Source organism: Rhipicephalus microplus, chromosome 1 (assembly GCF_043290135.1).
Source record: "Rhipicephalus microplus isolate Deutch F79 chromosome 1, USDA_Rmic, whole genome shotgun sequence".
NCBI lineage: Eukaryota > Metazoa > Arthropoda > Arachnida > Ixodida > Ixodidae > Rhipicephalus > Rhipicephalus microplus.
The window spans coordinates 156,563,587-156,635,675 of record NC_134700.1 but is presented as its reverse complement, the minus strand read 5'-3'; the positions used below and the strand labels follow the sequence as shown (position 1 = coordinate 156,635,675).

The window sequence follows — 72,089 nt, the reverse complement described above, 5'->3', positions numbered from 1 at the left end:
CCGCAGGTCGCGTTATCAAATCCCGGCTCCATTTCCGATGGAGGCAGAAAGCTGTAGGCACGTGTGCTCAGATTTGGGTGTACGTTAAAGAACCCCAAGTGGTCGAAGTTTCCAGTGCCCTCCACTACGGCGTCTCTCACAATCATATAGTGGTTTTCGGACGTGAAACCCCACATATAAATCAAGAATAACAGAAATAAACTACCAACAGAAAAGTTGGGTGCATGTGCTATCTGTACACCTTACTACATACAGCATGCTCATTCCATTTTAAATACCGATACTGAAAATAACTGCTCTATTAGGAATGTAAAAGGTAAGGCAGAACTGAACGACTCTACAAAAAGTGACCCTATTATGACATCACGTTTTCTTATAACAAAATTGACTAAGACACAAATATCATTATGCAAGGGAAAAATCTTCAAAAGAACAATCAAGTTTGAAGTCATAATTATTTATATGGCTACTATGACTATAACCAAGAAATCGACCTCAACATGGCTAATGTTAGTTTTTAATGCCTATGTTCACTAGACAATGAACTATACCACAAAAAGCACAGCGTTCAGGCAAAGCACCACACAAAAAAAGAAAGCAGTCCTTTTTGTTATTACCTACAATGCCTTTAAATTGGTATTTTTAGCTCTACTTTCCACTTTTTATCTAAGTAACTGGCGTGAAACAAGTTAGCTGAAAATGCACTGTGCCTCCAAAACCTGTTGGTTGAATCTGAATTTTTAAAAAATGGTGAAGCTTGCACTAAATTAGGCTCCACAAGCCTTGGAACAGTGAGACTACATCACTCTTAGGACTACTTTAGTTACTTGTGTTTTGTTTCTGGGCCTAAGCATAAAGACAAGGGCTTAACTGAGTTGCTGCTAACACACAAATGCTTTCGAAATTGCCCGAGCATCAAAGGATGCTGAGCCATTTGTTGTGTTTTGCACTGGGCTATTCTACACCAAACATACGAACCATACTGCCTGGCGACCATCACAGATGTATAGTTTAAAAAATGATGGTAATTTACTCTTCTGAAAATAGTTATTTGCAGAAATGTTTTGAAGAGAAAAGAGTAGTGGTCACGTGGGCACCTTCAGAATTTCGCAGAATGTCGTGCGGGTGTTATTTGTGAGAAAAATTTCAAAGTACCGCTTTTTCTTGCCATATCAAATTTGATCTACATATTAAGTAAAGATGCTTCTTAAAGTATTTGAAGTCAAGTAACATTAGTGCAATTTTTCTGCTACATAGGCTTTGAAGAATTCAGCCAAACTGTTTATCGTTTGCATTTCTTGTATGGCAATACAGCATTTTGTATGAATATTTGAGCCACAAATACTCACTGCACAGAAGTTATATTTTACGAAAAAAAATAATGTTAGGTCCAGATTACAAATATCACTATATAATCGTTTTTTTCTACATTGAGATGCAATTTGAGCTGTGTGTTTGTCTAATTAAAAAGTACTTTTATATGTAAGTTGAAAGCAAATAAACAGTTCTTGTTACATGGCAAGTGTTATCAATAAAATTTTTGTTTAAATGAGGAAAATGACTTTTGAAGTCTCCTATTGAGGGCCATGGGGAACTTCGGAACGGAAGCTGTCGTACATCAAATGTAGAAAACAGCCATCATAAGAAACCTTCAAAAATTCATTTCTACTTCAAGACAAAGTGTAATCATATACCTTGCCATATAAAGAGAACTGCTTCCTTGCTTTTGATGTGGCAAAAAAATTGCACTAATATTACTGAGCTTCATGCATTACACACAATCACCTTTACTTAATACCAAGACCGAATTTGGTGTAGAAGAGGCAGTATTTTTGAAACACTTTACTTTTTACAAACAACACCCAGACGACATCCTGGGAAGTCCAGAAGGCACCAACGTGGCCTAATATTTTGTTCTCTGCGATATACTTTAGCATTTTGCTGTTTTCAGAAAAATACAGTAAATGAGCACAATATTTTTTTTTTCAAAACACATTTAGGACGGTTGGCAAAATGGCTGGGATGTTTGATGCCTAATTGCCTCACTGCCAGCATTTATTCTTCCGAAGCTCAAGCTATCACCTCTCTGTTACTGCCTCCCTCACATACAATGCCTGCATAGGAAAGAAAAAGAAAGGCAGGTCCGACAAAGTTCACAAGGCAAGATATTTTCATGTTGGATAAATTCATTACCATAAACAGCAGCAAAATAACATTCATTTTGAGTAGTCCAAGACACAAGCTATATACCAGCATACTAAGAGCCAAGACCAAACTTTTCAATTGAACGTGTGTGGTGATAGACAGGAAGCACTTATTGCAAGACTGATCAGTCTGTAATTAACTAAATGAAGTGCAATGCACTGTTCAATCCAACACCACATAGGCATCTTTGCTATAGCAAAGCCATGTGTCATTGATTCATGCACTAGATGGGACAATGCAAATGTAACAAAAAAGGTGAAAAAAGAAAACAAGAGAAAAAAAGAAGAAAAGGGGGGATGCAAAGTAGGAGCAGTGTAGCACTACTTTTACTTTGCATTCCCCTTTTCTTTCTTCTTTTTTCTTTTCTATCATTTAACTTTTTTTTGCTTCCCTTACCCCCAACCTCCGACAGGAGAACACTTTGTATCAGCACAACCTAACTTGAAAATAAGCAAGGGCTGCACTCTTCTTGTTATAGGTTTTTTTTTCAGACAAACATTTCCAACAGGCACACACGCCTATACCAAAAGATGATGTCATTACTGACACCATTTAAACTAACACGCCAAGGACGACAAGGTGACTTCTAAAAAATAGGTCCTCCTATCGCAACATCGGCCAGCCTGTCTGAAGCACTTCTACTGTTCACCCTGATTACCCCACTAGATGTTTCCATCTGTCGACTCACATCTTCATTTTGGATAACACTAAGACGAGCTCACATTGATGAATACGCACGAAAGTTTAGTGATGTATCATGTATGAGATTAAGCAACTCTGTTAAAAATTATTGATAGCTTGCTTCCAGGCTTTTTATACTGTAGCCTGAAACTTCGTAATGTCTTCTATGCACATGAACCAGATTGACAACGTAATGCACAACATGCTTAAGAATACTGCGAGGAACAAGATAACGACAAAACGACCAGCCACCCAAAATTTTCGCTGTACATGTTTATAAAACGTTCATGTACCCGAAACGAGGTGCTTATGATACAAGCCGAAAAAACCTACAAGTAGGGCCTTGGAGTCTTCTGGAAGTAGACGTGTTGCATTTTTTCTGTAGAGGGCTTTACACCCATAAGTGAGGAACAAAACTCCTGTATAATGAAGAATGTTGGCAGCTATCAGTTATAGAAAAACCTAATGCAGCTAATCTTCCCCGACACATCTGTACATTTAGAGAGATGACGTAGCTTCTGTCATTGTGGCAGTAACTCCAACAGGACCAGTGCGAAAATTGGCACTACTTGGCTAGACAAATGTCCAAACATGCCTGCCCGACTCCCTCTAGCCATCCTGGCTGAATCTGACATGATTTCTTAACTGCTGGCTGGACAAAAACAAAACCACTGAAGCACTCACAATACACAGCGTGAAGTTCCTCTGGAGTGGTCAACTTCGTCTTCTGCGATGAAAGAGCAGCACAGTGTACTGCTAAGGCACTCCTTGCAATGGTTTTCAATGCCACACAGTGACCTTGCTGTTCCTGTCGAAGAGAGCTTCGGGAGCTTGGAGGATGCTTGCTCTTTTCTGGGGGCTGCTGCCGCTCCTCGTTTTCTGCTCAAAGTCAACCTGCATAAAGTTGTAGACGAGGCTTTAAGAGTTGTATATAATGATATACAAATTTTCGCTGAACACACATTTCCTCGTGGCACACTGAGGAATTTCTTATAAAACTTAAGGCCTCTTATATGCAAACATTTACAATCGATCCGAAGATGCACTCGACTCTAAAGAAGCAAGTTTCTTATGTAGTGTATATAAAGAAAGGTCATTCAGCACAACCACAACTACAGTTGCACACGAAAACAACATTTTACACGATCCTGTTTATTTACATGGTCCTTTTTATTTACACGGTCCATTTTACACGGTCCTGTTTTACACGATCTGGTCTGCATGAACTCTTGAACCGGGCACCATATAGGTTGAAAGACACACACAGACTTTGAGACAAACCTAGTTTCCCGTGGAGCATCCTCTTGCACTATAACAACACATCTCAATCTAGTTAGTTGGTCAGAACGAGGTGAAAACAGCTCGCACTTGAAAAGCACGGGCAGAAGGAATGACGCCTGCACCCTGTGCTTTCTGTACGTTCTCGTTGAGGGTGCAGTTTTCACCTTATCCTTATGCAATTTCACATTTATAACATCGTTCGCTGCATAATCTTTGTGGCGTTAAAGTGTGTGATACCGTCATGTGTATCCCATGTAATTTATAAAAATAGAATACAAGATAGCTTGATTCAAAAATAACAAAGTGCATCCAGCGCCATGTCCTGTAGCCATTTTTTAGGCAAGTGGCAGAATGATTTATTCTTCAAAACATATCTTACTTGTAACCACTACAAGAGCTAACTCGTACACTGGCACATTCTGTTTGCCTCTTCAGATTATAAGGTACCTTTTTTACACCAGAAAATCTTCAAGAAGAATAGAAGTGTTGTAATTGTGAAGAAAGAAAAGTAGAAGGAAAAAAATATATTGATTGATTTGTGGGGTTTAACGTCCCAAACCCACCATATGATTATGAGAGACGCCGTAGTGGAGGGCTCCGGAAATTTTGACCACCTGGGGTTTTTTAACGTGCACCCAAATCTGAGTACACGGGCCTACAACATTTCCGCCTCCATCGGAAATGCAGCCGCCACAGCCGGGATTCGAACCCGCGATCTGCGGGTCAGCAGCCGAGTACCTTAGCCACTAGACCACCGTGGAGGGGCAGGAAAAAAAAAGATAACCTGCCCTGTACAGGGACCGAGCCTGCGAACTTCGAATAACATGTCCGATGCTCTATCAACTGAGCTACCATGGCGGCTATCCCTCTTCCATTTTGTACGGTATATATGTGCAATTATACATGGAAGAGTCAGTCAGCGCTGCCTGTTACCATTATGGCGAGTGTGGGATTACGATTGCAATTATGTAACGATTACTTCCAATATCCCTATACTTCTTTGGCAGCATTATGCATCTGTCCGTTCTCAGAAAATCTGCGAGTCACAGGAGGAGGCGATAGTTCGCCCTCCCACCTAAATGCATGTACTTGAACACATGCACAACTGATCACAAAAAAAAGTCACACACCGCTAAGATTACCGAGATTCACTGTTTCAGATTCATGAGTAAAGGAAAGAACTATAAATTTAAGGGTTTGTTGTCTTTGTTGAACACATTATAATGAGAACTAGCACAAAATGATGCCAAACAAACTATAGGGGATGTTATCAAAAGTAAATTTAACAAAATTGTGAAAAGAAAAGTGAACAAAAATGTAACTTGGCAACGTTTTTTGACAATTGAATTGACATTACTTTTTATAACATCCCTTTATTTTACTGGGTAATGTTGTCGGGTAATTCTCATTATTAGAGTGGTGAGTAGGCTGACAAAGAAAGTATATGGCATTGATACTTCTTTTGAACACCCAAAAATTTGGGGAACTTAAAAGAGCGGAAGCTACTTTGAGTAGACCAGAATATTTAGTTGGAGCGAAAAAAAAATGCACACACATTTTTACCAGGCTTTTTAACCTATTTTGAGACATAAAAGTGTATGCTGCCAGTAATGTTAAGTACCATCACCTTTGTCACACTATGCACTTTAGCAGGTGTAGTTAGAGTGGTGATAGTGAAGGATTAATCAAGCACGCCACCAACTGCGTTCACATCAATGGTCGCGTATTTTAAAAATAAACCTGCTGTATAGTAAAAAAAATTTTAGAGCATTTATGATTTTATCCAAATCAAGTTAAACCGACTGGGTAAGCCAACCATTTGCATAAAATCAAAAGGCATAAAGTCATTCATGTATTATAACTATGTGAACAATTTCAGCAACGCAGGGCAGTGACAACAGTTCTATTAAAAACTCCTCTCATTATAACATGCATGAAAAGCACCACACCAGAATATTTTATAGTGCATGTAATATCGAGACTACTAGACTGTCTATTGACCTTTTAGAAGAAGGGTATCTCCTTCACGTTCAAGAGGCAACCACTTAACCTTTTCCTGAGCTTTTCTGTGAATATTTCCTGAATTTCAGATATCATTAGGATTGATTTAGAGTGAACAGATTTTGCTTACGCATTGAAACCTAGTTCTGTATGTAACTGCAATTATGGGTGCCAAACCACCTATAAATAATTTTTAACATTTTAACTTTTTTTTAACTGCAGCAGCATAACTACCTATGGGTGCCCAAAAAGTAGCTAGAAACAATACCTTTACCTCTTTGAGCCTTTTGAAAGTGTTCAGCTTCTCAGTGCTCACCTTACAACATTTTTTTAAAAACGTGTTTGTGTGGCCACTGTTCTTGCTCCTTGCACAGTGAGGAGGAGCACATGGCAAGAAGAGACAAGAAAGAAGCATAGCGAAAAAAAGCGAAATAAGCGAGGACCTTTTTTGTATCGTCCAATGTGTGTAACATTACTATTGCGACAACATATAGAAAAATTATCACGGCTATGCATCCATTGCAGAGTCATACACAGCTGCAACACCACGACTGAATTTCCCTGTGTTGGTTTAGGATCCCTTTATAGTGGCAAGCTAATGATATCTGCATTTGTTTGGCACATATTAAGATGCAGTGAAATGCGATATGGTAATCTCATTTAGAATGCACGTCATGTGGCTTCATTGTATATGTGGCCACAATTAACTCTGGCTGCAAAGCAATATGGCAGAGCCTAAACAGACGTCACCGACCACTCCAATCTGAACTTGCCTTTGCTACTTGCCCATTATCATCCCAGCAAAAAATGAATGATTGAATCTGCTACAGATATGTGCTAGCTTATGCTAAACACCAAGTATGAAGAATGTTTTGTCATTATTGAGATCAGTTATTTGTTCAAGAACACTTGCTGTCAAGCACAAATACATTGCTGTCGAAGCATCAAGACTCAAATAGAAAGCAAAAAGAAGTGTCTCTTTAAAAATTACAGGCCACAAGGTGCAAGATAAATATTTGACACACTTGGGATGTAAGGCACGCACAAGAGGTGCTGCCATATTATACTTTTCCTTGTGTTGAAACCTGCTTGTTTTACTCACCCAACACATCTGTAAAGATGCCGTGAAAACACCAAGGAGCTGATTCAGCAAGGTTGAACACATGTCCAGGGATTCCACCATTCCTAAGCAGCCCTACAGCCTCCACAGTCCTGCAACCATTTGTAAGATAAATATAGTTCTACCCAAAGTTCTTGGTTTACAGACACACATGCAAGACGCATAACCACTCTATAGGAAGTTTGCATGATAATGCGCTGGGTAGCAAAACGGATGCCGTTATCAAGTATCCAGGCCTGCCGCTTCTTTCTTTCCGTTCTTAATTAATCAATCCATGGTTAATAAATGTTCCCCCAATGTGAAGTGTACTGGCAGTCCGGTGAAGAATTGCAATGTATTTCAAACACAGTCCAATTCATGGCAAGTAAGCATGCAATAGCGATTTGTCAGCTGTTCGAGAAAAGAGCATGAAGTTTAGCTAAAACCCATGTTTTTTATAAACACCATTCAATTTGATATAAAAGTTGTGAGCATTATGTGAAGGAACATGGATTCATGTTTAATCAATGATTTCTTATAATGTACTGATATGAATGCAACTAACTGAATATGAATTGATAATTTTTGCTTGAGAATTTAGAGTTATGAACACTATCGCACTTGCCAGCTGCATCTTGTCCAAAACAGTGGCAAGATAGGCTAGTTTCTGTAGGTGAGCAGTAATGAGCAGTGCAAAGTAACAACAAGAAACACCAGTAACAACAGTATGGGGCAAGCACAGACTCCCAACTGTACAATTTATTGCACAAAAGTTTGCCTGAATATCAGTCCGACAACTCGTGCAAATGAAGGTCCAGTTGGGAATGAACAAGTTACGAAATCAACAATGCCTGCTTTCACTAACAGGACCCTCATTCACATAAAGTATGCAGCCATAGGCCCCTACCAAGGTACGTCACAGCATGATGTCACTGGCACATGTAAAAGGTGTGGCTGGAAAAACACTCCCGCTGGTGGCTCAGCCCGGTACAGTCGTGTGGTGTTTGGGGCAAGTTTTAATTTTTCAAAGCTTACACTTCACGTTACAATGTCGACATTAGCTGTAGTATGTGTCAGCAAACGTCTAGCTGTGTGGTAAACTGTGTGGTAAAATATTTGCTACGCTGTTTGTTTATCTTGAAGAAGTGAATACACGTAATAACCTGTGCGAGGAACAGCGGCATAGTCTTCAAAAATGTGCACTGTTGATTGCGGCATGTAGTGTGCATTGAAAGGTATTGAGAATATCGGTTCAACTGAGAATATTGTGTGTGGTGTGTGCAGTGTCCATAACAATGTGTCTTGTTTGCCAAGACGTTAGCACTCAGGGCAGGGACCGGTCGATGAAAACTTGATTCGACATTTTAGTCAAGTTTGACGCGACCATCTGCGAGAGGGTACATCTCGGTGTTTGCGCTGTGTGCAGAAAAAAATTGCATGGTCACCGGGCTGGAAGATACCTTGTTTGTGCTGAAACAGCCAAACACCTGATGAGTTAGATGAGAAATATTAACGCATCAAAACTATAAGTGCTTGCATCAGACTACACAACAGCGTGATAACCGCACCCCTGCCACACAGCAGCGAAACATATTTTGAACATGCTGGCAGTGTATTATTTTATAAAAAGCAACTCTGGCAGATTACAAAATCTCACATTGTGCATGCAAGTTTTCTTCAAAGTCAGGTGTACAATGTAGGTGCTGGCCGGTACATTATTAGTTACAAGCAAAAGCGTCTTGCAGGTACATATGCAGATTGCACGAACACCTCTCTCTCTCTCTACACTAGGCACCACACATTATATCTTTCAAGAAGCACACGCCACTGTTTCGGGGCATAATAACGCTCTACCGTGAACATATGCTAATCAACCCACTTAGGCGGTTGGCTAGGTGAATCGAGCCAAGTTACAAATTGTATCGCCCGCGAACGTAAACAAAATGATGCTTTGCATCAAATGGCACTGCAGGCTTCGTTTAATCAACAACGTAGCAAGCGCCATGTGCGTCTTCCTCACTACATTGCACATATGAAAAAATCGATCACCATACACATGCATGTTGCCGCAGTTGTCTCGAATTAGCTCCAGTAAGGCCGCGCCGATGCGCCATGGCTCTGCTGGCGTTAGCGTTGTCAAAGCGAATCGGCAACCGCACTCGCAAAGGCGCGTAAGGTTGCCGTTTCACGACGCCTCGTTCGAGTGCAGCAACACACACTTGCACTGAGTGGCATACTTGGTCTACATAAAAAAGTGTCCTCCTTACCTTTAGTTTCTTTCACACTGTCCTGAGGGAAGCAACCACAGGCGTCAGCCGTCACCTCGGAGTCCTTCGAGCGCCCGCCCAACCCGCCGATTCCTTGGACGACTCGCACTTGATCCGCACTCGAACAACCGCGGGAATAGGGCGCAATCTTAGCACATCTTACGAACGAGGAACGGCCCTTCCTTGCGTAAATTTAACATTTCGTGCTCTCGTGTGTAGCAGCGCGAACACATGAGAGATGCAACGAAACGGTATGCCTACGTTAACAAAGAAGACAAACAACATGTGGCTTTAGCTGTGAATGGATTTGACTTGGACATCTGTGTGAGGAAAATAAAAAAAAAACATCTGTCGCTGCTATAAACTGAAAAAAAAGTACGTTATCTGGCAAAATAACCTTAAAAGTGATAAACGGTTATTCAAAAAAACAAGTTACAATTTATGAATATTTTCAAAGGTCTGTTTTGTTTTTGTTCTAGCAGACGACAGCCTCCTACTACTACGTTCGGTGCGTGTCGCCGCCGCAAAGCTCTACAGTAGTGATATCAGAGTTATCAACTCTCAATGAATCATAGGATGGCTACAAAGCAGTAACATTTTGACATAGTGCAGTACGCAATCTTTCAAGGTATGACATTTCTTTGCTCTGAAGCAAATCGAAGCAAGCCGGCCGGCGCAATCAGCTGACATCGCCGCTACGCGAGGCATGGTCGTGCGCAATAGCGTCGCGCCCCGCGCTCGATTTGTCATCAAGCGATAGAGCTACTAAGTGGAATACAGCTAGATGCAGGGATTAATGGCGTATCATTCTAATTCCCTGTAGTGGCCGACTCAATCGCAAGAGAGCCCCGGGAAACAACCTTCAACTGCTCAAGCTTGTGTGTGGGTGTAAAAATACTTCTTTTCATCCGCGGCGGGGCAGCAATCTATAGTTGAAAGACATGCGAAAAGCATGTGACGTATATACAATCCCAAAACATATGCACACAACAATATATACGATCGCATATCGTACATAAATACGCCAACACATATTGTGTAAAAAGCAAATTTATATACATAACTTAAACTCACGTGCTACCCTTAGCGCGAATAGCTCAGCAAGCTAACGTACTCAGTTCACGTACGCGAGCACAACTAAGTGGCGCAGGTTCGAAACCCGCCAAGTTCAACTTTTTTTTTCAACGTTTTTATTGTACTGCTATCTTTTCTAATGCCTTAGGTTCTAAAACAAAATAAAAGCGATAGTGCGTTCAAGTACATATGTGGGACTGTGTTTTTTGCGCAACAGTTATTAATATTTTTATTTTCATTATTAATTTTTTAATTTATTTTATAATATACCAAAAGTAAGGACTAAGGGGAACATTGGGTCTGCTTGATTGTGAAGGGACTCGAGAAGTGAGATAACTCAAACCAAAAAATTTACTTGAGATAAAACTGAGCATTTCACAGCCGGACCAGTTTCTTCAAGGGTAGGCCCTAGGTATGCGCGAGACTTGCTATATGAGTCATCTCAAGCTGTGGCAGCTGAGGGAAGGCAATATCACCGAGAAGCAGTTCCAAAATATATTTTGGTTGATGTTTTTTGATTCCTCCAAAATAAGGGCTGCACAATTGTGATCGAGCCAAACCAAGAATTGCGGGCACGAAGTCATGAGACAGAAAATGAATAACGTTGATTGTTTGAAAAATTGCCTTTAATAAAAGGAAGAGTTATGGAGTGCTACGTAGCTTAACTCGTAGTAGGAATTATATATATACATATAGATAGTTTAAAATGGACAATGTTGCACACACAGATATTGGTTATATTTCTTTGCAGCACAGTTGAAGCATCTATGTAGAACTGAAGCATCAAGAGAAGCTCATGCATCCTCACTTTATTGCGCTTTACATAGCTTGTATGCGTCCATGCAGCCATGATATGATATATTTTAAAGCATTTGTTTAACCTATAATCTTCTTATTCATTAAAGCTGGCCCATAAGTTGTGTCTAATGTAGCACTACAATTAAAGCGTAATCTGCATGGTGGTCTGAAACAATGCTTTTGAAAATCTCAAAACAACCCAGCTCTATACACGACCATCCGAGCATCAATGATAAGCACCATTATATGTCCGTACATATCAGTTGTGCTCTCATACTTAATTATTTTTCTGACCACTCCCTCTGCCCCTACCTCGTTTCTGTCGTGAAGCTGTGGCAAGTTGTGTATAGCTGTATTTATAGTGTAGGAGCACATACTATCAATAAAAATTATTTTTAGGCTACATGCAATTAGTTTTCATAGATTTTCATTTCTTTTGTCGGTGCTCAGGAGAGCTAAGCTCATGGTCGATATTTTAAAATGACACTTCTCTTTGCCAATGTTAATGAGAACAGTTTCATTATTATTGACAAGTTCTTTCACATTGAATTTAGTTCTCATTATTATTGTTTCTACCAAAAAACAAGCCCTTGAGGTTATGCTTTTTTGCTTGATTTGTTTTCGTGTGACAGCATGCAAGTAAATTGACAGTTATTGTCATTCCTTGTGAATGACACATTTTCTGTTTGACAGACTTTAGCACCTGGTCATCTGCAGAAGTTGTATTCATTCTGGAAAAGGGCGAACAGCGGTGACTGACAACACAGACTAGCCTGCGTTATTCTTTTGTACTATATATGTCACTGTGAATTCATTTAAAACTTTATAGAGCTCGGATTTCCTGCTGAAAATGTGACAACATCTGTACAGTTTCCACATTTTTGCAACAATCCACATGCCTTTCATACACTATTGCACATTTTCGTAAGCACCTTACAAAATCTGTATATTTCTGTAAGACCTTACATTCTGCATTTTCCTTATGAAAGCTTCTGTACACTCCATACACTTTCCTTATCCTTCCATATCCTTCATAATGAACTCTCCGTATGCTCCATAAGTTTTCTTATCTCTCCGTATACTCCATAAAAAGCTTTCCGTATACGCCATACAATTTCCTTATCCTTCCGTATACTCCATAAGAAGCGTTCCGTAAATGCCAAACAACTTCCGTATATTTCCATAAAACTCCTTATGTTTTCCGTATGTAGCATAAGGAAATGTTACGGAGTCCATATATTTTCCGTAAGATTTCATACGGAACGTTTCAGTAGGGCTGTATCATTGAAACAGCATCGAGGTTGTGTCCTGGCGCGCTGACGCTAGACATAGCGGGAGCCATAGCCTCGAGTCCCCGACGGACTATTCTGGTGACGTTTTCTGGCGCTGGTGGTTGGTGTAGTGTGGGCAAATCTTCGCAAGAGGACGTAGCCGCCGTGTTGGGAAGGCGGTCAAATCGGTGATCTATGCGCCTACTTTTTGCCTGTTCGAAGCGACGACATGCTTCGATGACCGACTCCACCGTCGAGCAGTCCTTGCACAGGAGAAAATTGAAGGCGTCATCCGCGATTCCTTTCAGGATGTGCCCGACTTTGTCCTCGTCGAGCATGTCCTTGTCGACCTTGCGGCACAAAGCCAACACGCCCTGGATGTACACGATGTACGGCTCTGTGGATGTCTGGGCACGAGTCGCAAGCTCTTTCTTTGCGGCCGCTTGACGTCCGATGGGTTTCCCAAATAGATAGCGCAATTTCTGCTTACAGACGTCCCAGCTAGTCAACTCTTCTTGATGTGTCTCGTACCAGAGTTTTGCCGTGTCATGCAAGTAGAAGATGATGTTCACCAACATAAGCGTCGGACCCCAATGGTTGCTGCTGCTGACACGCTCACATTGAACCAGCCAGTCATCGACGTCTATGCCACTTGTGCCATTGAATGGACCTGGGTCACGAGGTTGCACCACAACGATCGGCTGCGGGGCTGACGGATCTTGTTGACATTGAGTAGCCTGGTCAGTCATCGTGGTAGCTGGAATGCGCCGTCCGCTGCGAAGATCCAGCTCGTTGGGCGGTATAGCGAGTGGTACCCCGCACCTTCCACCAATGATGTTACGGGGAATAAAGTATACACTGGTGAGCAAATGCGTACTGGCGAATATACTGGCGAGCTAATGCGTACGACGCTGCTGCAGTCCGAGCACGTTCCCAGTTCAGCACTTCGTCGTCCTCATCCTCAGGCATCTACTTAGCCCGTGACAATATTATATGTACACAAGAGATCTTTTACAAAGTACACCACCCACAGGATGCTCCGCTTTTTTGGTGCCGAAAAATAGAACAAATGCATTGACGTGCATGTTTCTATTGTTCTACGTCTCCGTGAGGCAGAGTACGTGGACTGTGGTCAGGACGGGGTCATGTTCGATGTCATCGACTTGTGCGCTGAGGGACGGCGCGTTGAGAAGAGCAAGGGTGAACTTGGTCTAGCAGTCGACGTCTTCTCGCAGAGCACGATGGTACCGTTGTGTTAAGGTAGACAACCTGTGCGGCTGGAGACGCCGAAACTCGCCGAGCATGTCTTCGTGTTCGCTGGAGGTCATGTGGTAGAAGCGGCGGTCACCGTTGGTGTTGGATAGGTACAAGTTGTCGACGTTAGTACACCGACAAAGAGCAAGGCGCACCAGCAGACACGAGTGTCTGCTGGTGCGCCTTGCCGTGCTCGTATACTACCAAAGAGTACGTTGCCCCTTGAGACTCGTGTACCGTTATGGCACTGCCTTGCACGAAATGTAACTGCCCGCGTCTGCACGAAACACCCGCCTTGCGGTCGAGGGTAAGCGTGACCGCGCGAGTTTCGACTAGTATCTAGGACTGTTCTACCTGGTAGCCGTTTCGCATGGATTGGCTGGCCCGGAGGTCCGTATTTGCTCGAGGAAGAGCCCTCTTTGCTTCGGCCTTCTGGGCTGCTACTGCAGGATCTGGGCGGCGAGCCCTATAGCTGCTGCTTAGTAGGGATACTGCTACGCTGCTGCCTTGGCTTCTGAGGTGTTCATGCAGCCGAGCGGTAAGAGCATTTCTGAAGTAAACGGAGAAGTTTACACGCCAACTCGCTGCAGTAGAATGCCACGAGCGTAAAAAGTAAAATTAACGACCCCTAGACCAAGGCCGCTGGATAAACAGAACCTTCTTTTTATCCAACGGCCGTGCCTATACTTTCCTTGGTCTAATTACTATTACGTTTGTGGAGAAATTACCTTCCTTTATTCACGACTTGTGGTGGTCATTCTGGTGACGCTTATTTGTAGCGCTAATAATGAGCGTCATGATACTTAAGCAGTCTAGTAATTACTGATTTGGTTACATTCTGAACAAACATTAAGAAAAAATCAAAAGTGATATTTTCGAATCTTTCTCACTCTGCTACCAGAGTATATAAAGGGTCTTGTGCAATGGCTTTGGGGCCAAAGAATACCTTTCCTTAACTTCCCGCTCATTGCCCGGATGCACCAGTATGACTGCTTCGATTTTTACCTCGTCGCTTGGAGGTCGCTGGAAAGCGAAGCTAAAAGCATTTCACGCTTAAAAGATAGCTAATGTTCATCTTTCAAGAGAGCTATTGGCTATATATGTGGCAAGCCGTGATTCACAAGAAAAAGTAACAGGTGTTCTTTTTTCCCTATTAGTTTAGAAGCGAAGGCATGTTATCTTGAACACAAGCTTTTTTTGGTAGCCAGGATTAATTTCTATACTGTATATAATCAGTCATTGAAGCAGTATTTATCAAAGTTTTTTTCGCAGCACCAAATCCATTAGCTGTAGCCAGTAATTGTGTCCTAACTGTAGAGAAATGGAGGGGTGAAGGAGGGGTAGTTTAATTCAGTATTGACGGACGCCCGCTATAGCCTAATCCTCAAAGGCTATCGGCAACAGAAAAACGTTTAAAGCCGGGCGAATACTTATTTTCTTTTTTGCCGGATTCCCTCCTCTAAAGGTACGAGGACATGAGGTTCCGTTGAAGCATTCCTGTCAGTGATTTTATAAGGTAGATGCAGAGAGGCCACCTGTTTCTGCGACCACAGTTTTGAAGAATCATTAGCCAGCACCACACTGTTAAGATTTGACGTAGTTTGATCGTGGTGGGCAGACAATATTTAATTAGGTGCCATGCTGATGTCTCTCGTTTGCGGTATCACAGCGACAGATTTATGGACATGCGGAGGCATAAGAAGCTAAGGTATTGTGACATTCTTGTGCTTGTGTATGTGCACATCTCTTATCGTTAAATGACGGTAGATGAAGTATGTTATTCCTAGTTCTCTTATGTGGCCTTTGTACGCCTATAGAATGAAATGACGAAAGTGTGCCGGCTAAAACAGAATAAAAAATATAATATCCCATTCCATCAACCAGAACGGGTGCCTTGTTAACAATCTTTCACAAATGATTGTGAACAAGGCTCCTATTCTGGCTGCTGAAACGTCATACTACATTTTTTTATTCTGTTGTATTCGGCTCTTTTATCTTTTTATACAACAATTCTTCCCAGCCAGACGGGAATCCGTCAAAGCCTTAATTTCATAGTCTTTTTGAGCCACCTAAGGGTTAAGTTAGGTAGAAAATGACGCAGTTACGGAGTACCGAACGCATGAGTTTACTGAAAACGCGCATAGTTTTATAGCGATACACTGCTTTAGGCTGTTCTTTAGGCGAAGCGATCGGCATCCGGTGCGAAACAAGAAGTGGCGTATACAAATACATTGATTGATATGTGGGTTTAACGTCGCAAAACCACTATATGATTATGAAAGACGCCGTAGTGGAGGGCTCCGGAAATTTAGACCACCTGGGGTTCTTTAACGTGCACCCAAATCTGGGCACACGGGCCTACAACATTTCCGCCTCCATCGGAAATGCAGCCGCCGCAGCCGGGATTCGAACCCGCACCCTGCGGGTCAGCAGCCGAGTACCTTAGCCACTAGACCACCGCGGCGGGGCTATACAAACACATCACAATGATCACGACTGCACCACCCAATGATACCGACCAAGTGCTGCCAGGACAGCTGCCGACCAGGCGATCTCGGCGCAAATCGCCGGCAGCATGAGCAAGAAGCAAACCAGGTGGCCGTATCGGCGCTGGAACGGGTCCATCATGGTCAGCGCGTTCGTGGAGCGAATCTTGGATGCGAACAGGCTGCCACCTGGGAAAACACATGGACACATGGTGTAGAAACATTTTACGGACAAAACGAGATTGAAAGCGATAAAGCCAGTATCACCGCAAGGGCAAAAGATGAATGCGATAGCAACAAAGTGCAATGTGACAAGAATGGAAAACAGCTAGAAAATCGCATTGCGCTGCACAATCACAAAGTACGCTTGAAAAGAATACATACAAGACAAGCACGAACTAACAAATGTCGTAGCTCACACTTGCAGGGCTCTGCTCAAACACAAAAAAGCACGCACGATAAAAAACACGTGTATACCCAGGATGAACGCTAGCTAAGCTATCACAGTTGTTAGTTATTTGTGTTTGAGTACCGCGCTGGAGGTGTCGACTATGCACGTACTTTCAAATGCCCGTACATTGGCTCTTCTAGCTAGCGGGTGACTCCTTTAGCAAATTACTCGCTGCAGTGAACAAAGTCACCTTCGCACCCCTCGAAACGTCCAGTGACTACGCCCTGCTGGGCAAAGTGCAGATGATACAGGTAGAAGGCATGTGTGCATGCCAACTGCGGGAGAAAATCAGCAAGGCGGCATCTTTTAACATGCGTTCCTGGCGCCCTCTCAAGGGTAAAGAAATGTAGGAGCCTCTTCAAGCTCTGCGTAACGTCCGCGGTATATGGTATATATAAAGAGATCACCCATTGACAAGCTGGAAGTCATATACTTCGGGGCTTAGCCGTTTAACACGATGCACTTTGAAGCAAAAGTCGCAGTTTCGAATCCTTGGCTGGGCGTTTCAGAAAGCTTTAACACGCGGTATTAAAAAAACTTATTTCGAAAAACAAAACTGTGGTTTGCAATTGTACGCCCACGCTCTCAGTACGGCCATCATTGCAACAATGGCATATTATATATGGGCAAGCCACTAAGTAATCTTTCGCATGTCACGTAGATGAGACCAGCAGTTTTGCAGGGAATAGGCGTAGTTAGAAAGACTATGTTGAAGCCATGTAGCCGATCAAGAGTTAACATCGCTCAACATTGTGCGACGTTCTTGTAACAAAACTGCAAGAATACCGCAACACTGCTGGCGCAACAGTGTTGAACGTTGTTGAATGTTGAGAAACACCTGGTAACATTAACACAACAAAGTTGCGTGACATTCAACAACATTTGGAACACTGCGTCAACATTTCGTGCTTGTAGAGTGGAATAGTGAATGGAAATCTTAATGATTTTTTTATTCGAAACAAAAGTGAAACTAAGGTTGCTTGGAATCCGACTCAGTAAAAACAAAAATTTCTGCTTTCAATGAAATGCACACATAGCCGTTCACTTCTGCAAGTCCGGACAAGTCAAGTTAGCAAAAACAACGAGCACCTATGAAATGAACGATGACCTGGTCCAGTACTAAATTGAACGAAATCAAAGTCAGATTAGATCACCGCTTATTTTTTTCAACGTGAGTAGAACGTCATAACATTAAAGAAAAAAAATATGAAGCCGAAATTCAGACCAAAATTTATATTCCGAATAGAGGCGTGTCACAATATGACTACAACCTATTGGGCACAATGCTCATTGAAACATTTTTAAAATGATTCTTCTATCTTTTTCTTTATTGGTGTGAAACATGTGTTGCTTTACACGGTATTTAGAATTGTTTGTATTGTTTGTTTTGTTCTTATGATTCAAACAGCTGCTAATACTTTATTTTACGAGTAATCATCTCTGAGGGTCCTGTTGCAGTCTCCTACTTTGGATTCGTCGTCTGTATGTTTTACGCTCTGTAACATATTTTAATGCCAAAATAACACCACCGCGGTGGTCTAGTGGCTAAGGTACTCGGCTGCTGACCCGCAGGTTGCAGGATTGAATCCCGGCTGCTGCGGTTGCATTTTTGATGGATTCATTGATGTGTGGGGTTTAACGTCTAAAAACCAGCATATGATTGTGAGACCCGCCGTAGTGGAGGGCTCCGAAATTTCGACCACCGGGGTTCATTGAACACCTGGGGCGAAAATGCTGTAGGCCCGTGTGCTCAGATTTGAATGCACGTTGAAGAAACCCAGGCGGCCTAAATTCCGGGAGCCCTCCACTATGGTGCCTCTCATAATGATATGGTGGTTTTAGGACGTTAAGCCTCACATATCAATCAATGCCAAAATAACAAAATTGATTGATTTATCGAATATTTGAAAGCTAATTTGCACCAAGTACCCTTACGGAAGCTTCTACGCTCTGATGTAACACTGATAGCACATCTGTCTTATAGAGATATATGGGTTTGAAGGCTGGACAGTTGACTAAGTAGTACTATGTCACAATGTATATAATCATAACACCGCAATTGGAGCAGAAGCGTTTTAGACAGAGAATTTATATTGCGGTTCGTATTCAAAGTTCCGAGCAGCGATCTGCGCTTGCGTAAGGCCCTTATGTACGAAATCTAAGAATCGATTGCAATTTGAGTGCCATCGCATAAGTACGGTAATGTGTTTTCGAGGCTTTCACATATAAAAATATGCAAAAATGCATAACAAATGTTACTTTAGTCTATACCTACTCGTTTTTAAGTCTCAAGAGTGATATATCAAACACGACGTAGAGTATGATATATGGTATACGTGTGACAGGGTTAACCCTGCTCCCGCATTGTTCTTCAAAATGAGCCGGAATAAGCGTGAATATTTGCTCACATAACTTGAAAATTTTGATGCATATACCTAACGCGGATGACAGATGTTTGTCAGTGCCCGCTTAATGCCAGACCTAATTCATCGTTTAGTCCACTAAACAAAGGTGCGAGGCCACATCAGACGCTGTCATGCCGTACTCACCGAGAACAAGGCTTAGAGCGTAGCCGAAAGGAGCTTGGCATCGGATAATGCCGTACTTGTAGACTGCTTCTGCCGCGCCGATGAGGAATCCACCGCCAACCCATGTCGCTGTGTTTCGACAGCAAAACAAGGAAAACTTCAAAACACCAGAATGTAGTGTAGAGCACGATCACAACCTATAGTACAGTTACAGACGAGTTGATATAGAGAAAAACAACTTTATTGAAGCGAAAACAAATTCACAGAGGAATTTGGGTCCGGCCGTGCCTGGCCTTAGACTGTTAGAATACAGTCTTTGATGACTTTGCGATGACACTGGGGCCGCCAGCTAGAAAATATGGTTTACTGGGCTGCCAGAAGTTGGCGGATTGTACACGTTGCAGACGCAAGCGGGGTTGTACGCTAAGAGTGGCGAATGGGGGAGATGACAGTGTCGTTTATGTGACATAAATAAAAAACAAATAAGCGTAAGTAAAATACACTGATGGTAATCTTATAATGACGTCATCAGATGATTTTTTTATTATCGTTCGTGTAGCCGCTGGCGCCGCCGGTCAATTCACATGTCTGAAGGAGCGTCCGAGCTTTTAGCCTTACTCCCGTATTCACAAACGCTCCTCGACTCGATTTTCGTCGAGTCGAGGAGCGCTTGAGTTGAGCACTGCGCCGCTGCTCGACTTAAACTAACACTTCGCTTTTCAAGAATCATTGCAGATTATTCCCGATATGCAGTGACTTGTCCTGCCATGAGATGGCACTCGCATCAACTTTTTCAAGTCAAGGGGAAGCGTTGAGTGAAGGGACATTCTAGAATACGGCAGTTAGTAGCGATTCAATCTGCATACTGCGGTTATCATCCTTGCGACGAACTTAGATGCAAAGCTTGCCCGCATAAGACACGTTTATAACCAGCAAATATACTGCCTCAAGCTTTAAGTAAAAAATTAAAGGGTAACTATTGAGAAATAATGAGAACTCTAGCGATATGCATCACTACAGTAAGTTCATTACTAGTGGAGAAAATTAAGGTAGGATTTTCACTGTTAAATTTGTCATCGAAGCATGCACGCGTGACGTTAAAAATTTCAGAATGTATATTTTGTATTTTCACGAAATCGGCTGAACAAAATTTCATGAAACGTACACTAGGTCTATGGCGCCCACATTGGTCAAATTATTTCATTTTTATAAGTTAGAAGCTACGTAGGACCCATCAGAGGCTTTCAAAATCTATGAGATCATGGAGTTTGGAGCGGGAATCTCTAAATGGTGTCACCCCTTGCATTTATCTTTTGGCGCGTTTCTTCACTCACTAAGCGTCGTGTCGTGCTAATAGTGGTGTATTCGAGATGGTGAAACTGTACTTTACTAATGCGCAAAAATTGTGTAGCTATTTAGCGCCCATTTAACAGAGACTTTACTTCCGACAGGACGAATGCCTTAGCACTCCCTTGTGGCATTCAATGCACTGGTTTAACTGATACCTCAATACGGGTGACATTTCTACAACATGGGAGTGTTTATTGTGGAGTTACAAAATCGAATGCGAAGGTCCTCCCTAATTTAGTGGACAGGATTTATTATTATAGTGTTGAATATGCACCTCCATCTATGCAGCAGCATCGCCAACACTCGGTGTGTGGCTGCGGCGGCTGCATTTTCGATGGAGGCGAAAACGGTGTTGGCCCATGCTCTCACATTTGGGTGCACGTTGAAAAAATTCCCGGTGGTCAGAATTTCCGGAGTCCTCCAATGCGGCGTTTCTCGTAATCATATGGTGGTTTTGAGACTTTAAACTCACCATATCAGTCAATCAATCAATCAATCAGTAAATCAATCAATCAATCAATCAACGCTCTGCTTGCTCGGCTCGTGCTTCTTATCCCTGCTGGCTCACTGGACTGGGCTCACGCTGCATCGTCACCACAATCGCCACTGACCAGGGTATCATCGTTCAACCACCAATAAACATTTTCACACTAATACTTACCGGTCATAGAAGATACTCCCAGTAGCACGGGCATGAGCCGGTTGTAGACGAAGTATCGCAGCAGGAAGTACTCGCCATCGTTTGCTGGATGTGCGCCGTCCGCCTGAACGGGAAGCGAGAACATCCGGTGCACATCGATGTGCAGTCGGCGTCCCGCCCACACGCCGACGGCGAGAATGACGAAGAAGTACACGGAGATAAACAGCGCCTCCAGCTTGTCCAGCCCCATGACTCAACAGGAGACGAGACCGCCGCATACAACCGAGCCGGGGGGAATCGCTTCTTCTTCTTTTTCTTAATCGTTCTTGTTCTTAATCACACGCGGAAAATCCCAGAGGAGGATGATGATGATGCTAATGATAATCTCGTTGATTGCACTCATCCACAGTGAAGCAATGAGCCACGAAGTGGGTGGCAGGATGTTTGAAGGTGAAGACGTACGAGGCTGCAGTCGGATACGGACCGCGGCAATTCTTTTCCTCGGGCGGATGCACACAAGCCTTGACCAATGGACGACATTCATGAGCCAGACTGCCTTCGGAAACAATCGCTTTTCGAAAAAAAAATTGCCGAAAGTGATGTCACTAATGTGTGTCCGGTGGTTGGACAGACAAGTTGAAAACCATTCCCTCATCTAAGGGTGAGACAAAAAATACTTTCGAAAACAAGGCGCAGAGGACTCCTGCGAGACCCTTCATGATATGGATTGGCCGAGGCAATATGGACCTCAACCTCTCCACAGTAAAACAGTTAGAACAGAACTGAACAGCCTTCGACGAGATCGTCACGATGTAGGACATCTTCGTCTAGATATTCATCTTGCGGAGATAAATTCTCGCTTGTAAATAATGTAAAATAAACCTCTGTACAGTTTACCTAATCAGTATCTTCATGCTCGGTGTCTTCATCCCGAGTCCTCGCTCGACACCTCAACAAGGGATAGCAGCGGTGGGATCCAGTCAAACCCCGGTTTCAACAGTATGCTTGGCACTTGTACAAGTGAGAATTTCATTATTTATAGGAAAAGTCGGAAAAACACTTCCTCGAGACATACCTTTTATAATTGTTTCACCCCGTTGCCGAATGGAGAAGAATTTATCGCATTGCGTCATGACTTGTTTTTTTTATATATTTCGCATTTCAAACAACTGTAACGCTCGCCGAACATCCTTACAGCAGGATACTGAAGAACTAATAGAGTTGTACAAACTTTGTTTCTAAATTTTCATCGCTACAAGAAGAGGAGAAAAGGGCCACCTAAAAGGAAGGAAAAAAAGACGTTTATTTTTCCTCTTCATTCTGTGCGGAATCCATGCAATCATTATCATGGAAAGAATGTAGACATTTAAATATTCCGTGGAAAACCCAGTGGTGTAAATCTGGACTACTCGAAGTCAAAGCAACTTGACTACGATGGCGTATTACAATATCTTGACGACAATATCACTGCTATGTAACTTATGTTTGGAACTGCAAATATTACATCACCATTTTAAAACACATGCAGGGGTCCGCCACCGCTACGCTGACGTACATCCGTCACGGAAGTCGCATTGAAAAATATATAACAAAAGATTTCGAAAAAAAAATTGGCCCCTTATCTGCACGTAATCTGCAAATGTCGTCAAAAGACGATAGTCTTGTGTGTGGAGAGAGTGAACAATTCATTTGATGTTCTGCACAAGAAAATCGGTGAATGGCATTTCGGAGGCGCTGCGTTACAGTGCCTTGAGCGTGCAGCGGAGGCGAACGAGCGCATCAAGTCACGTTACACGTGAGACATGAGCGCCATCTGGCAAATTTCTCGAAAAACAAAGCGCGTGGCTCTGAGATGGGTGTGCGTGCCCGCCTCAGAGGTATTAAGGTGTAGAACGTAAGGCGATGGGTAGGTGCCACCACCGTCTCGTTTTAGCAAAGCATTGGAAACACTCGCCTTTACGTGCAAGCGTTGGATGGTCAGCTCAGCGTGATAAGTGCTACGTTATCTAAAATTACTTATGTATGCCTTTTCTAGTAAAAGGTGCACATACAGAATATGTACGTGTTGTTATGGTGCCTCAGACACGCGCAATAATTGCTTTTTAATCGACAATTGCACAAGTATAAACGCTAAGTCTTGAGCAACAATGGTGGGTGCTGTGGATTTGGTCAGCCGTTTCGAATACCCGGTGCCGCTAAGAGGGGACAAACAGACAAATGTACAGACAGACAGACCAAAACTTTTGCGTCGGAGCTCTTCAAGAAAGACTATCATCTTTAAAAGAAACCTAGGAGGCAAATAATCGTCCCGTGGAATCAATTGATTTGATATGTGGAGTTTAACGTCCGAACACCATCATATAATTATGAGAGACACTGCAGTGGAGGGCTCCCGAAATTTCGACCACCCGGGGTTCTTTAACTTGCATCCAAATCTGAGCACACGGGCCTACAGCATTTTCGCCTCCATTAAAAATGCAGCCGCTGCAAACGGGATTCGACCCTGCGATCTGCGGGTCAGCAGCCGAGTATCTTAGCCACTAGACCACTGCGGCGGGGCACGTGGAATCGAACCACCAGCATCTCGATTCTCAGCGTCTGGTGCTAACTATTACGCCACGGAGCACACGTTGTCTGGAATGCTCACGGCAAGTAATTTATTTACAACGTACACAATTTGTCAGTCCTCAGAGCTTGGAAACTTTATGCTGTTTTTACTATCAGTGGCGAGAAGCCACGATGGTCACGCGTTGGGCGCGCTTCGAGGTTGTCTCCTCACGGAGGAAGTTTTTTCCTTCCTTCATGTCGTGCGCTCAGGGTGCGACTGTTCTCAAAACAAATCCGTGCAGGGCGGGGCCTCGCTGCGATGACGTAGCCACCATTTTCTTTTTTTTCTCTCTCTGTCTCTCTCTCTCTCTCTCCGTTTGACGGCGCGGTACGCGGTCGACGCGGTCGCTGTGGTGGCGTGCACTCCACGTGAGCGAGAAGCGTGCACTGTTTTGTTAAGTGGCCGGAAAATCGGAACGCAACGATGAGCGAGCCTCCTGACCGACAGAAGGTGATCGAAAAGTACCTCCAAGGATTACGTCATGACGACGGCTACTCTCATGGCTACCTGAAGTCAGACGAAAAGCTAAAGCTTTTTGAGAGGTCCCTGGCTGCCGTCAACGTGAGGTATGCTGTGCGGACATCAAGAGACCTGAGCAAGTCGTCTAAATGCGAGGATGTCTCGACTGGTTCTTAATGTATTGATCTGCGCGTAGATCTAGCATTCAAACACGCAGTAGTAATTTAAACCAGCTAGGGACACGGCAGGACAGGCTTCTTCTCAGTTGCGGTTATTGGTTTTCGCCTTTTTGAAGTTAGGGTTAGGTATCATTGTTTTCGTTACCGGTTCACAGTTCCCCTGGAACCGATTCATTTCGGTGTGAGTGAAGTATTGTTCGGATTACCGGGACATGATCCGATCTTCAGAGATTCTATAAACGTTATTGGAGCTGTAATTGGCGCCTTGTCTGTGTCTGCGTGTTTCTTTGGTCCCCGTTGCTTAGCGCCCAAAATTATTCAGCTGTAACTGAACTGTATTTTTTCGGTTTTAGTCATGATTAGTACCGCGCTAGCAAGCTAATTGTGACACGGCCGTGCGTGCCATCCGTGGTCCTCCAGGAAGAGTGAATTAGACGTCTAGAGCAAGGTGGGCCTGATGTTGAACGGTGTATATGAGAAGCTGAAGGGTCAGGGTCGAGATTTTTTGCCCAATTATAATAAAATCCCAAGGCCCAACCAAACTGTAACGTGTTGGTGCTGCTTGTAAGTTGTAACTTAAAAAGCGCATAAATAGTCTGTGTAATTAATAAAAATAATATTGATAATCATATTTACTATTCTAGTTGACGAAAGCCAGAATTCCTTGCCAGAGGCGCGCATCTTAAAGTTTTTTTTGCTGCCATTACACAAAAACTAAAACAAGATTTGATATTGCCCTCTACCATGCATAAAACTAGGTGCCTTCATTAAATCATCTTTATTGTTTATTTTCAGCCAATGTCGTCTTCTCCATGATCCACTGCGGATCTCGAATCTCTCTGGACAATGTGCCGTTCCGAGTTGTCAAGAAAACCGTCAAAGTGTGCATATTTGGAACGGAGTACTACAAGAAAACTCAGGAGAAAAAAAAGAACAGGTATGTTACATGGTGATGCACTTCCAAAAGTTTCAATCTCATGCACGTATATAGCAGTCTTCCAGTTCAAAGATTGTGTGTAGGCAGTGTAAAGAAGATTTACTTCAAGTTACTACAAGTTTACACGAGAAATAAATATTGTTAACTTCATTTACAGAGGTAAAGTACCACTGACTGGCAGAAGGAGGTGTACGAGAAGAAGCGGGTGAACGTCCAAGGCACAATGAAGAAGGGGTGCGCAGCAACAATGAATTTGAAGTGGATTGAGTTTTACCCAGATTTCCAGGTATGTAATGTGCAATGACAAGTAAAAAATAATTCCAGATTAATTTCTGGGGACCTTTATCATGTCATTTATGATTGTGCAATCCGACACAACACAGTTGGTTGAAGATCATTATGGTTTCAAGCAGCGCAACAAGATGAGGGCAAAGTAAAGATGAGACAGAAGACAGCGCTCTATATTTCCACCATTGCCAGTATGTATACACGTGGGAAATAGCAAGATAAACAAAGTGTGAAAGATAAAATGAGCACAACGCATACAGTTATACAGTCTCGGCATCTAAGCCAAGACTGTATGTGTTTTGTGCTTTGCGCTCTCAATTTGCTATTTCCCACATGTATACATACTGGCAATAGTAGAAATATACTTCCAGCCATTAGTTCAGCGCTGTCTTATGTCTCATCTTGACTTCGCCCTCATGTTGTCGCACTGTTTGAAACCATAAAATATGATCTGTGTACTTAACAGTGCCTGATTTCTAGGTGGATGTGCCCTAGCCATGCGGCCAGACAAGAGAGGGTCGTCTGAAAGCCGACAAGGCCAAGCAGCTGCAGGAGGCACTTGACGCAGAGCAGCAGACTGTGGCCAAAGAGACGCGGGTATATGTTAGGATTGCCGACTGCAGTTCCCATGAAAACCATGGTTTCGAGGACATGGAAGCTTTCAGCCAAAACATGGACAAGAGCGTTGCTGAGCGAATTCAGATGTTGGCAAGAGAAGGCATTACTTCTATATCAGATGTGAAAAAGTGCCTTCACTATTATGTGCACGACGTACTTTTTGCGAACAAGGAGGAGCCTGATAGCAGATGCAGGGCCTTTTTCCCAACACATCGTGACATCAGCAACCAGATCCAAGCTGTGCTTAAGAAAGACCGCTTCAGCACAGTTGATCAAGAGAATGCTAGAATCCTAATTGAAAAGATCAGGGGTGAGCAACCCGAATCCTCCGTTGTCTATCGGCCGTATGCAGCACGCAGCTTCATGGGTAGCAGCGACTCGGACAACGTGGAAGAGGGCGTTGCCAGCGAGTGTGAAGACACGTTGCTGTTTTGCTTCCAAACAAAATTCATGAGGAGCATGCTTAAAAAGTACGGAGGCTCAGTAGTTTGCCTGGACGCAACGCACAAGAGGAGTGACTATGCCCTACCACTTTTCTTGCTTGTCGTGAAAACACCGTAGAGATACACACCAGCTGGTGTGTTTATCATACAGTTCGAGACGGCCCACTGTATCGCTGAGGCTTTAGACGTTTTCAAGTAGTGGTGTGACAACTGGTCCCCACAATACTGGATGGTGGATTATAGCAAGGCAGAAATAAGTGCTATCAAGCAAGTGTTTCCAGAGAGTCAAATCTCCATCTGTGACTTCCATAGACTACAGGCATGGCAGAGGTGGCTGCGCAGAAAGGAAAACAACATATCCGATCCAGATGAGGCCCTGAGACTCATGAAACACGTAGCCAGTGCTTCAAATCAGCACGACTTTGACAAGGAGGTTGAAGTCCTTGTTGACTCTGAGTATTGGAAAAACGAATGATTCCGCAGTTACTTTGAAGAAGTGTGGCTGTCAGTAACGGAGCTGTGGGTCATGTCTTACAGGCTGGAGTTTGACGTTGTGTTGACCACAAATAACGGCATTGAAGCCCAAAACCGCGTGCTGATGGCACAGTACGTGAAAAGTTCCAGCGGGAAACGGTCGTTAACATCCCTGATCATGACTGTCGTTCATGGCTACCTTCCCGACAAAGAAGCGAAATTCCATGTGGCAGCAAGGAGGCAGTCATCAGCGTACAGACAGTACAGTGAAAATGTTCCTGCATACCTGTACAACCGGCCTCATGGTTTCCTTAAGCATATGCTGAGACGGCTCGTTAACGCAGAGGAATAAACCCCCACAGATATGGAAGAGCTCCCCGTTGAAGGTGTATTTACGGTTCATTCTGAAAGAAGTGATGATGATCTGTACACTGTCGACTTCACCAAGCCATCGTATACCTGCCCCGATTTCAGAAAGCACAAGTACCCATGCAAGCACTTTTGTGTTGTTTTTAAGTACAGCGACAGGTGGGGATTTTCCTCTCTTCCGCAGAGTTACCTCAATCGACCGCAAATTACTCTTGGAAGCTGTCCAGAATCCGAAACAAGTTCCGAGATTCCCCTTGTCAATCAGCCCAGCCCTTCTGAAGTGTCTTCACAGGATCTTGCTACAGCAGCATTAGAGTCAGACATTTCCTTCGTCAATGAGACCAGCTTTTGTGAAGTGCCTTTACAGCCTGGGGTTGCTTCCTGGGACAGCAGCCCCCTCAGTGTCGGAGCTACACAAATGTATAACCGAGGAATTGGAAAAGTGCAGTTCCCTCCTTTACTGCTGCCATGACGTTCAAACACTGGTGAGGGCTAGGGGCTTATTGCAGGCCACCTTCCGTAAGCTGGCTGAATCTGTGCCACAAAGTTCTGGCCTTCACATTCGGGGCTCACCGACAAAAGGATGCTCGTCTCTGAAGCCTCTTCCGAAAAGAAGACGCCTATAGTGTGCTGTCACTCTGCCAGTGACTGGAGCTTTGACTGCTAGGAAAGGATTGGGGGAAACGGTAGAGATGGACCACTCGGTGATTTTTTTCATTCTTTTTTAAAAAATTGCAATTGTTGCAAAACTCAATTTATTTTACCATTCATAACTTTGGCCTAAACACAGTGTTCGGACATCTTTGTGAATAATTTTCAGAATGTTTAGAGCTTTTAAGATTAATATGGTATGTTTTATACTAGACTTCATTATAGTCATGCAATTGTGACTTTGGCAACGACTGTGTATATGTATAAATGCAGCCGTAATTTTTTGGGTTGGTGATACTCTCAATTCAGAGAGTGTGTGAAAGTATGTTTTTAGGCTTCTGCTTTCAATCTATGTGTGTAAAACTGTTTGTAAAGTTGCATTCTTTCTGTACTTGCTACGGACGTGCTTGCTTTTAAACTTTGTTTTTGACATTTAAATATAGTACCTGTTGTATGTGAAAGCATGTTAGTACATTTTTTCAGTTGGTCAGTTCAAGATGTATTCATAGCCTGCTTGTAATATACATAGATAATAAACCAAATGTGAGAGAATTCGTAATGTGCACAAAAAGTTTACTGTGAAAATGTGAAGTATGGTTACCTACACAGCAGAGCAATTTCATCAAGACTGCTGCAACAGCTGTGACCGGTTGATGTAGAGGCTGGGCAAACAAAGTGGCATTTTTTTAGGGCAACTATGGGAACTACCCCCTCAGTGAAACGCTTTAGGTATACATATTGATACTGCAAAGGAAAGTTTGACATCCACCTAAATGTGGATGTCAAACTTTCCTTTGCAGAATCTTACTCCACCTTGGACGTTTCCCCTAAATCTGGTCCATAGTGATACTACTGACTTGGGCGAGCTGCTTAATTATTCAATCTGAAAACTTTTTAAATGGCACCATATGGGAATGGGGATATAAAAAGGGGTTGCATAAGAAACACGAATGCACAAGAAAATATTACCAGAAGGTGATCGTCTCAACTTAGCATTTATCAGCTAGTATTTTTGAATTAAACTCTTCAACATGTACATTTAGTATCGTGAAACTAGAAATAGTCAACGTAGAGCTGCCTAGTTTTTGCCCGTCATGTATCCAAAACATGCAACCCAATGTATGGTGCATACTACATAGCCTTCCATGCAAAGGAGAGAAGCCTCATGAACCCTCTTCTTTGTGCCTTGGAGGTTTGTTCACTTTTTCCGTACACTCCTTCGGCCAATCAGCGGTACTTGCATGATGTAAATGAAATAAAGAATAGTTATTTCTGGTGCTTTTGCATGTTAACAGACACACAGGTCGGCTTTGATAAGTGCAAAAAAAACAAGCCCATGTTTTTATAGTTCACACCAGGGATGTAGCCATGATTTTCTTTCGCTCGCAACTACTGAGGGGGGGAAGGCATGGCAAAACGTCAAAGGTGGGAGAGGTGGTAGAAGAGGTCCCAGCAAAAACTGAACATTTCGGTGAGCAGCAACCCCCGGCTATGTGTCTCGTTCACAGTCATAATGCTCTTGGGCTTTTTCTAAATGTATTCATTGGCTAGAAATACCCTAAGAGCCCCAAAAGGGGCATATGTATAAGGAAAAATACGTTAAATACAGCTGCCGCAAAGTATGCACCTTACACTGCCTGCACACAATCTTTGAACTAGAAGGCTACTGCATATCTGAATGAGATTGAAGTGTTTGCAAGTGCATCACGATGTAACATATTTGGTCTTCTTTTTCTCCTGTGTCTTCTGCTAGTATTCCATTCCGGATATGCATACTTTGACAGTTCCCTTGACAACTGGAAACGGCATATTGTCCAGAGGGATTCGAGATCAGCAGTGGATCACGGAGAAGACGACATTGGCTGAAAATAAACAATAAAGAGGATTTAATGAAGGCACCTACTTTTATGCAGGACAGAGGGCAATATCAAATCTCGTTTTAGTTTTTGTGTAACTGCAGCAAGAAAACTTTAAGATGCGCTGCCTCTGGCAAGAAATTCTGGCTGGCTTTCGTCAACCAGAATAATAAATATAATTATCATTATTATTAATAATTATCCAGACTTTTTTCGTATGGCGTTTAAGTTACAGCTTACAAGCAGCACCAACACGTTACAGTTTGGTTGGGCCTTGGGTTTTTAATACAACACTACAAAAAAGCTCGACGCTGACACTTCAGCTTCTCATATGAGTTCAACATCGGGCCTGCCTCGCTCTAACGTGTAATTCACACTTTTAGCAGGACCAGGGATGGCACATACGGATGTGTCACGAATAACCCATCCACAATTCGTGTCTCGTGTTGCGCACGATTGTTTTTTCGGTGTTGAAAATAACATAAATGTTAATTCTGAAACGCACAAATGGAAACAAACTAAACGCCTAAGCGCAGCTCTGCCTTGAATTCAGGGCAATTATCTAAAGAACACAGGAGCAGAATAGATAAGGTATGTGACCCTATGGCAGACCTTTAATTTTTTTAAGTCATGATTAGCTTGCATGCGCTGTTCTAATCATGACTGGAGCCCGAAACTAAAACAGTTCACTTCCAATAACGTTTCTTAAAATTTCTGAAGATCGGGTCATGTCCCGGACCCGGTACTCCACTCAAACCGAAATGAATCGGTGCCAGGGAAACTGAACCGGCAACCAGAACAATAATAACCCAACTTTCAAAAAGGCGAAAACCAATCAATTGTCTAGTGTTGCACTAACCGCAACTGCAAACAAGCCTGTACTGCCCTGTTGAGTCCCTTCATCCACGTGTTTCAATGCTAAATCTACGCGCAGAGCAAAACATTAGGAAGCAATCGAGACATTCTTACATTTAGGTATCTTGATGTCCGCACAGCATACCTCCCGTTGACAACAGCCAAGGACCTCTCAACAGCTTAATATTCAACAGCTCAATATGACAAGACAGCGCACGCCGCCACAGATCAGGGAGACGCCGCACACAGCATACAGCCACAGAACAGCACACAGCGAACCAAGTCTAGGTGGTGTTGAGCGAACGCGCTGCCAAACAGAGAGGGAGGGAGAGGGAGAAAAAAAAGAAAATGGTGGCTACGTCATCGCGGCGAGGCCCCGCCCTGCACGGATTTGTTGTGAGAACAGTCGCACCCGTGCGCTCCTCGAAGCGCAGCCTTCACGGAGCGTCGTCTCTTCTGCGCGCGCGTGCTAACCAGACTCGTAATTCGGGAGAGGACTAAGGTCACGTCGCATGCTACCGCGGCCGCGTTTACAAAAGGAGCGCGCTGCTGACACACGATGCAGGAAGAATTGTGACAATTGGTCGCGCTTGTCTACTTTTGCGCTCAATTGTGCGTCTTTCTTTCTGTTTGAAGTGCGTGCTTCAACTGTGGAGCTCTGGCGGTTGTTAGTCCGCGCTCGTCCTGTGTGCTAATTTCGTGCGTGCTTTCTGCTTGAGGTGTACGCTGCTAGTTTCGAGTTGCTTGCCGTTGTTAACGTAACTTTGCAATTCGTTGCTCTTTCTGAAACAATGCACAATAAACGCTCAACTGCTTCTATAAAGGTGCGTTTCAGTTTCGTGTTATGCCGATTCCTATTCAGGGGGATCAGCCGCGTTTTTTTTATGTCGCCGTTACAGGTTGCTAAGGAAATCACTACTTATATTCCCATTAGCAACTTTTAAGGCTGAACTTTACAATTGACAATTTACGAACCTGTGGTACTTCGTCTGTGGGTGTCAACCGGAGGAACGCTTTGGACGGTGTTTGCAACTGCTTTCATAAAATAAAATTATTGCGACTAAATTTGTACTTGTATAGCTAATATTATAGAAGTAAGAAATGTATGCAAGAAAGATTTTTATTCTTTTTCTACTGCAATTTTTATCGAAGATAACGACTGTGCTGTCCGATCTGAATGGTAAAAATTAACCAATACTGCAATCTTTCCGTTCTTAGGTATGTTTTGCTCTTTTGTTATCGACATTTAATACTTCAAATGCCGAAAACAATCACAAAAAATCCTGGCCGATTCCCCAGGAGTGGGTATGAACCATTGTAGAGGTTCCATTTATATTCATTATCATCGTCATCATGAGCCACTTTTTCTATACAAAACAAAACAAAACAATGAGTGGAAAACAATCCAGTCATTACCTGATCCGGAAAGAGCGATGACACCGGCGAGTGCTGAATGAACTCCCCAAAAACCACTAAGTGCTGCTGAAGCCTCCAGAAGAGAGGACCCCTCAAGAATTCACCATTACTTTCTGTGACATACCGAAGCCGAGGTGCTTCCGAGCCTCCAGCCAGTTCTTGCACTAGGCTCAAGAGCCAAATATCAATTTCGAGGTACCACCCAGTATAGCTCATACCCGCGCACAGGAACAGGTACCCGTCACTCCACCAAGGACGCCGGCCCAAGCCTCCGGGAAACCAACCAAGGTTGCAAGGCGGGCTTGTTGGTTATGCATAGCATTCGATGTATAGCGCATCCAGGATCGGACAGAACACACACACACACACACACACACACACACACACACACACACACACACACACACACACACACACACACACACACACACACACAGAGAGAGACATTGCGCTAACTTTCATGAACGTAGTGTATTCCGGGAATCAGCAGTATACATATACCCTAACCCTGTGCGTCACAAAGCTCGTGCTCAAACCAGCAATTGTGCATCAAAGCAAATTCATGGACGCTAGAATAGAATATGTGATTGTCACATGATGAGTTGAATAAATATACACAATTTTTACTGGTTTCATTTTCACTACCCACTTCTGTTTGAGTAAACGTTACCGTTAAGGCCCTTTGTTTTTGCGACGCTGGTTGCAAGGGTACCTCAAGCTTCTGCATTGCCCAAGTTTCAGCTCCCCTGTTTAGTAGATTGGAAATCCCGTTTCTGAAATATTACTTAGTCACTATTATCGTAATACTGCATATAACGAAGCCTAGTTGCTGCCTCACTGAATCTTGTAAAAATGCGTTGGTATTTATTGTCTCTCAAGCACACACCACTTATAATCGACACTGGCGAGTGCTAAAGTGGTATTCGAAAGATTTTCTGCAAAGAAACAAACAAACACGCAAATAAGCAAACGGAAAGCTTAATGCTGGTTGAAAGAAGACATGACAACACGGGGGATGTCGAGAATTAATTTAGGTTTCTTTTAGTTCGAAGCAAGTGAAATAGGCCTTCCTGCTCAGTTCCAGAAGCTGCACCTGTTCCTCGGGTTCATCGGTGAGTCAGCTGGGCAGTTGAACGCACTCGCAAATTCTGGCAGGTTCATGAGGGGCACGTTGACGCTGCACAAGAACGCGAGCTCAGTATCGCAGAGGAACAGCATATGCGCTGTCGGTTCGACCCACCAACCCCTCAACCCCCAAAAATGCATATAAACCGTAAATAAACACACCAGGTGTGCCTGTAACGCGCAGCACATTCACAGCGAAGGCTGTAAGAGTGGCCTTTCTCGAAAGTTTTTTGAAACACTCTTGTGGCATCCGCTACAAGCACACTTGCACGGTACGCACTAGATGATAACTTTTTTGTTGTTTGGAAGCGTCCTCTAAGCCATTTTTCGTCATTGTTCGGAAAAACGTGGTACCCGCTACATTGTTGATGCTGCGGCTGACGACGATGAAGAAAATAAACGGAGGTTTTTGTAACGAATCAGAGCATTCAAAGACCCGCTGGTCACGTAATTAATATTTTCAGACGCCTTGCTTTTACTTTACTGTTCTAAAACGCTTTATTATACATGTTCACTTACCAGAGATGAAGCCTCAATAGCGTCAGTTAGCGACGATGTCAAGCAGCGGCGTAGCTCAGTGGTAGAACGCTGGGCTGCTGCGCAAGGGCTGGGGTTCGAATTTCATTTTATTGTTGGTAGTATTGTATGTATATATATATATATATATATATATATATATATATATATTTACAAGAAAACGTATATTTGTAGATATTTACGACGTTTACACGCGATGACAATGCCTGGCGCACTGGCGGGCTTGCTTGCTTGCTTGCTTGTTCCTTTCTTTTGTGACTCTCACCCACTAAGGGGGATTGGTCAAGAAGCCGGTGGTTATTGCAACCAAATACCTATAGATTTTCTAGATTAGGGGAATATGATTACTGTGTTTTGACTGTGAAATTAATTTGGCGCAATAAAAAAAGGGGTGGGGGGAGATATAATAGAATTTGTTGAATATCTGTGGTGGAATCGTGATATGAAATTCTCCTGAAAGTTGAATCATTGCAGTGTATCAGCTGGGACCAGTCTCTATCCACTTCGTAGACTTTTCTTTCAGGCAGGGACCCTCTACCGCTTTATGTCCCAACCCCACTACTGCCTTGTGGCACTACCCCGCGGCGTTAAAGCGCCGACCCGGCGCTTGTCACGACAGGGGAGTGTTGGGTGACACATAAGGCTTCAGTCTTACGACGTGCACAAGAGTGGATGGTGGTAGCATTAAGTGCGCTTCGTCGACGACTCGCTGTATCTCGTAGGTGAGGTTGGTGATCTTGCGTAGGACTTTGTATGGTCCGTCATAGCGAAATAAAAGTTTTTCTGAGAGGCCGATGTGACGACATGGGGTCCACAAGAGTACGAGAGAACCTGGTGCATACGAAACTTCGCGGTGGTGATGATCGTATCGTTCTTTCTGAGAGGCTTGAGAAAGTATGAGTCATTCTCGGGCAATCTGTCGTGCTGCATCGGCTCGCTCTATGGCATCGCGGACGTATGTGACAGGGGAGTTTGAACCAGCGGGAAGGAGTGTATCAAGAGGCAGAGAGGGTTCGCGTCCATAAAGAAGGTAGAACGGGGAATAGCCTGCGGTGTCATGTCTGGAGGAGTTGTAAGCGAAGGTGGCGTAAAGTAGCGTTGCGTCCCAGTCACGGTGGTCTGGAGAAACATACATTGACAACATGTCGGTGATAGTGCGATTCAGGCGCTCTGTAAGTCCATTAGTTTGTGGATGGTATGCCGTTGTGAACTTGTGGTTCGTGGAACAGGAACGTACAAGATCCTGGACGACACGAGATAAAAGGTATCGGCCTTGGTCAGTAACGAGCTGTCGAGGAGCGCCGTGATGCAATATGATGTCATGCAGTAGAAAGTCAGCGACATCGGTAGCGCAGCTGGTTGGAAGAGCGCGGGTGATCGCTTAACGTGTCGCGTAGTCGGTTGCCACGGCAACCCATTTGTTCCCGGATGCAGAAGTGGGAAATGGCCCGAGAAGGTCAAGTCCTACGCGGTAGAATGGTTCAACAGGGATCTCAATAGGGTTAAGAAGGATAGCTGGAAGCGATGTTGGTCGTTTTCGACGTTGACAAAGGTCGCAGCTGGCGACATACTTTTGCACAGAGCGATATAGGCGTGGCCAGAAAAAACGGCGCCGGACGCGATCATAAACGCGGGTGACTCCCAGGTGACCGGCGGCAGGTTCATCGTGAAGTTGTCGAAGAACATCTACACGCAAATGGGAAGGCACAACGAGTAGGTGGTCAGGACCATTAGGGCGCATGTTGTGGCGGTAGAGAACACCTTCATGAAGGAAATACAAGTTCAGAGAAGTGGGTGGAGTAGCGGAACTCAGGTTTTCTATGATGCGAAGTAAATTCGGGTTGCGGCGTTGCTCAGTAGCGATATCAAGAAAGTCTGATATTGATAAGACGCAAGCCTCCGTAGCTCTCTCTGTGGCGTCTGGTGGATCCACTGGATACCGTGACAGACAGTCGGCGTCTTGATGGAGGTGACCAGATTATTACACGACCGAGAAGGTGTATTCTTGGAGGCGGAGAGACCAACGACCGAGACGTCCCGTTGGATACTTGAGCGAGGAAAGCCAGCAGAGTGCATGGTGATCACTTACAACAGTAAAACTGCGACCGAACAGGTACGGGCGAAATTTAGCGACAGCCCACACAAGAGCAAGACACTCTCTTTCTGTGATGGAATAGTTGCTCTTGGCAGGAGATAAAAGGCGGCTGGCGTAGGCGATGACACAGTCACGTCCATGCTGACGCTGAGCTAAAACAGCACCAATTCCGTGGCCACTCGCGTCCGTACGAACTTCTGTCGGTGCAGTCTGTTTGAAGTGGGCTAATATTGGCGTGGTCGTGAGGGCTGCAATATATATATATATATATATATATATATATATATATATATGTATATATATATATATATATGTATGTATATATATATAGCTTTTTGTTGTGTTATTTGGCGCGATAGTGGTAACGCACACCTCTGGTGGTGGCGGCGGACAAATACAGCGCCAGTTACGGCCCTTGCTGTGATCTTATGAGAGCTTACTTTCGCTGTAGAAAAAGCAAGTGAAAAGCTCCATGAAGGTGACCGTAGTCCTTCGCTAAGGTGTCTGGCACGACTATACCTACAAAGAGAAGGCACACTACATTGGCGTTGGTGTGCGTTGGGTCAACACAGCGTTCAGCCGTGCTGCCGAAGCGGATTGCAGAGAATACTCGTGTGACTGGTCTGCTCCGCCGGGTGCCACAAAATCTCAGTTGACCTTCCGGGAAACACATTATTTCGGATAATTATACTTACAGTTATATGGCCCTAATCTAAAGTGAAATTATGGTCCGATATATGTATCCAATGTAACATGAACTAAAACTACAGACTTAGTGCAATTTTCAACTATTCATTTTAAATTTAACAGTAATTTAAACCAATTCTCGAATTTCACACATGACGAAAGTTCTTCGCCGGCCGGAAGCAGTGTATTGAGAAACACGAGAGCGACTATCTGCTCCTATCACGCTAACCCTCACGCATGTAACCCTCCCGCAGCAAGGTTGACAGGTGGCCCTGTGCTTCTGAATACCCCCCCCCCCCTCGAGCGTGCCAAGCGAATACTTTTGTGCAAGACTACAGTTGAACCGCATGTGTATATCTTTATCAGAAGAAATGTAAGAATTCATTGAGGTGTTAAAGATATATTGCGGTGACAAAAAAAACGAACTCGGAAAAGTTTCTCATACAATCACTGAAGACTGCTCGATTGATTGATTGATTGATATGTGGGGTTTAACGTCCCCAAACCACCATACGATTATGAGAAACGCCGTAGTGGAGGGCTCCGGAAATTTCGACCTCCTGGGGTTGTTTAACGTGCACCCGAATCTGAGCACATGGGCCTACAACATTTCCGCCTCCACCGGAAATGCACCACCACAGCCGGGAGTCGATCCCGTGACCTGCGGGTCAGCAGCCGAGTACCTTAGCCACTAGACCGCTGGGGCGGGGCCCTGACTGAAGACTGCTCGAATGCGAAAGACATATGGGGCAATTGCATGCGAACTGTTCCAACCCTGGTGCTCGTCCATCTTTGAGTTGCTCGAAAAAAAAAAATCAGTACAATTTACGTAAAACGAAAGTGTTCCCCCAATACAGCATTTTGCAAAAAAATTTTTCCAGTACTGCCACCCTCATGTGAATTATTTGGGAAAGCTCGAAGCTATAGCTCATGAAAAATTCGTTCTTCCTAAACTTGCTAAAGACATATTTTTGCCTTTAGAACGATGGTAGGCTTTTACTTAAGTTTTACGTACGTTTAAGCTTTCGTGGTTATTATGCGGCCTCGAATAGGGAGAATATAATCTATATTGGGATTTTTTTATTAGAAAGACAACATTTAACGAAATCTGAGAGTTTAGATTAGCATATTTTCAAGATGTTTTACTGATTGATTAATGTGTGGGGCTTAACGTCCCACAACCACCATATGATTATGAGAGACGCCGTAGTTCAGGGCTCCAAAAATTTCGACCATCTGGGGTTTTTAACGTGTGCCCAAATCTGAGCACACAGGCCTACAACATTTTCGCTTCCACCGGAATATCAGCCGCCGCAGCCAGGATTCGATCCCGTGACCTGTGGGTCAGCAGCCGAGTACCTTAGCCACTAGACCACCGCAGCGGGGCAACATGTTTTACTGTAGACCGAAAATACTTTCAGGCGTATATAGTGCTAAATGAAGTGTACAGGTGGCGACAAAGTAGAAAAAAAATGTTCATTCAACATTGGGGTGGTCTTAGTAAAATATGCTCAAAAGTAGATTTGCTAGACGCTTTTATTGTCTGCTCCCTCAGAAAGCCTTATCAAATTAATTTTTGTTTTGAGTGAGGTAAATATTTTTGAATTGGTGTGTTGCCACTCTCTGTGTTTGCTTGTGCTTATACGCCATGGCAATTCATTCTAGCGCCAAGCACAAGGGGAACGAACGCGGAGATCATCTAGACAGCATAGTTAAGTTTTTTCGTGCTTATTTGGATTTTTACACGCTAGTATAACTTCTAGAAAACGAGAAACGCGAGGCCTACTAATCTGCATTTAGCCACATGCCCACTGGCAGCTTGCCTAGTATGCTTACGCAGCACCGGGAAGTTGTACTGATGTGCGCAACACACCGCCACCAGGTGAAGTGCCTCCAATAACATAGGCACCCCACCTGGGTATGCTGTTCCTCTGTATTTAGATGACCTTTCACTGAGCTACAATATTGTTACGGAGTCGGTAACTTCTGTACAAAATGAAATTACAGAGAAACAACCACAGGCAAGAGTTACAATGACTGATTGGCACACTTGCGTGGATCTCAGCTTATTGTGTCCTTCTTCTTCCTTTACTTCATCTCCGTAACAGGACCCCCGGGCGTTGGAGCACCATCTCGGCGCGAGTCCGGAGAAGTGCGACAGAAGTAGGGTTTCATGTGCGAAACATGGGCAATGTCAACAAGTGACGAACTTGGTGACGTATTGGAGTGCAATTGCGCTATCTCGTAGTTGACGTCGCTAAATTGACGTAAGACAAGGTAGGGTCCTGCGTATCGGGACTAAAGTTTTTCGAAGAGACCTACACGGCGACACGGTGACCAGAGGAGCACGCGGTCACCTGGTGGAAACTTTATATTTCGATGCCGGTGGTCGTAGCGGGCTTTTTTGCATATCCTGTGACTTGGTGAGACGAGACTGGGCAACTTGACGAGCCATGTGAGCCCGATCAATGGCTTCGCGAGCGTACTCGGAAGCAGATGACACGAGAGGTAAGGTGATTTCAAATGGCAATATGGGGTCGCGACCATACAAAAGATAAAAAGGTGAGAATCCCGTGGTGTCATGTCGAGAGGAATTATATGCGAAAGTCACATAAGCCAACGTGGTGTCCCAGTCACGATGATTTTCGGACACGTACATCGAAAGCATCTCTGTGAGCATGTGGTTGAGACGTTCAGTTCGGCCATTAGTTTGTGGGTGGTTGGCGGTAGATAGCTTATGCGCTGTGGCACACGATTGAAGGAGGTAGTCGACAACTTTGGAGAAGAAAGAGCGGTCGCGGTCCGTAAGCAGCTGTCGGGGTGCCCATGGTGTAAGATGCTGTCATAAAAAAAGAAAATCGGCGCCGTCAGTGGCGGAACTGGTCGGCATGGCCTTTGTTATCACGTAAATGGTCGCGTAACCTGTGGCGACGGCGATCCGTTTATTTCCCAGTGTCGTCGTCGGAAAAGGGCCAAGAAGTTCGAGTTTCACCTGATGAAATGGTTCAGAGGGCACTTCAATTGGGTGAAGATATCCAGCTGGCAGCAAAGAAGGTCTTTTTCGGCGCTGGCAGAGGTCGCAAGTGGCGACATATCAACGCATGCTGCGTTACAGTGCTGGCCAGAAGAAGCGACGTCGCACGCGGTTGTATGTGCGGGAAACACCGAGGTGTTCTGCTGTTGGCGCGTTGTGAAGTTGTTCAAGTATGGCAGGCTGTAGATGACGAGGAATGACAAGCAGATGCTCAGGGCCTTCAGTGCTGACGTTGCGTTGGTAGGGGATGCCGTCATGCAGCACGAACATACGGAATTCAGCGTCATGGCTGTTAGACTGGATGGCGTCGATGATAGTGCGCACTGACTCATCCCATCGTTGATCAATACGCATATCGCCCATGTCAGTAAACGCCGTTACGCTGCTCTCCAGGTCAGTCGCAACGTGATCAGAAGGATCCACCGGATGACGAGAAAGACAGTCTGCACCCTTGTGCGAATGGCCAGACTTGTAGCTGACACTAAACGAAAATTCCTGGAGCCTCAGAGCCCAGTGACCCGGACGTCCAATCGGGTCCTTCACAGAAGTCAGCCAGCAGAGAGCGTGGTGGTCCATAACGACGGAGAATATGCGACCATATAAATATGGCCGGAACTTGGCGACGGCCCAAACTAAAGCTAAACACTCTCTCTCGGTGATGGAATAGTTCCTCTCAGGAAAGAAAGCAGGCAAGTGGCGTAAGCTATCACGCACTGTCTGTCGTGGTGTCGCTGAGCGAGAACTGCGCCAATACCGTGGCCACTAGCGTCGGTGCGAACTTCCGTGGCAGCAGAAGGATTACAGTGGGCAAGTATGGGGGGCTTAGTTAAGTAGCCAATGAGAGCGGTGAACGCTTGAGCCTGCTCAGGGCCCCAAGAGAATGTGGTATCCTTCTTCAACAAATCTGTGAGTGGCCTGACAACGTCGGCGAAGTTTTTCACAAAACGACAAAAGTACGAACATAAGCCGATGAAGCTCTGGACGTCGGATGTGGAATGGGGCACCGGAAAGCTACAAATGGCGCGGATCTTTTCGGGATCTGGTTGGACGCCATCGGCGTTTACAGGGTGGCCCAGAACGGCAATCTGACGGCGGCCAAATTGACATTTCTTGGAATTGAGTTGTAGCAGCAGCTGTTCTGAAGACTGCGAGAATCGCAACGAGACGGATCAGGCGGCTATCGAAAGAAAATGAAAAGACTATCCCGTCGTCTAGGTAAGAGAAAAGTAGACCACTTGTAAAACCGCAGGAGAGAGTCCATAATTCGTTCGAATGTGGCAAGGGCGTTACATAGTCCAAAAAGCATGACCTTAAACTGGCATAAACCATCCGTTGTAATGAAGCTGTCTTCTCACGGTCCATCTCATCGACAGAAATCTGCCAGTAGCCGAACCGAAGATCAATAGACGATAAGTATGTAGCGCTGTGCAGGCAGTCCAATGCGCCATCGATGCGTGGTGGCGGGTATAAGTCTCTTCGCGTGATCTTGCCTGTGGCCTAAACCACAGGCAACAGTCACAATGGCGGATTGGTACACTCAAGTGCCTGTTAGCTGATTGTGTCCTCCCTCTGCCTTTACTTCATCTCCGTAACAATATCTTATGACGGTGTTATCAAGTGAGGTTACGTCATGTGCTGTTGTAATGACATCGCAACGTCATGAGATCTGTGACGTGATCATTACGTCATATCATGATGTCTCTGCATGATGATGACTTTTGCTTCACTAATTTTCTACTCCACAAACGCTGGCGGCGAAACTTCGCGCTTGATGGGGCATTTCAGGCTTTCGGCCTAAAAACGCGAGAGTTAATGTATGCCTGTGCGGTCGTATGTTTGCGAAAGCGTAATTTACAGTTTCAAGTCTTCGACCGACGCTTCACATGGTAGTTTACCACTAGGGCAGAAAGTAGGCTAACACGTACCGATCTTGCAAGACCGCCGCCATCCCAGCTTTCTTCAGATCGGGATGCCCGCACATGCTCTGAAAAAAAAAGAAAACGTGAAAGAAATAGGAAATAAATATTACTGATTATTATGATATTCCCTATTGGGCCAAATGTGAGGGACACTGTAGGCGTTTTTTCATTCGGCGGTATGTTTGACAAGGAAACTTAGCACATTCGGGCGAACATGCAGCACATCATAAACAATGATCTAGAAACGGAAGACACGAGCGCTGACTCTCAACCGAAGAAAAAAAGTTATTTCGTGCACAAACAAAAATGCCGTGAAGTCATATGGTGATTGGCCGGTACACAAGAGACCACGTGTCTTAAACGCATTTTCGTTTGTGAACGAACTAAAGTTTTCCCTTGAAAGACTGCGCCTGTGTCGTCCGTTTCTCGTTCATTGTCTGCGCCGTGCAGCACGTTTACCCTAAGATGTCAATATACTGATTGGCCCAGATCGCCGTATTAGTTCGGAAACTTAGCACGCGACATGTGCGCTACGGGCAGTTACAAACATTCTTTTTTTCATTGTTACTTTTTCTCATTTTTCGAAAGCTTTGTCTTTCAGCGGCCTGGATAGCAGTTAGAAACACGGGTTTGTTTTTAGCGTCTTGTTATTCGTTCAGTTTTAGTTCCTAATTTGCATTATTAATTTTTTATGTTCTGTTATATGAAATGTTTTCTTAATTTTCGATGGGATAAGATGCGCTTTTGTATATAAAGAAATTGAACTTGACCTTGACCTGTTCGCAGCAATGATGCTCACTTTATCAAGCTTTTCTGAAGAGGACTAGAAAACCCAACCAGTATACAGAAATTACCACCGCATAAAAGTCTCACCAGTGCGTAGTATACGAAAAACAGTTGATTTGCTGTGACATTTCCGAGGCCTTGCAGTCTGTAGTCGACATTTAGGTACTGCTTGCTGAACAGCCGTTGCTGGAAGGTCTGCCGTACGTGGCACAAAGAAATAGGAAAGAGAGCGAAATTAATGCAAAGCGAAGGAGAATATATAGGTCACAGGTTTGCCCACATCGCGATGAATTGACTGCGATATCAATGCATCAGCTAGCTTTGCAAAGTAAAGTTTGTAGTTGTAAACAGTGCCTAAATCATCCGGCGCCATGCACGTGAAAGGAAATACTAACACATCGAACAAGATAGCCACGAACACTATCACAATGATGGTGGAAATAGCCATTGCTGACATAAACCAGTGATTGTTGAACAGAGGGAGGCAAGTGCACTTCGCGGCCTCTAGTTCTTTTGACGTAACGCGAGCAGCAACATTAGGCCCCTTGAGGCAGAAGCCACACAGTGGAAGGGCTGCTAATCACTCGCCGGATAGGGTTCGTGGTACACCTCACAGCTGTCACTGAGGAGAAGCGCCCCTGGCACCCCCATCCAACCTCATTAGCGGATGATACGTACGCCTTATTCTTCAGCAAACATTTAGCAAGCGGGCTTGTTTCCTTTTTTGCTAGGGTATTCAATTATTTCACATATTTCTACCTGGCCAGGAATGACTAAAACAAGGCGTGGTGGTGCACAAGACATACCTCGTAGGCCACGATCACAGCGGTGCAGTCTTCCACTTTTTCAAATCCTGACATTTCCTGCGAATGAAATTTTCGTTTTATTAGTGACAACTCAATGTAGCAAACGTGGCCTGAAAGCTAACACAAAACAGTGAGCACAGTGAAATAGTTGGAATGTCCGAATGACCCATAGACAATACGTCTGACCACTAGACAATATCGTCAAAACGTATAAGACTAAATAACTTGGCATAAACTAACAAACGTTGCATCTACAATATTTTTTATTGTCACGATACACTCGCCTTCGCTACGAACACGTTCGAAATGAGGATTAGGTTTACTTTTTTGTCAGGGACAGCTCTATGGCGCTAGCGATTCAGGGAATACATGTCCCGAAGCATGAAAGAGCATCTTATCCTCAGAGAGACTTAGGACCACCTAATGCTTTGTAACGCGCACTGGCATAGTACAGAGTAAAACTTCGCCTCCATTTAAACTCCACTGCCATTGTCTAGATCAAATTCACGACTTTCGGGTCAACAGGCGAGCACACAAATGTAGAAAAGTTCATCAACAAGTGATGAGGGGCTCTGATTGATGGTATTAAAAAAGAAAGACTCGTCAAATATATAGTTTAATTACATTTGTTTAAACTACCAGCACAAAAGAGAATAGGAATCAATGACAAAAACTTCTCAGGACACGGAATCGCTCGCAAAAGTCAATGCTGATAATGAGTCGACGAACGCGACCGGCTGAAGGAATGGAGTGCGTGAAGGAAACATAATGAATTTGGTCCAGGCTGTGTCGCTCGTGTGAAAGAAACGGTTGCTATCATATTAGTGGTTCGAAAGAGGATGCAATAGAGGCACTGTACCTGGCCTTTATTCTTGTAATGTGGGGTCAGACAATTCAGGGTGTTATTGACGTGCTTCGAGGTATGCTCCATCAGGATTATATCAGTATGTCTGTAAAAGTTATCTGAAAATAAAGCACGGAACATGTTGATCAATCAAGTGATACCCACAAGTATACGCCGATATGGTGCTTGTTTATACTGCGTAAATGGTTTCAATATTTTTCCTAATACTAAACTCTTCTTTATGGCTGAGCATTTTCACTATATTTGTAGCTGCTTCCTGTGATAAGCTATAGAAGTTAAAAAATAACAGCACGAAGAAAGAACATGAAGACTTCAGGACAAACATGAAGCTTTCTCAATTTTATGTTTTTTTCAAAAATCTGACACTCAAGATTGCTACTGAGCCATTAGTCGAAACGTGTCTGGGAAAAAAAGGTCGGACGGGAAGTAGTATTTATTAAAATCTGTTTTGTCGCTTAAAATTCGTTCTTTTTTGCATTATTGCTTCGTGTCATAGCTTAATGACTATAGAATCATTATTGTATAGTTTTCGTCCTTATAGTTCTATGATAAAGAATTATTTGGTTATTTTTGTTCTTTAGGGAGCTGCTTAAGAACAATATTGTTCTGTCTATAATATACTTCATATCTCTTTCAGGCGCGAACTGTGATGCCGTATCCGAATATGGGTAAATTTCACACAACATAGTTGTAAGGCACTCGTTATATAAAAGAAAAAAAGAAATACGATATTTGGGCGAGTTTTGCAAATTAACCTTAATTAGAGAATATTTGAATATTTAATTACCCTGCAGCCAGTCGTGTTCGATTTTTACAAGAGAAGTTGTTCTTAGGCCCAAAATGCACGCCGCATTCGTTTTTGGCAGCGTTCTTTTTGAGCCATAAACAATAATACTTATAAATTTGGTGCTGAAACGCGCAACCTCAAGTTATCTGCCAAACATCACGATTTCTTTCACAAAAGTGATTAGCTGCGCTTATAAGCAGCCCATTGGGGCAGAGTCAAGACGCTTTGACTATGCAGAAGATTCAATCGATCGTATGCACAATGCTTCTTGCCCTTTCTTTTCGCCTAGGCTGAGGGCAACGGCAAGAAAAATTGGCGTTCACACCTGTGGACGCCAGGCCTCAAGGGGATATGGCATACACGTACTTCGGATGTTGAGTAGAAACTTGCTCGTAAGTGGACTCGCTAAGTCTCACGACACATTCGGTCTCATACAGATGCACGAGATTGAACGACTCTGGCGTGATAAGCTCGATTGATTGCATGTGACTACTAAACGTGGTTGTGTGACAAATTTAGATGAGTTTAAACGTCTCTGTTTGAAGAGAAAGGCATAGCATGTGAGAGTCCACGTGAGTGTCGCCTCTTACGCCGGCCAAGGATGCAAGGTTTTGACGAGTACTTTCCTCTCTTCATCTCCTTCCCATGAAGACACGTTGCAGTATCTTTCCTCCTCCCCCCCGTTTCTCCCAGAAAAAAAAGCGGAACACGCCCGGTGATAGCAATACAATGAAGCTCTCACATGAAAATGTCGCCCTGAAGAGACAGGCGGAAATCCGAGTGCCGATTCTGGGTATATGAAACATCCTGCAAAATAGTAGCAAAAATTGTTGCATATGGCACAATAAAAATACTACAATACCTGCCCTTGTATATCCCATAAAATAAGCATGAAAAACAGTGTCCCCGTGGAACGATGACAATGGAAGAAATCACACGAAGGCAGGCAGGAAGATACAAGAAATGAAACCTGACCACCCAGGTCCACTCTATTGTCAGAGCAAATGTGTAGATCCTCGGGCACTTGTCTTGTCATCGCTGCCGTCGCCATCTGGAGGTTTCGGATAATATTTCGGAAGCGTCGTATGCTATATATCTGAGCGAAAGTAGCAAGGGCAGCCAAAACAGAATGGAATCCCGCCAGCCGTCTTTCATCACGCGAAAGGCTCGGAGGTTGAAGCGGTGACTGCGTGGCTTCGGCATACCCCGAACTTTGCTTGATCGGGCTCGATCGCGCGAGCTCTGTCGTTGCAGCAATCAGCAGATGAGTCATACCTTCCTACGTTCTGCTTTTTCCCCTCGGTATGCGAAGTAGTGAAAGAGAGCATGAAGGTAAATTCACTTCCTCCAGTGGCCGCGTTTCCATAAGCAGACATGATTGATGATGAATATGTGGGGTTTAACGTCCTAAAACCACCATATGATTATGAGAGACGCCGTAGTGGAGGGCTCCGGAAATTTTGACCACATGGGGTTCTTTAGCGTGTGCACAGATCTCATAGGCCAACTATAAGTTGACAAATGTGTCCAGAAGAAAGCTAAGTCTCATCAGAAGAGAGTTATCTGCTAGATTTACATTGTAGAAAATATCAATTTGTTGCCGTTTTCTTCACTGCAGCGTCGGCTATAGTTGGCTTTCTGCGTAGACCCATAATAATTATACTGTTATCAGGCTCGCCACATACGTCAATGAAATACTTTATGTATTATATACAAAATTAACAAGTTTCAGGAGGTGATTCTCGGAAAACATTTTCTTTCTTGGTAGAAGATATTGTGTTTAGTTCTTACACTAAATTGAAATGAGGTGCGGGGGGGGATACTCATCATCATTATCATCATCATCAGCATGACTATGCCTACTGCAGGGCAAACGCCTCTCCCATGTCCTGACTATCAACCCGGTCCTATGCTTTTCGCTTCCACCTTAAACTTGCAAACTTCTCAATCTCATCTGCCCACCTGATTTTCTTTCTCGCTCTTATGCGTTCTCAGTAACAAATACCTAATAAAGACTATAGCTTCTTCCGCTGACAGGTTTTGGCACTTAGATGTTGTGAGTATGTTAACATCGACATCATGACCATATTTTTAACACGATTGCTTGTTCGGGAAGCATGTTGAGCGTGATGGGTGCCTTAATTTTACGTTCACTCGCCGTTCATTCTGCCATTAATGGAGCCCGCATTACCTTCTGCATATTGTGCTATACCCAAGTAAACGACAGATGAATAGTTAGGTTGCTGCTCTAATGATCAATTTGATGACTTTATGTTTTTGTAATTGGCGAAGTGATCATAACAGTGGCTCTAAAATCCTGTGAAATGAACTCATAGCTACATATATACATTACCATAAGGGACGATGTTGTATATTGAAAATGCTGACAATGGTCGTTAAAGAAACTTTGCAAAGCTTGTGTTCCAAGCCATTTAGAAGGTAACAAGTAACCTTCAATCTTAAGTACTAGCTCTGCACGCAGGTAACCCTGAAGACGAGCCTAAGTAGAAGCCGACAGGTACCCCGTATAATTAGGTCCTATTTTCATCTTGATTCTACTTAGACATTGATTTATAAAGAATGGGAAAGCCCGCGTGTCATAAATAGTGCCATAATGGCATATGACTTTCTCCGTTATTGTCCACGATAGACGAATAAGACGTATTGCGTTTACGAGCGAATGGCGCGAATAGATGTCATCGTAAGCGAGAAGGCAAACAGTCATTGCGCAAACGACCATAGATAAAGCCTCAAATATATTTACAAAAGAATCTCACAAGAAAGGTCAGTTTCAGGAAAAGTGAGCACGTGTTATACTTTTGACAGTTTGACGCCGATGCCGAAGACTGCGCAACGTGACGAGGGCGATAGTCTGCTGTGTATAAAAGGTGCGCTTGGGGTTTCTTTTAGCACGGTCGGCAAGACCTAAGAATAGTTTTCCGAAAAATGTGAGCAAGTGCTATAAATGTATTTTTTCTTTTTGGTTTCAAGAATCAGCCAATCATGGGGTGGGCAGCAAAATTCAACCGTAATTAATGATTTTTATGTGTGGCATGGACATCAAAGGCGGAGAAACAGAAGTGCAGCAAAAATGATCGTGCCACGCCTAAGCAATTCAGAACCGCACTAAATGACGAAAACATGATGACGCATGTATTGTCACAACAAATATCCAGCACGAAAAGAACAACCAAGAGCACACATAGCGAGAAAGTGAGCTGTCGTGCGTTAGACTGCTGCTGTTTCTGCGTCATAACAATGTCTATGATTATAATCGAAGCAAATAAGGCAAGAACTGAGTTAACTAACCATGTTTAATGAATGAACGTTATGTAGGGAAGCTTGCAGCTCGATATAAAATGCGTCCTAAAACAACCACGTTGGTGGGCTTTCACCTTTCAAATGTCTTAGAAGACTGAGTAAAAGCCCCCGTGAGTTTTTCATCATAGAAGAAATGCCATTGGCACAAGCTTACCTCTCTCTCGCTGATGTTGGCATGGAGAGGTTGAACATGGCTAGCGGAACCACTGCCCGATTGTGACATGAAAATATTAAGAGTGACAAAAAAATCAGGTACATGGATATATTCAATAACTGAAGAATCGAATTTTTGTGTTTAATTCACTATGCAAACAGTGAGGCAAGATACTGCACTAGCAAATGCAAGTTTCACATGACAGGGTAAAACGAAAAAAAAACGGGAGTCGGACAGCTCTGAAAAGGCAGCGCTAGAATAAACAGCGCTATAAAGAGGAAAGCAAGGAAAAATAACCCAGCAGCTCTTTCAGCTCTTACTGAAAGTTTATTTGAAAAATGACAGGACTGTACAGTGGTTAAAACATGGAAGTTCGCCTGGTTATTGCAGAAATCATGATTTGCACTACGACGTTTTACCAGAAATTGACCTTGTGAAAAACCATAGCGTTTCGAGAGGCTGCATAAAAACCCCAACCCTTCCTCGGTGGGGTTTTTATGCAGCCTGTTGAAAAAAAAACGCAGATTCCACGTACAGTGGGAATAAATGATATTCGAAGCACGAATGAAGAAGGTCGGTATGTTACTTTAAAATTGGCACAACGTTACGAGGCGGACGTAAATTATGCCGTACATGACTTCCAAGTCATGATTATTATGTTTGGACGCGCCATTTACCTTCGTCGCCGATTCACCTCAAGTGATAACAAATTTGGTACATGGGGGAGCAAGCAAAATGGCCGTGAGAACGCTATGAGCGTAGCATTTAGTCATGTTTTGCATGACACGCATATCAAGATAATCTTGTTTGGACGTGTCATTTACCTTCGTCATCCATTCACGTCATGTAATACCTAATTCGGTATATGTGAAGCTAGCGAAATGGCTGCGAGCATGCCATGAGCGTAGCAGGTAGTCATGTTTTACGTGACACGCATATCAAGATAGTCTTGTTTGGATGTGTAATTTACCTTCGTCATCCATTCACGTCATGTAATGCCGAATTCGGTATATGTGGAGCTAGCGAAATGGCTCGGAGCACGCTATGAGCATACTCAAGTCATGTTTCACATGACACCCATATTATGATAATCGTGTTTGGAACAGTCATGTACCTTCTTCATGCATTTACGTCACGTAATACCAAATTTGGTATATGCGAAGCTAGCGAAACGACCACGAGCGCACCATTGAGTGTGGCGTGTAGTCATAACTTATATGACATGCACGTCATGATTTCCACGTTAGGGCTTGTCACTTGTGTTTGACAAGAATTCATGTCATACCATACCAGATTTGCAACATGTCATGTGAACGAAACTACCGCAAGAGCATCGAAGACCATGAAAGGTAAATAATGACATTCATGACATACACGTCCATACACGTCATGATTTTCATGTTATGTCAAGTCAGTTATGCTCGTCTTACAGTTATGTTATGCCATACCAATTTGAGTATAGATCCGTTTATTTAAACGGCCAGGAGACCTAAAGGTCGTAGGCGGATAGATAGATAGATAGATAGATAGATAGATAGATAGATAGATAGATGGACAGACAGACACGCTCGAAGTCACGGAAGTTCGCTAAGAAATGCTTCGCATTTAATAAACCTATGCGCCGCGTAAAGCGGGTGTCTGGAAAACGTGGCTAGCAGGCTCTATGCAAAGTACGCAGGCGGCTCGCGCAGCTTTTGCTAGCAGGTAGTCATGGCTCACCGCTACGTCGACAGGTTACTACTATCATCGCCATTATCTGTAGGGCTTGCTGATGCGTACACCTGTTGCGCGGGCTGTAGGAAAACAAGGCAAGTCCAGGATGAGCGCCCGCGACCAACCATGATGACCTCCTCCACCCAACAATTTCATGAGCGCATTTCTTTTCTCGTCAGAGCTAAGCGTTTCCATTCATCAAGCCATCATGAACTAGAGCTGCTATTTCGTACTTCACAAGGAATGAAGTTTCATGACTTCACTAAATAACCCGCGTGTTACTAACTTTCTTGCCTAGTGTCATTAATTACGTTTTATTCAGGTAAGCTGCATAGATTCTTTAGTAATCCTTTAGCACCTTGTGTCAATGACAATATGCTAGTGAAGACATCAGTTCTACATCATGATAGATTGATGCTCATGTGATACATTTTAGTGTGTGTGGAGGAGTGTTAGAAGAGATCAGCGACCTTACCTACAACGTTCCTGTGGGGGTTGAATTGGCAGTCGGAATCGAAAAGCGAGAGCCCTCGCCTGGAATTATAATGAAAAAAAAATTCAAGTGCGTCTTTTGGCACACGTTCTAGGGTTCAAGTAATAACTGAGTGCCCCAAGCTCACATCCACTGATATGTAGATGGAAACAGCAGCAGCAACAAAACTAGGTGCAGCAAGAGCAACAATGAAACAGAATCATCGATTTTATCACGAAGAGCAACAATAAAACTAAATCATCGATGTCATCAGGGACTGGTACAGTAAAACAAATTCATCGATGTCGACAACACAAATAAAATCATCATCATCATCGTGATGATAAGTAACAGCAATGACGCCGACAGTAAAACAGACAAGACGATTTTCATCTGCACATTGTCCCTATACGTAGCTAACGAGGTGAAAAGAAATGGGGATGCTTAATCTTCGATTTTATGAGTTGAACGCAATAGTGATATCCTATCGCTAGTGCGTATTTCAAACACTTAGTGCACGAAAACTTTCGCACTTGCCATGCACCCGCTAAGTGGCCTTAAGGGAAAAGGTGCAGTGACGTGTGTGCTTTGTGTAGTAGGTTACCAGTTTTGAACCACGAAGTCATCATGATAACCACGTGTTCTGACGTCCGATGGTAAAGTAAGCTGGTACCTCACATTACTGCTGCATTATTCGATGTTGGATTGTGAAGCATGTATAGAAGACGCATGTGTTTGTAAAGTATGGAAGTTACTTCGCCGGCATTTCGAAGCAGAGGAACTTATTTTTTTGTATTGACAGGCAGACGCGTGGTTGTTTGGTAGAACACTCGCTCGGTAGAATAAGCTACCCTGGTTCTATCCTCACTTGAACACAATTTTTCGAAGGGCGAAGCTGGTGATTGTTTAGGGCTATCCCACGTACATCCGGCGGCGTAGCCAGCCCAGCATATCCACAGACACAGACGGAGAGACGGATGGCCACATCGCCCCACTCATCATCATTCACTCCATGAATATGCCGTGATTTTTATTATTTATTTTATTTGGATCTTTATTGATTTTTTGGTCGTGAACGAGATTTTCGCTTACAACCAATGACGCCGACGCCGACGTCAACACCGACGCCAACACCGGAGTTTTTGAGGAACGAGCTCTGTAACTCCATCGCGCTAACAGCGGCTTAATCGGGAGCATTTCAAAGAAAAAGCGCGCGTTAAGCATATCTTAAAAGCCTGATTATATCAGCACTTTTATGTCCTGCTGAAGTTATTCGTTTTTGTTGGAGATATGAGGATGACAGCACATTTGTTACCTGTGAAGGTGTCAACAGTAGTAAATATATCAGACATGCGTACGCATTAAAGCAGAAGCTTATCGGTAGTGCTTGTGTCGCGTCTTCTTTTTGGTATTTGTGAAGGGGTTTACGCTGGTATACAATGAACGTAGCCCTATTCGCGCGAAATCACTAAACTCTTAGAAGTTGAGATTATGTCTTATTGTTTTGTTCAAATTTATTCCATCATTAGCTACAACGACGAAGTTGTCGCAAAGGGAAATGGGTTTAATCTTCGAGAATGAGAAAAACGATGTCTGCAAGTATGCCACCAAAACAAGCCATCAACAAGTGCCACACGCTGGACGTTTTCTCTCTTGCGGTCTCTCACCTTTGCTCTATGAGAGGATGGCGTATTGGACTTGCCCAACCCTTCGCCATGAAGGCGCTGACATTGAGGAAGTACTCGAAAAGACTCTCCTTCTTCCACGGTATCTCATCTTGAATCTGGAAGACCCGTGAGGCATTTCTACGTCAGGGCAGCTAAATGCAGGAACAGTAATCCTAGCGTTCATGATTATTGAAGCTAACTTTGAGAAGAGGGCCGTCTTTGCAATAACCATCATCATCGTTGTACACCGAGAACGATATGTTTGAAATAGGGAACGCGTTTATTAAGTTGCTTGCAGTTATGCAGACCAGTGCACACTTTTTTGTGTAAGCGGACTCCGCCGAAGGAACAACAACAACAACAACAACAACAACAACAAATCTGCGCTACCTTCCTTTCCGTTTACATTACGCGGCAATAGCCGACCGTTCACATGACCAGAGTTCATGGCGACTGCCGGAAAACTTGGGTAAGATTTTCTGAAGATCTGTTTTCCATATAACTTTATGAAATCACTTTCGGTGCGCTCTCATTGGTTAGTTTAATCCCAGCAATGCGAACGCGTAGGGCATGTAGCGAGAAGGCAGGATTAGCGCTCGTGATTGAAAGCAATAGACTGGATTCCAAGAAAAGGCAAGCGTGCGAGGGAGAGGAAGATTTCATGCTACAATCCATAGCGAGGCACATGCACCATATGTCCTTCTGAGTGCTGTGTTATGTACAGAGACACAGCTACGCAGAGTTATGTATTTTTGATCAGCACGACTTTTCTACCAACTGTTAATTGAGGAAGGGTAATGATAACAACTACAAAACTCTCGTTATGGATGATAAATGATAAGAGAATACACTTTACTATTGCTTTACTAAGCTTACCCGAGTGTATGTCGAAAGGATATGACACTACTTGAATATACTGCTTACCTGTGTCATCGTGTTATTAACAAACACGTTGATTGCGTACTGCGCCATGAAGAACGTGTGCACTCTAATACTCTGGGCCTGCAGGTGCGAGAAAATGAAAATTGACGCTTGGATTTTACTATGTGGCCTTTAGTAGATTTTTAATGAACAGTCGTCATGCTGCAGTGATCAATAGCATTCCATCATAGAAACACCTTATTGACACTTAATTGCTTTTGTGTATGAACGCTAGATGAATGAGCACGACGGTAAAACCGATTGTTCAGCACTGGAACGATGTGCAGTAGATGTTCATAGCGTTGATGTGATCTAGAAGGCAAGCTTAGACGCTCACACTTGATATAGACTGTTTACGCTTACCTATCCTGAGGTGAGCTGAGGTGGTAGAGGAGGCCTACAGCGAGTTGAATCCTTCACCTTCTCGCAACGCATTTCCCTTCAGATGGTATAAATAAGGTTGTTTCTTTCTCTCTCTTTCTCGGAGAAGGTTTCACCAATAGCAACAAAGATTGCTTTATAGTAACTCTTACAGTTGGTCAAGCGGCAAACGAGGCATACTGAGAAAACCAGGGCAAGAACGACGGAGACACACACAGTATAGTAATTAAAGACATAGAACGAGCCCAGGCCCTTTTCCTGTATGTGTCCGTCGTTGTACGTATGCTAATTTTACTTACATGATGAGTGAAGCAACGTAAGACGAGGTAGTGGACAGACAGGCATAATATACCGCCCGTGCGGTTCCTGAACCTAATATTTTTCGGCTCCGCTATGCAGAGCAGGAATACGTAAGAACGAATTTTCACAGGCTTTCAGCTGCCCCTCATGAAAATAATTCTAGGCGTGATAACCGGGCAGCATTGCCATTACGACATTCTATTAATACTAGTACGTATGTAAGTGGAATTTTAAGATAGAGGGCTTTTATTTGACTCGGGCTAGGTCACCGCAGTTAGAGAAGTTTTTGTTGAGGATAACTTATTTCATGCTGTGTTTCAATAATACATGTATGTTATTTTATTATTGTGTCATTTGTTGTCTCATAAGTGTTTCACATGCTTTGATATGTATGCATTTTTTAACCCCGTCCTTTTGTAATGGAGCTACAGTTAGGACTAAATTTATAAAAACTAAATATGCTGCGTGGTGTCGAGGTGTAGGTCTACCGGAAGGTGCCCACATTTAGAATCTCCAAAAACAACAGCTTAATATTTATGATAAAAGAAACGTAATGTATAAGGTTGAAATATTCGAAGCTTGAGATGCTGAATGACGTCATTAGATTGTTTTGCAAAATCAAGGTCATAAACTGAAGAAGAAAAAGTCGGGAGTTTATTTCTCACTTCACATTTATTTATTTTTTGTCTTAGAAAGATTTAATGGGACTTGGCTGCACTGAGTGTACATTTCCTTTTGTGCAGTTTTAAAACTAACTGCACTACAGCAGTGTAGGATAGCACGTAGTCGAACGTCATCTTATAATTTTGTAGCGAAATATTTTATTAGATGAACAAAAATAAACTACCAGCATAATATATATGGCAATGAACCGCGAGTGGAACTTGCTTTTGGCCTTCGCGTAGTGATCTCTACTCACCTTGACTGTCAGCATATGCTTGGTCCAACTTTCGAGGCGTTCGATTGCCATGACCTCTTCAATAAAAGAAGATCGCACTTCTTCGATCATCACCTCGGCCTGCACGGGTAGAGTGGACAAATGAGAGACAGAAAGAAAACAGAAAAGTCCAAATAGCGGAGAAAAATTGCTATCTGTTGTCATTTATCACATTGCAATGAAGCAAAGAAATATTGTGTCTTGTGGCGAATTCATCTGCTCGTTGTCGAGCGCTCCAGAGCGCTTTGAAGATACTCGTCGTATACAGCATGGTCACAATCAAGCTCTCCAACACCAAGGCCGTAACCAGAAATATTTCTCGGAAAGAGGTGTGCTGAAGTTCAGCCACTCTTCATGTATGATCACGCGAAGCCTTTGTATGTCGAAGTGAAAATAGCGTAATCTCGTTCATGTGATTCTGCACAATTCGTTCCTTGGCCGATACGTTGTTGTTTTTTTATTTCCGGCTAACGTCCTTATAAAAAACAAAAAATACACAGAGCTCGTGAAGTCATTACGTGACTTTTTTCTGTGTTCCTGTTATTGGTGCCATCAATAGATACAAAACAAAGGTAAAGTTCAAGTTCGAAGGGCGCATTTTGATGCGTTAAATATGGTCACAGTTTTCCCTATAATTGCGTAACGCGACAACGAAAGAGGATCACGACTATTATGAAAAACTCTGCGCGTATTTTTCGGCACGTTCTCTTGTTTTTCACCCTTCAAAAGCATTTACTCCTAGATGGTGACAAAAAGAAGGTCAAGCGCGAGATCAACAGCTACTTTATAGTTGCTCAATAAAGATGAGATGCTGACAGAGCGCACATTTTACTCCTTTGAAAATATGTTTTGTTAATAAGGTTTCGCATAATACGCGACGTTTCATGGTTCTTGAGGAAAATGTCTGAATGCTATTGGACTCGTTGATTAGCGAAATATAAAGTGAAAAAAATCGGGGGGAGGGAGGCACCTCTCTTCACGGCACTACGTCAATTCTGAACATTAATTGGTTACATCAAGCCATCTTTTAGTTCAGAGCGTTCTAAGACCTTCTGAGTTTCAACATCAGGGCTCCGACAGAGGTATGATAGGGTTGCCGCAGCTTAGGTTGCTGACATGGCGCCCTCAGCGGTGATACCTGCGTGGGTTTCTCGGTTCCTATGCAACTTGTTTGTTTGCAAGAGGAGACACTGGAACATGTATCATTTTACGGTCTTCAATTGCTCTGGCGGGTTCGGCTCTAACACGCTCACTCTTGATCCGCTGAACAGTGGGCTCCACAATGTCTCTGTCGAGTTGAAGTGCGATAGCAGGCAGCCGAGTATACCATAAGTCGGTCGATTGTACCGATAAATTTCCCTACGTTTCCTTAGTCTGAGACAGCAGTTGCAGAAGCACGAGGTGTTTTGTGATACGTGCCATGATGTCAGCGAAGAATGGCGTGCTGGCATCTACCAGCTCTATAGCAACCACAAGGGGACCGGGTAGGAGCCTGTCGACGAGTCGCAGACAGAGCCGCCACTTGGGCACTGGTTGCGGCCGCTGCGCCTTCGTCAGCATGAACATAGCGAAGCCCCAGAGATCCTCCTTGCCTTGTAGGAAGGGGGCCAGGTAGATGGTCGTGTGGAACGCCATGTACGCTAGCACCTCACGCCTAGCCATACCGAAAGGCCACATGAGAAGAGAGCAAAAGAAATGTAATGGGGCAAAATATGTCACCATCAAGAAAACAACAAAGAATCATTTCAATTTTATATATATTATTTATATCAGCTTATGGTGCAGATGCCCCGTGTTGCTTGGGTGAAGTGTTGATTTTATGTTCTTCGTCCAATGTCAATACGCCGGAGAAGTTAGGCGACCATACCATCAACAAACAAAAACACACTACCGCATCAGAGAGCTCGGCTCTCTGATGCGGAAGTGTGTTTAATGCTGTCATAGTAGTGTGCCAATGCTGTCATAGTAATGCTCTCATAGTATAATGCTGTCATAGTAGTGACGCTATAATAGTGACGATAGCTATAGTGCTGACAGGTCATTCCAATAATTTCTCGCACCACCCAGCCACAATTACAAAAAAATATTTTAAAACATTTCATTGGGGCAAGTAAGCGCGTCTCTCATAAAAAAGAAACTAGTGTGTCGCATTTTCGCGCCTGGCTTTTAAGTGAGTAAAAAGTGATTCACGCACCAGCAATCTGCCACTAGACTTTTCATGCCTTTGAAGGAAACCAAGGGTGTCTTAAGAATACAAATATTTTTAAATCATATCTTCAGATACCCGAATCATTCCATTCAGTTTCTCAGTATGGATTAGTGTGGACTCATACGATGCCACGCAGTGAGTGCGACGTCCGATAAACACATTGCCCTGGTTCAACATACTGACACCACTGAGAAATATACACCGGCCGACAGTTCGCTGCTCGCACATTCATATATTTGGTCGTCTCCAGTCGAACTATGTCTCCTTACCTCAGTGTTTGCCTGAAAAAAATCACACGTTCTGGACTACTTATCACTGGGCCGGAATACAATAAAACAATTACTTACGACAATTACTTACGAAACACAATAAAAACAATTACTTAAATCACTTAAAAACAATTACATTTAGAGGCGCCACCTCACCTCACAGCCTGAGGCTGCGGGAGAATACCTCACAGCCTGAGGCTGCTGAGGTATTCTCCCGAAAATATCGCGTGGTTGGTCCTGTGCCAGAAGACAAACCAGGTGCATGTGAAAAACTGAAGGGTAAGTTGAATCAGTCAGCCGATCGAAATTTCCACGGCCGATTGTTTTATAAGCATGGATGCGCAGTAATATTTTCTAGGTCACCTTGCGTAGTTGTTAGTCTTTGCTTGAACAGCTGACACACACACACACACACACACACACACACACACGCACACACACACACACACACACACACACACACACATATATATATATATATATATGCGATATGGCACAATGGGAGCGTTGTCATCAAGGATAAATACATTTATTTTCCAACAGTTTCGCGAGGGCGACAATCTTGCGTGGCCCGACACACGTCGAGAACTGAACAGCACGCGATAAGAACCGTATGTGGACGTACACGGACAGTTGGTTTCGTTCTCATTGTTGACAATGGTTCTTCCTCTTTTTTACTTTCTTTCTTTTCTTTCTTTTTCTTTTTTTCGTCTTTTTCTTCCCCCTTTTTTAGTTCCCTCTCACTCTCGCAAACATCTTTCAAGGCGAGAGGGACGCGGCAGCAACGAAATTTGGAAGTTCATGTCAGTATAACTCATCCCCTGATGAAGGGAGGACCCCTCCCGGAACTGTTGGAAAATAAATATATTTATCCTTGTTGACAACGCTCCCGTTGTGCCATATCCCATACCTTCACGAAGGCTAACTGGCCCATTGAATTATTACTCCCACTATAAATATATATATATATATATATATATATATATATATATATATATATATAAGGCACCGCGCGTGCTCTTTTGATAGGGGTGTGAATGAGGTAGAGCACCGAGTTTTCGGAATTACAACTGCTGTCCACCGTATTCCATAGAAGAGGTGGCTCTGAAAAGTTGGGTAAGATGAGCCATGTTCTGCTTGGAAACGTCATATTGTAGCGATGCTGAGGCAGACAGGCTAAAAAACAAGCAACTTTATTAGGGCGAACTTGTGCCCACAAGTCTAATGACTATGGTCGTCGAGTCCGAGTAGACGAGAGGCACAGATTCAACTAACTTCCTCTTCCTCGTTGTTGGAGCGCCCGAACGCGTGACGCATGCCAGCCGGGTCTTGCTGGTGCTCTTGCCATGATGATTGCGGCGGCTACTTGGACGTGGCTAACCTGTCGCGGCATTATCCCCCTCCTCAGACGCATCGTCCCGATGCTTGAGAGAGTAAAATGATACATGCACCCTCTCACTCGTTTTCCGACGATCTGTCATGATAGGGCTTCATGCGGACTACGTGTACCACTTCCGTGGTATTGCGGTGTCTTGAGCTCACGTGTCCCGCGGATCTGACTTCATAAGTGACGTCGCTGATACGCTTTACTACTTCATAAGGGCCGAAGTATCGACAAAGAAGCTTTTCAGAGAGTCCGCGGCGGCGCACTGGGATCCATATCCACACTTTGTCACCGGGACGATAAAGTGCGTCACTGCGTCGCTTGTTGTACCGACTAGAGTCGACGCGCTGTTGACGGCGTATTCGGTATCTTGCCATTTGTTATGCTTCTTCGGCTCGTTGCAAGAAGTCATCTAAGTCAGGTGGATAGCTGTTTTCGTCCTGTAATGGTAACGTGGCATCCAGTGGGGTGGTCACTCTTCGGCCGAATACTAGTTCGAAAGGGGCAACGTGGGTTGTTTCTTGAACGGCGGTATTATATGCGAATGTTACGTAGGGTAATATTTCATCCCACTGTTTATGTTCAACATCGACGTACATTGATAGCATGTCGGTCAGAGTTCTGTTGAGGCGTTCGGTTAAGCCATTCGACTGAGGGTAATACGCCGTTGTTCTTCTGTGATCGGTATTTGTCATGCGCATCAGACATTCCATAAGGTCTGCAGTAAATGCTGTGCCCCGATCCGTAATAACGACGATAGGCGCGCCATGTCTGAGTACTATGTTGTTCATAAAGAACTTGGCGACTTCGGCAGCTGTCGCACTGTACAGAGAGTCAGTCTCAGCATAACGGGTCAGATAGTCCGTAGCTACCACAATCCATTTCTTGCCTGCACATGATGTCGGGAAAGGTCCTAGGAAGTCCATGCCGACTTGTTGGAATGGGGCATCCGGAGGGTCTATTGGATGGAGAAGGCCGGTTGGTTTTACGGCTGGAGTTTTGCGCCATTGACATTGACGACAAGTTTTCACGTAGCGCTGCACTGATGCGAGCAACTTAGGCCAATAGTACTTCAGGCGAATCCTGGCGAATGTTCGGCTCACACCAATGTGGCAGGATGTTGGCTCGTCGTGGCATGCATGCAGAATTTCCTGTCGCATGGCTGTGGGCACGACTAGTAAAAACGTTTCGCCATTAGGTTCAAAGTTCCTCCTGTAAAGGACACTTCCTCGAAGGCAGAACGTGGATAGCCCTCATTAGCTTATGCGAGGTACGTGAACGTCGAGACCCTGCAGGTGTTGTATAAGCGCCAGCAAATCCGGGTCATCTCGTTGTTGTTGAGCGATTTCGGATGCGTCGACAACGCCTAGAAACGGGAAGTCTTCCTCTTCAGGTACACTTGGATCGACGGGAGAGCGTGACAGGCAGTCGGCATCACTGTGTTTCCTTCCAGATTTGTATCCGACCGTAATGTCATACTCCTCCAGCCTAAGGCTCCATCTGGCTAGTCGACCTGACGGATCCTTGAGATTTGCTAGCCAGCATAGAGCATAATGGTCACTGACAGCTCTGAACGGTCTACCATAAAGGTAGGATCGAAACTTATTTATTGCCCAGATGACTGCGAGGCACTCTTTTTCAGTAGCAGAGTAGTTTGCCTCAGCTTTTGAGAGTTTGCGGCTGGCATAGGCTAACACTTTCTCTTGACCATTTTGCCACTGGACCAGGATGGCGCCGAGGCCGACATTGCTGGCATCGCGGTAGGGACTTCAGTGTCGGCTGTCTCATCAAAATGGGCAAGTATTGGTGAACCCTGTAGCCGTTTTCTTAATTCATTATAGCTTTCTGTTGTTCGCTTTCCCATGTGAATTGCACGTCGTTTTTCGTTAGTTTTGTAAGAGGTTCCGCAATCTTTGAGAAGTTTTCTACAAATCGCCTATAGTAGGCACATAAACCCAAAAATCGACGCACTGACTTTTTGTCTTTGGGTGTAGGGAACCTCTGAACAGCGGCTGTCTTTTCTGGATCAGGACGAACACCGTCAGAACTAATGACATGTCCAAGGAATCTCAGCTCTTCGAAGCAGAAGTGGCATTTTTCGGGTTTGATTGTCAAGTTTGCTGACCGGATGGCTTGTAATACAGTGCGCAGTCACTCTAGATGTTTGTCGAACGGTGCAGAGAATACCACCACGTCATCCAAATACACTAGGCATGACTGCCATTTCAATCCCGCGAGGACAGTGTCCATCATTCGCTGGAACGTCGCTGGCGCGGAACAGAGGCCGAATGGAAGCGCTTTGAATTCGTAGAGGCCATCTGGTGTTACGAATGCCGTTTTTTCACGGTCCCGCTCGTCTACCTCTATTTGCCAATATCCGCTTTTCAGATCCAAGGAGGAGAAAAACTTTGTGGATCGCAGCCGATCTAGTGTATCGTCAATACGTGGCAAGGGGTAGACATCTAGTTTAGTTACACTGTTGAGTTTTCGGTAGTCGACACAGAATCTAAGCGTGTTGTCTTTCTTCTTAACGAGCACTACTGGGGACGCCCATGGACTATTCGAAGGCTGGATGACATCATCCGAAAGCATTTCCTCCACTTGCTTCTTAATGATTTCCCGTTCTTTCTGTGACACTCGATATGGATGCTGGCATATAGGCCTCGTGTCGTCTTGCGTTATAATTCTGTGTTTCGTAATTGACGTGCGCTGGACCTTCGAGGCAATTGAAAAGCAATCAGAGAATTCTTTTACTAAGGCGTAAATCTGTTTCTTTTGACTGTCCGGAAGGCTCTGGTTGACGGTCACGGATGTGTCGATGTTGCAGGCCACTGGGCGAGTGGTTGACGTGGTTAAGCTGCATAGTTCTGTCGCCATACAGAAGTCGTGTAAATAGGCAATAGCCGTGCCTTGAGCAATGTGTTGAAGTTCATTGGAGAAATTCGTAAGTAGGACATCTGCACGGCCATTCGTCAAGTGAACAAGACCCCGAGCTACGCAGACACTTTTTTTCAAAAACAGCCCTACATTTGTATCCGCTATGCCTTCGCGGTTGTAAGATGCGTCATTCTCTACGAGCACCATTATGCTGCAGCGTGGTGGCACAGTTACGTCATCATGAACAACGCGTAGAGCAGTTAGGCGTCCCTCAGATTCCTCTACAGGTATAGCTCGTTCAGTCGAAAACGACACGCTGGACCTACGCAGGTTAATTACGGCGCCATTAGCTCGCAAAAAATCCATTCCTATAATGAGGTCTCTTGAACATTCTGGTAGCACAATGAAATCGGCAACGTAAATAAAGGCCCGTATTTCAAGTCTTGCGGTGCATCTGCCAAGGGGCGTAATAATGTGACCACCTGCCGTGCGTATCTGCGATCCACTCCACTGTGTCACAACTTTGTTTAGCTTCTTCACCATCTTGTGACTTATCACTGAATAATCAGCACCAGTGTCGACTAAGGCATTCAGCTCCCATCCTTCTATTCTCAACCGCAAATCTGAAGTAACGCTTTCGTGGTTGCACCCATTTACCGGAAATACACGGTCGTCGCCCTCAAGCCATATTGAAGGATCTTCGTAATTGATGTTATCAGCGGCCTCACCTCCACAGGTCGCTTGCTTCAGTTTTCCGGGAGTGGACTTGGAGAGCGATGACCAGGCTGCCTTGAAGGTGCACGTGGGCTGGATGACCGGTAGCGCATAGGCCATGGTGACCGTGACCGACGTTGGCGTAGAGGTGGCGAGTTCTGGCGCATGGACAAGTACTCCTCAATCTCCGCTGGTCGTTCGCCGTTTCGGGGGCACGGTGCATACGAAGGGAAGCCTCTTAATCCAGCCTGACGGTAAGGGCAGAATCTGTACAAATGACCCGCTTCGCCACAATGAAAACAAAGAGGCCTGCGCTCGTGATCACGCCAGACGTCACTTTTCCTGGGCCTAGGCTCCGCATAGCGATGCGTGCTACGTGCTCCTGGGGGCAGATAGGTAGCCGTTGGTTCCCGTGGACGAGGTACGCTGCGTGCTGTAGATGTGAGAGGAGTCGCCGCCATCGCAACTGCTGCATTGTTGTGTACTGTGGGTTGTCGGAGAACTTCAGAGTACGTTCGGATAGGTCGAACTGGCTGCAGCTCACGCTCTGGTTCTCGTATGACCTGCCTCAGTTCGTCACGAACAACGTCTGTAACAGATAGTGCAGTTGAAGTCTGGGGCATTTGCAGTCTGCTCAGTTCTTCCCTAATAACTGATCTAATGAGCTCTCGCAGGGCTTCAACGTCATTTCGCACGCCTCCAGAGAATAGCTGTGCAGATGCGCAGTTAACATTCCGGTTGTACTGCCGAGCGCGCTGTTCTAGTGTTCTTTCGATGGCCATCGCTTCCGAATAAAACTCAGCAACAGTGCTTGGAGGGTTGCGGACGAGAACGGCGAACAGCTCTTGCTTCACTCCGCGCATTAGATGGCGCACCTTCTTATCTTCAGCCATGTTGTAATCCGCACGCTTGAACAGACGGACCATGTCCTCAATGTGCATGGTAGCACTCTCGTTTGTGAGCTGGTTCCTGGATTGAAGAGCAGCTTCCGCTTTTTCTTTTCGGTCTACGTTCGCGAACGTAGCCACCGCTTGTCGTCGAAATACCTCCCAGGTAGACAACGAGGTTTCATGGTTCTCAAACCATGTCTTTGCGAAGTCTTCCAGGGCGAAGTATACGCGATGGAGCTTCTCTCTTTCGTCCCATTCATTCAAGCGTGCCACTCTCTCGAACAGGTCCAGCCAATCTTCAACATCCTCGTACGAGTCGCCGTGGAATACTGGCGGCTGGTGCGGTTGGCTAATATGAACACTTGTGCCGGTGTTACCTGGGTAGTCATAGTGGTGGCATCCATAGTTTGAATTCCCCTTGGTGTGAAGTGAGGAGGACCGAACTCAGGTGAGTCACCTCGAAGACGGCGACTTGCCCTCTGGTGTACAGGAGTCACTTCCACGGGGTTGATACGGTGGTCGTCGGGGCTACGCTGTCTTAAGCTCACGGGGCTTCGATTCATAACCCAGCACCTCCACCAGACATGTAGCGATGCTGAGGCAGACAAGCTAAAAACAAGCAACTTTATTAGGGCGAACTTGTGCCCACAAGTCTAATGACTATGGTCGTCGAGTCCGAGTAGACGAGAGGCACAGATTCAACTAACTTCCTCTTCCTCGTTGTTGGAGTGCCCGAACGCGTGACGCATGCCATCCGGGTCTTGCTGGTGCTCTTGCCATGATGATTGCGGCGGCTACTTGGACGTGGCTAACCTGTCGCGGCAATATATTCTCGGATGTAGTCTGCACGAGTGGGATCAAGTGCTGCCAGCTTATCTGATATGCAATGCATGCAACATTACGTCTTTGCTTACAGCCCAGTGCGCTCTCTAGAAAACGTATCACGCATCCCGCTGGCATGCGTAACTTGTTCGGTTCACTGCGGTGGTTAGTGCTTGAAACATGTGTTTGCTGCGGAAGATCCCAGCTAAACAAGTCTTTACTAGAGTCAGCCGGTTATATAAATAACAGTTCATTATTTCTTTTATGCACATGATGCGATTGTAACTTCCATTTTTGGCTACTGATACAAATGAACATGTTTAACTGCTTGAATTTGTCACGCATAGTTGAACAAACTAACTAAATATTTGTGTTTGGTAATGTTATCTGGCATTTCATCAAATTGCAAAACTGCTTCGCATGCCTACATATGCATGTGTATTCCTCATCGGTATTTAGTTATTCAGTTGTTTTAAATGCAACATATTTTGCTTGGTGACACAGTTTCAACATCAGTGTTAAGTTATTTAGATTATTAGAGAATAGTTATGCTGGCACGTGTCCAGCAGTAGCGTGCGTGCAGATGATGGCATCACGTGGAAAGGGTCTACACTTACGGCTTCGACGTCAAAAGATCTCTTAAGGCGCCAACTTGCAAGATATTTTTTACGACGTACGTGGCGTCTTCACTTATGTAATCTTCTGCTCCTTTCATCTCGGACAGGAACTGCAAAAGAAAAAGAAAGCGTATAAATTATGCGGTAATGTCTAAAACAACGAATACCTCACAGCGCTAGAATACACTTGTCGGCTCGTTCTGCGAATCTTATGAAGCATCCGGGAGATATGACGGGTGTTACAGCAGTGCAATCAGCGTCGCCTATTACTATCGACCCGAAGCTTGGCGCATGCGCAGTATGTTTGGAGACAATATTATAAAACACTCACGTAAACCACGACATATGAGTGCACCTTCGTAGATGGCGTTCACGTATCATGTGATGTGGCCCATAGTAAAGAATTAGCGAAACCTTAAGCTTTGCCTTTAAAAGTATAATGCGACAGCGATATCCTGTCCCTTCTGCAGAGCTACGTTCTGGTGTAGGTAGGTGTCAGTGGCGACACTATGTGACACGCGTTCCTGTGTTACCAATTGCAGCACATGATTCACGGCTATAGAATACACTCCACAGCGGCATCCCCTCCATGACAGCCGAGGGCTTTCATACGAGCAATCTGTGTCTGGAGTGCGCAAGTGCTGTTTGGAACACGGTTCTTTCGCACCTGCATCTTGTAGCACAGGTGCGATGAGCAATCTCGGTAAAAAGAATATTGGTTGATCTGTTGATCACGAAGACAGTGCCGTCTAACAAGGCATCTCCCGAAGTTAGAAAATTTCAAGAAAAATCTTCATTGCATACTACCACACATCGTTTGCGCTGATTTGTGTAGAGTATAGGGTTGTGAAAACGATGGCTAATATTGAATAACACCAAGTAATGCTGACTAAAGACGCCGGATGATTACTCATAAGGACTATTGTAGGTTATGCGCTGTTGTAGCATCCAGCACTGTCTTCGTACAACCACGGAGCAATGATTGAGCTATATTACCAGTTTTGTGGATTCTGAGTTTCCCTCGCATTACTTACATAGACACCACAGTATGTATGTGACCACGTACACTGCGGAACGCGAAGCATTTTAAAGCCTGGTGATGGTTCTAAGTGGTCAGCCTGACGTGGATTTGGATAGCAGTCCTGCATTCTGCAAGAAGCCCTAGGCAGGCCACAGTCCGTGACATGGCGACAGCTCCGTGAGTGTGGCTGAAAGTACTTCTTAGAACTTCTCCTTTTGTCTAGCTGGTGACTCCTTGTAGCACAGGTCCTTTGAACAATTTGGTAAACTTAGAAAAACACGCTCACGTTCAACACAACCCACACACAGAGTCGTGTGGGGTGTTTTTCTTGAATGGATGCCTGTGTGAGTGTGAGCCTGTTTTTCGGGACATGTCCTCGTTGCGCTAAGTACCGACAACATGAAATGTCTTTGTAGTTGGTACCACAAACAACAATGAGCTTATCTCTCGTTGCTTTTAAAAGTTACATCATCTCCCCTTGGGGTACGTGATGTGGGCCATCGCAGTTGTGCAGCATGAGCAGTCCGTTTTCAGGGGTGAATCTCCTTAAGGCATAGACTTGTCCACCGTAGTTGTCTGTCGTAGCCACCCTTAGTACGTGAAGTGTTCATTAGATGACGTTCGCATCGCTAGTACACGAATTCATCCCTAAAAGACGTGGAGGCGCGGGCTGTGTTTTTTAGATGGTTTGATAAGCAGGCAGACAGGCAGGCAGGCAGGCAGGCGAAGAAAGCTTCTCGATTATCCTTCACTTCGTGGATATGCGGTTCGACTGGGCAAAATTCACGAAGGATTCACGGGTTCCGTATGTATCTCTGGAGCTTCGCCCACTCATTATCATTCACTCCGTGGATATGCTGTAATTTTTTCAATAAAAAAACTCGCTAGCAGATGCTGCCTGTATCGGCATTGCGAGACGCAGCATGGAGGAATGCTTAGAAGAGAGGGGAAAGTGAGCGCATAGACTTTCCTAAATATGCGCTAGAGGGAACTCTGGCGCTAGTGTCTATAGGAGCTGCAACGCACGGCGCTTCAGCGAGCATGGGAATAATGGGTAGTACATGGATTCGTCTAATCTTCGTACTTCTGGCTCCGTGTGTGTTCGTGTGGCTTAGAGATGTTTTTTTCACGAAACCAACATCAGCAAATGTTCAGCCGTTGGGCTTTACAACCTTATTCTTCTAGGCTTACCTCTTCCTATCGAGTCACGAAGTTCCAAAGCGTTTGTTGTTTCTTTCGAAACGAAACCGAAGCACAGCAATAAATGAAGCCACAAGTACAATGCACAGCCAGAAAGTACGAAGACTAGGCAAATGTGTACTACCCATCAGTCCCATGATCGCTGAACAATCATAGCGGTAGTGTTCCCTCTGGTTAATTTTAGGAAGCTCTAGCAGTGAGCATAGGTTGGCAGACACTCCCTGCGTCGGCATTACGAGGCAGGAGAGGAAGAGCGTAGGAGAGAAGAGGGAAGCGAGGGGACGCACATGCGCAATGGGGGAGCGAGTGCTAGCGGGTGGTGGAGAAAGTAATGGGCAGCTGTTGGAGAGAGGGAAGGAGGAGAGTGACGCATGCGTAGTGTTAGTGCGGACGCCGGACCCACGAGCAAGAGATGCTCCACCTCTAGAATAATTATAGCCATGTCTTTTGTCATAAACAGCCGGTTTATATGAGCGAGGACTGCTGAAAATCTTCGGATAGTGTATGCGGCAGACAGTGGGCCGTGTATATCTTTGCGCTTATCACGTTACGCATTCTGCGATAATTCCTGACATTGCCTAAGTCACATTTTCGTATGGTGAAAGTATGGAGTTGTCGGTAGCAAAGTTTGAAATGGTGGCCATGCTCAGTAGTTTAGATATTTAGCACACTAGCCAATTTCCAGATATATAACATTCACGAAACGTCCAACGATTCCAGGTATGTACTATAGTCACATTTCGACGAGATGATTGGCTTGTTCAGTTCATGATTTGTTCACGAAATGCAACTCCGTGCTCTTGTGTCTCATAATCGTTAAAAGATGACGAAATGGCTAGAAAAGAAAGGTTAAGAATAGCTTGCATTCCAGTGATGCTAGTGTTGCGACTACAGTTAGATAAATTGAAACGAGCAGATGACTTTTGTATTGTCATGATAATTTGTACAGGTGCAGTGTTATGTACATGCTACTCAAGCAAGGCGTATTAGAGGTGTGTGTAACCGTAGGTAGCACAATCAAAGAGATTTAGCGACTGCGGAGCGAGAGAAAAGTACCTATCAAGAAATCGCTGTGTTGTTTTCAAAGCCATTATATCTATAGACACGAAGGTAGTGATAAGAAGTTGGAGTTGGGCAGGAGATTCAGTTTTAGTTGGATGGGAAATTTGAAGTTACGCGTATTGACGTGCATGTGTTTGCACACAAGAACATTTAGTTCGACGCCCTACGAGTGGCACCATTCTGTCGCGTTATGTAGGCCACTTTGAAAGAATGTCAAGTTGGAATCGCAATTTCTTGTGGCAATTACGCAGTCGCCTGCGAAAAAAAACACGTTCTGAGGTATACAAACAGAAGTTTCGGATTATCGTGAATGGTGAAGGCTTTCCTTACCGGTATGAACATACGGATGTAAGCATGCGAGGCGACCCAGTGCAAGTTCATTTGCTGGCTAACATGCTGGTCGAGGCGTGACAACTGTAAGAGGAAAAGAGAGGCAAACAAATGCAGGGGACAGTCTTTACATGTAGAGACAGCTCAGCTAGTGGCCCCGCTCAGCTTTCTTCTGCCCGAATTCTGTATAATTGGCGGCAAAAGGGAAACGTGGGCTTAGATAACCTGGTACGTAAAATACGATGGCGTAAATACACAGAGATAAAAGAGGAGAGATACGTACGGTTGTCATTGTCTCCTTGTGTTTATTTACCCTTACGCACTCGTATTGTAAGTTATCATGAATCACTAACTCGCCCAGTCTACCAAATTGATAATATATACTAAGCCAGAGTGTTTTAGGTGGAGCAAGAGAAATTAATTATGTGACAGTCGAAGCTGTGTTCGCATGAATGCGGCCCAAATGGCGCTTTCACTAGTGCATAACAGTGAAGCAATGGTCATGTCAGGCGACAAAGTTTACGTGTACGGTGCATTATATTTCATCTGAAACGAGATGCAACATGTGTCTGGGGAGTGTGTTCCGCTGGTGAGTGGTGGTGGTGGTAGTGGTTAGAAGAGGAGAGAGGCACCTGATTTCTGCAGCCCGGTCAGGAGCACGGTGCAGTGCCATGGTGAGTGCAGCAGCACAGGCACAGGCAGCCCGTCTCACTATTCCTCTCTCCTATTCTCTCTCGCTGTGGTGTGCCAGGTTTTAAATTTAATTGCGAAAGTCGAACTACCCATTTCGATCTACGTTTTCGTGGTCGCATTCATGTGAATCTTAGTGCTAGCGTGCTGCCATGCCATACATCCCCGTAATGTGTCGCTTTTCACAAGCATAACTTTAGCTTTCAGAGATGAGCCCATGTATCAACCTTAGGTAACCGTTATTCAGTATTACAACCGAACTTTATTGGCAAGGTATGCGTCGTGATCAGCTTTAGAGGATCGGGAAGCAGCGTCAACATACGATGCCAAATTTCTTTACGGATACTGAGCTTCGACGATAAAATGCCTCACCTCACCAAGCAACCAAGGCCTTTTCCACTGTCTTTGTGGCTAAGGGTTGAGGTTGAGACGATTTGTTGATTGATAATTAGAATGATATGCAGTACAAACAATGAGGACATGAAGGGGTAACACACATTGTTTATATTCTTTTAAAATCCTGGACTTATGCGCTGCACGTAGACCATGGAGCTGCCTCGATCCCCTGGTGACAGACCCCGTTCCGAGTACATTTATTTTGAGAGGCCGTTCTTCCAGTCACTAGCTCGGATGACCAACTCTAGCTTGTGGACCATACGCTTACGGGCCGTACACGGAGATGTCGACTGAAGGGCTTCCAGATAGCTCGCAGAAAACCATTTAACGTTTGATCCGTCTATCCTGGGAGTTACACCGACTTCTCTCCTCATGCTAACTTTCTGCTTCCTCCTCCCCCATCTCTTTCTCGTTTTAAGTGCACACTGTGAAACAGGTAGCGGCGTTTTTATATCGATGTATCGAGAACACAGCCAGTGACAGCGCTAGGATGGCCACTGTTTGCACATTGGAGCGTCCTTGGTCTGAAAGAAATCGGCACACCACACGCACAATATCACGCACACATGCTATACGACGTGGACACAGGGCACCGATAATATCAAAGACCTCTATTTAGCGCCGGCACGATGAACGCACGTACATGTGTTTGTAGTGGTAATCATTACCTGCCAACCACATTACATGCATATTGCTACGCGCTCACTCTGCCGGCGAGAAAGAGGCAGATGAAGACGCAGTAGTTCAAACGCAAGTTTCTTTGTTTTGACTGCGCTGTGCCGACCCCCCTCGAAAGATGGTCTGCGTAAAGCCGCCTTGTGAACGTCGCCTTTGCTTACAACGCGACAATATAATGTTATAAAACCTGGACTATTCCATAAGACAGCACGGCTGTCAAGAAAGCCCGGAAGTGTTAGTGATGGAAGCTCTCATTCGATAAACGTTTGTACTATTGCGAATAAAAAGAGTTCAAATTTAAATAAGAAAGTCTCGCAGCGTGTATAGCTGTTGTATTGTGCGTCGGAGGCGACGCGCGAAGAACCAAGCGGCACACCGCCCGAAGCGCAGGCCGAAAGAGAAGTGACACAGCTGATACCCGGGCGCAAACTCTCTTTACTACTTACAGGATAGTCTATACAATGGGGGTGCGCTACCTGGGGGCCGTTGAACCGGTTCAGAAACTGGTAGCGAAACCACAATATTAGATATGCTTCCCCTGAATTTATTAGCATACCAGGATAACACGTAACACAAAGCATAATGAAGGACGAAAATGCACAGTGGGCACACCAAACACACAAAAGCAAGGCACACTGACAAATGCACCACTCCACCATCACCTACCCTGAGAAAGGATGTCCGCAGTCAGTGTCACCTTTGAGTCTAAGGCGCCGACGCCTGCTCCAGTGCCGTTTCCACAAAAGGCGTCCGATCTGTTGCCGCCCACAGCAGTTAGGTGGAGCGAGAGAATTGACCCACGAGCTCTTCATACAGTGTGTTGTAACGTGCCTCGGACGTGACACATGAACAATCAAGAGGCCCGGCGCTTGAAGCGCCAGCCGAGGAGGAGGTCAAGCGACACAGCAGAGAGGCGGGCGGCAACTACGTGCGCAAGTAGCTCTCTAAATAAAATTGTACAACGTCCTCCGAAACCAGAACCATAATTGAAACCCCGACCCCACGTCTCACCCCTCTTGAAATGAAAAGCCTGCTAGTTCCTAACACGCAATTAATGCGAACTAAGAACGAGAACTTGTAGTATACACAAAAAAGTAAAGAAATGCACAGCAACGACACCAAAAGTAAGAGTAATGTACACTTGGACGAGTTCACCACCACATCATCCCCTACCTAGAAAGAGGATGTCCACAGAGTCACTGATGCACTTCAGTCTACGGCGTCCACGCCTGTACTGATGCCATTTCTGCGCAACCTGACGGAACTGTGGCAGCCCACAATGTGCTGAAAGGGTAAAAGAACAAACGGCAGGTGAATCCTCCGCCTTTGCGAGAGGAGGCTTTCTCTCCTGGCCTCAGTGGTAGACTTGACGCACGCAGACAGGCACAGTCGAGGGTAGCGCGGCATGTGAATGTGCCTCCGAGGCCCGAAGATCAATGGCAGCCTCAATCGCATCAGGAGTATGCCCAACGGTAGGTATCATGGTCGTAGCCAGAACAGCAGGAGAACGTGCCGTCAGAACATGAGTAGGTGCAGCGTCGGCCATCGCAACAGACCCCACCTGAGCAGGCACCATCAGAGCAGCAGCAGTCACATTCTGTCCCGTAATGTTTGGCATGACTCTCGAAGAAGCAGGCATGTTGATGTGTGACACAACAGGAGCACGGGTAGTTAGGACGTGAAAGGATGGAACGTGGGACATGCCCAGTCGAAGCAGGTACCGTCACAGTACGAGAAATTGCGATGTATCCCGATCTGTCAGTATATGAACCCCTTGTGGATCGGCAGGTGGTTCAGTAAGGTCCTCTCCTTCCGCATAGCACACAGGAGCGGATCCTTGCAGGCTAAGCGGCAGTGTTGACCTAGTGCTGCTGTGAACGGCAG

The 72,089-nt window shown here is 44.5% G+C and overlaps 1 protein-coding gene and 1 long non-coding RNA gene across 2 annotated transcripts; both read right to left on the bottom strand.

The window, feature by feature from the left end:
- Window positions 1–16,421: 16,421 nt before the first annotated feature.
- On the bottom strand, window positions 16,422–21,636 carry LOC142765833 (high-affinity choline transporter 1-like). Its single transcript, XM_075867638.1, has 3 exons — window positions 21,408–21,636; window positions 19,418–19,525; window positions 16,422–16,606 (listed from the first exon to the last, which is right to left on the bottom strand). Exons 1-3 carry the CDS (start codon window positions 21,634–21,636, stop codon window positions 16,422–16,424), a joined length of 522 nt encoding a protein of 173 aa, XP_075723753.1.
- A 22,751-nt stretch (window positions 21,637–44,387) lies between these two features.
- LOC142768892 (uncharacterized) lies at window positions 44,388–48,709 on the bottom strand. The gene is made up of 3 exons (XR_012885523.1): window positions 48,656–48,709; window positions 45,923–45,987; window positions 44,388–44,491 (listed from the first exon to the last, which is right to left on the bottom strand). It is a non-coding gene; the product is annotated as an uncharacterized LOC142768892 (long non-coding RNA).
- Window positions 48,710–72,089: the final 23,380 nt, after the last annotated feature.

Excerpts from the sequence above, each read along its gene's own strand:
- LOC142765833 (XM_075867638.1), bottom strand. The coding sequence starts at position 21,636 with ATGGGGCTGGACAAGCTGGAGGCGCTGTTTATCTCCGTGTACTTCTTC. Across the intron at positions 19,526-21,407 it reads GGGAGTATCTTCTATGACCG|CGACATGGGTTGGCGGTGGA; the intron begins GTAAGTATTAGT and ends GTCGAAACACAG. Across the intron at positions 16,607-19,417 it reads CGCTCTAAGCCTTGTTCTCG|GTGGCAGCCTGTTCGCATCC; the intron begins GTGAGTACGGCA and ends GTGTTTTCCCAG.